Source organism: Humulus lupulus, chromosome 4, assembly GCF_963169125.1.
Source record: "Humulus lupulus chromosome 4, drHumLupu1.1, whole genome shotgun sequence".
Lineage (NCBI taxonomy): Eukaryota > Viridiplantae > Streptophyta > Magnoliopsida > Rosales > Cannabaceae > Humulus > Humulus lupulus.
Genome location: NC_084796.1, coordinates 176278234 through 176350322, shown reverse-complemented (window position 1 = coordinate 176350322; position 72089 = coordinate 176278234). Strand labels below are relative to the sequence as shown.

Sequence of the window (72089 nt, the reverse complement as noted above, 5' to 3'; positions counted from 1 at the left end):
GTTATTGAAATGATTTTGGGTTAGATTAGATGGGTTTTGGCTGCTGGAAACGGAGGATTTTCTGGGTTCGTGGGGCCAAGTCGTGACTTTGTTCTTGGTAAGTTACGACTCAGCCAGGGCAATGCACTAGGGGAGGCCTCTGCCTGGGGGACGCACCATGACTTGAGAGGCCAAGTTGCGGCCTGTGCCTCTGGACAGAGAGAAGATAGAGGCTGGTCAAGGGAGCACGTCGCGACCCATAGGGGGGCAAGTCGCGGCCCGCCTAGGCAGTTTTGCCTTAGGAGTTTGTTTTCAAAATAGAACTTTTCCTTAGGGCTCGGGATTGTTTCCACTACCCGGTTTGGTGGAACCCAAGGCCCCGGAGGCTAGGACTAGGTCTGAAAGCCTTTGATCACTCGATGTTAATAGAATCCTATTTTATGGTTGTGGCTTATGGTATCACTAAGGGCTCGGAACTGGGATCGTGCTCAAGGGTCATTCTCTTTTACGCTTACTTGGACCTATGGTAAGAAAACTGCACCCAGAACGTGTTGTGTGTGATTAGGGCATGCGGCCCCTTATGTGATTATGTTTGGTATTGTGGGTATGGTGATTCAATGGAATTGTATGATTAGCATGAATATGTGCTTAATTGTTGGGATGTGCCTATCCACATCTATTTTTCATAAGTAAAGTATGTAATCTTGGGTTAAGGCTTGACTTATAAGTCAAGGACGGCAATAGCGCGCTCTGCGCTGGTCGAGAGGCATTGGCCTAAACCTGCAACGTACTATTACGTTGATTGACTCTAAGGTCAAAGGTGAACCACCAGGTTTTCAATAGCTCTATGGCTAGTGGGACAGAGCTAAGGGCGAGGCCCCAGGTGACTCTATGGTCACGTAGCTAGGGCTTAAAAGCCAACTAAATAGGGCAACGGCCCCAGGTTGATCCAATGATCATGCGATTGAATTTATAAGATATTGGTTATGAGTGGATATTACTGATTTTATTGAATGGTTATTTTAAAGTTATATTCTCTATTGTTGCACGTTTAGTTTTCTTGCTGAGCCTCGGCTCACAGGTGCTTTATGGTGTAGGTAAGGGAAAGGGAAAGCTTGACCAACGATGAGTTGGAGAGCTTCGGTGGTGGCGTGTACATATGTGGTTGCTCGACCATCATGGCCGGGGTATCTCAGAGGAACTAGGGTTATAGCCTTATTTTTCCGCTTAGGCCGGCTAATGTAACTTTTGTTATGTATTTACCCTTTTAAACAGTTGTGTTGTAATATTTTGGGATCCCATGTTGTATAACACTTTTGAAATAAAAGTCAATGGTTCTTTGACCAAATTTTTTAATCCTAACCCTTGTCACTAACCTTAGTTACACGATTTAAGCCAAACGACCTGATTAGCAGGTCTGACACAATTTTAAGTACACAATGTGATGGTCCTGGATTAGGAGGGCGTTACAGAAAGTCTAGACATATTAGTCTAGGACATGAATATGTGAGACAATTGATTCAAGATGAAATTATATCAATCTCATCTGTTAAGACAAGTGATAGCCAGCAGATACAATTACAAAATGTCTTGTGAGAAGGTTAGTAAGTTCCACTTCAAAAGGGATGAGACTGAAACTCCTAGAAGAATAAATTGACCAATGATGGCAACCCAACTCCAAAGTTGTGAACAACAAGGGAAATAATTCAATGGGTAAGAACAATTCATTGATAAGTAAATGTTTTCAACACTAAAACTTTTGTAAGTTCCATTCGAGATGGGTAGTGTTGGTTGCTACCGAGTAAGTTTTAAGCCAAGGGCTTTTAATGAAATTTAGTTGAGTGCAACAATCATTTCTAAAGGTAGCAAAGATGTTGTAATAACTTCACTTATGTTAACTTAGAAGTTGTACAGCTTCTCATGGGAGTTGGAGTTTCTCCCCAAAAATTTAATGAAGGGATGAGCACATTACCATATAAGTGCTAAAGCAAGAAAATGGGAAAACAAAAGCTCTAGTGGAGGTGTGTGAGATATCATCGGGTTTATCATAAGGAATACTTTTTTCAAGCTCTTAAGCTACCAATGATTTTGATAAGACTTTGTGGTATTTTTATTAAGGTGAAGTTCAAACCGAAAGACACTTTACTTTATGCACAAAAACTTCTCGAGCTAGAGTTTGAGGCTTGTATTTAACCAAGTGCAGGACTGTTATGATTGGTTAAATGCGAATGATAAGTGTTAATATATAAGCTAGGTATAAAGACCTGGTGAATTTCACATAGTGTAGGTGTAAAATTTGAGTTTCATTTGTAGCAACTTTTAAAATGTGTTTTTGGGTCCAAATTGATACATTGAGGTATCTAAGGATCCCCAAAAAGTTTGGTAGTATTTGGAGAAATTTTAGGACCATTAGAAGGGTCAAAAGTCAAAGGGGGTGGCGATGTGTCACCTCCCAAGAGGTTTTGCATCGCCTCAATGAGAAAGGGCTCAAAAGCCCCAGCAGGCGATACATCCCCTACATGCATGCGACATATCGGCTGACATGCCCGTATGAACATGTAATTTAAGCACCAAATGACGAGTTATTTATCTCTAATCCTATTGGTTAGACTTACTGGCAGTGCCTACACTATAAAATGATCCTCATAGGGTTTTGAAAGACTTGATCACTCTCTCTAATCTCTCTCTATCCTTTCTCTCTAGCTTTCAAGAATCTCTAGTTTTCTCGAAGAAACTCATAAAGAAAGCGTTTGACTTTGTGAGTTTAAGGCTTGTTATATGCCAAGTTTAAGAAATGCAAGTTCTGGTTACCTCAAGTGTCATTTCTTGGCCATATTTTTAGTAAGGATGGGATTATGGTGGATCCGACAAAGATAGAGGTAGTGAGAGATTGGCGTTTTGTGGAAGGGTTCTCAAGGATTGCAACGCCATAGACTGTGTTGACATGCAAGAATATTAAGCTGGTTTGGTCTGACAGGTGTGAGAATAACTTCCACGAGTTAAAGCGACAGTTGATTACTACTCCAGTACTTAATCTTCCTTTAGATCAGGAGAAGTTTGTAGTTTATTGTGATGCTTCGAGATAGGGTTTAGGCTGCATTTCGATGCAAGCTGGTAAAGTGATTGCCTTTTCCTCAAGACAATTGAAGGAGTATGAACAATAGTACTCTACTCGTGATATAGAATTGGCGGCAGTGGTATCCGCACTAAAGGTGCGGCTGCATTATTTTTCTGAGGCAAAGTGGGAGATATACATTGATCACATGAGGTTGAAGTACTTTTTCACACAGAAGAACCTGAACATTAGACAAAGATGTTGGTTGGAGATGGTAAAGGACTATGACTGTAAGATTCTTTATCATCTAGGGAAGGCCAATGTGGTAGAAGATTTTTTGAGTAAGAGAGGTCTAGGACAATTATTTAGTTCAAAATAGATATCAAGATAGTTGGCAGATGATATGACCAGAATAGGAATAGAGTTGGTGGTGGGCTAGTTAGCCAACATTACTCTATAGTCTACACTCCTGAAGAGGATAAATGAGGGTCAGATGGGTGATTCCCAATTGATGAAGCATACACAGGACGTCCTAGCTGGAGTGGCTAAGGACTTTACAGTTTCTGAGATGGGTGTACTGAGGTACAAGGGTCGAATTTGTGTTATGACGGATGTTAGTATTAGGAGGAAGATTCTGGACGAGTGACATACTACTCCATACTCGCTGCATCCAGACACCAAAAAGATATATCAGGATCTAAAATCTTTGTATCGGTTGTTAGGAACGAAGAAAAATGTAGTTGAATATGTGGCTAAGAGCCTAACTTGTTAGCAGGTAAAGGGGGAACATCAGAGGCCAACGGGGTTACTACAACGTTTTAGTATTCCTGAATGGAAATGGGAAGACATCACCATGGATTTTGTATTTGGGTTGCCTAGGACAGTGGGTCAACATGATTCAATATAGTTTATCGTGGATTGATACACCAAGTCAGCCGACTTCTTACCAGTGACGACGAATTTCACTATGGATTTGTATGTTGAACTATATGTAAGGTAGATTCTACATCTCCATGGGGTAATGAAGTCTATAGTGTCAGATTGGGACCCTACATTTACTTCCAAGTTCTGGGGAGGCCAGCAGAAGGCCATGGGTACCCAGTTGAAGTTCAGCACCGCTTATCATCCTCAGAGAGACGGGCAATCGTAGAGGACGATTCAGGTATTAGAGGACATGCTTCGGGCATGTGCACTGGATTTCGAGGGGTCTTGGAGTTACTATCTCCTCTTGATTAAATTTTCATTCAACAACAATTAATAGTCAGCGATCGGAGTAGCTCCATACAAAATGTTGTATAGTTGGAAGTGTAGATCACCCATTCATTGGGACGAAATGGGTGAGAGAAAGTATCTGGGTCTTGAAGCGGTCCAGAGAACCAATGAGGCCATTGAGAAGATTAGAGCTTGAATGCTTGCTTCGAAGAGTAGATAGAATAATTACATTGATCCCAAGCATAGGAACATGGAGTTACAAGTCGAGGACTACGTTTTCTCTAAGTTTCACCATTGAAATGATTAAAATGGACTGGGAAGAAGGGAAAGTTGAGCCCTAGGTTTGTAGGACCTTTTGAGATCTTGAAGAGGGTCGGGCAGGTAGCTTATAGATTGGCTCTGTCCCCAACTTTGTCGGGAGTTAATGATGTGTTTCATGTGTCAATGCTTCGGAGGTACGAATCGGATGTGACACATGTACTGAGTTATGAGAACCTAGAATTACAAAAAGATTTATCTTATGAAGATAGACTAGTTCAAATTCTTGATACGAAGGACAAAGTCTTATAGAACAAGACTATTTCTTTGGTTAAAGTATTGTGGAGGAACAACACGGTAGAAGATGTGAATTAAGAACAATAGTCAATTATCCATGATTAGTATATCGAGTTATTCAGGCAAAATTTCGAGAACGAAATTTATATTAGGAGAGGATAGGTGTAACGTCCCAAAACTTCTAATAGAATTAAGTGCTTTGATTAGCATGTTGGGAGGGCACGTGTGGTAATTATGTGTGAATTGATTAATTTATGTGATTTATATGCTTATATGATTGAATATGCATGGTTATATGTATTAAATGTGTTTAAAGACCCACATTTGATTTTGTAATTTTGACCTGTTGATGGTATATTTGTAATTTTATGGGGTTTTTTGCAGTGAAAATGCCCAATGTTTTCACGATATTCCACTTTTACACCCAATCTTTATTTTTTACAGTGAATATACCCAAACCCACATAAACAGTGTCTCCGTCACTACTCAACCCTTAACAGTGTTAAATACGCTTACGTGGCCAATGCCTTGTTTAATTTGGATGATGTGTACAAACCCAGACATATAACACATCATTTTTAAAGTAAGTTTTTAAATATTAATTACAAAAAAAAAAAGCTTTAAATCCTTAAAAACCATATGCTTTCTTTATACCCACATTTCGTGTACAAAAACCAAACCTTTACTCAAATTTATTTTTAAACTCATTTCTTGAGACTCTATAGATTGCGACTAAGAAGATCACAGAGGACGACGAGTAGTAGTAGGTGGAGGAATTGGTAAAAATGCCTATGCTTCAGACTGAGGATAAAGAACCCCCTGAATATGGTAAGCAACGAACAAACTAAGCTAAGCTTAATGCCAATGTTTATCTAGGTTTATCTTGGTATTGCAAATAGGGCATTTTGTTTTGAGGAATGAAATGGTTCTGTCTGTATACAAGTTTAGGGGAGGGCTTTTATAGTTGCTAGGGAAAAAACACGTTCTCTTTATTATTTGTTTTTAGGCAGTTAGACATTTATGTCTACCTCAGAGAAATATTTACTTTGGAATCTTTTTTTTGAACCTGTATGCTGAGCAAGTGGGGTTCACTTGTCTGTTTGACTATGTTGTGCATGTACTTTGTGGGGGAATCTTTGTTTTGTTTGGGTAATGTTCTTTGTTATATATCATAGGAGTTTTTCCATTTCCCACTAACTTTCTTTGTATTTTTTATTATCTGATATGCTAGATATGTGTCCAGGCCATTTTATTGTGGCAATGCACCATGGAAGAAATTTCTTCACTTCATTTGGCAACAAAAGATATCACGGAGGCAAATTTTCTTTTTTTGACTAGAATCACACTGATTACTTCAGTAGATATGAGTTGGACTGGATGGTGCAATGCTTAGGGTATAAATTGCTTGTGGGTTTTTTGTGGAAGCCGAAGGAGAAGCTTTTGAATTTTGCTGAAATGGTAATTGGTGATAAATGGGTGATTTAAATGGCTGAAGACATGATGAGGAGAAAGTATAGACAGGTGGATATTTTTGTGGTCCAACCAAAAAGAAATTTGGAGTTACAATGGAGTAAGGAGAAAGATGCAATTCCTCATATCCCGAAACTTACAAAGGAGATGGTGTGCACTATAGAAGAACTGACTAATGATGCCACTATCCCAGCAGATGTAGTGGTCAACCCATTATCAAATGATGAATATCCTAGGTTTGATCACAATGAAATTAGATATTAGGATGGTCCTGAAGCTGTAGACATTGATTCTGTGAACTCTGAAGATGATGAAAATATAGATGATGAGGACCTTTTTTTTTTTTTTGTCAATATGTCAAAGGAATGGAAACAATCTAGTTGTGTCATTGAAGACTTGCCTGGTGATGCAGATATATTTTTCGATTTGGTTGTCAATCCAAAACCCAATTATGCTGAAGAAAAGACCCAAGTAGGAAAAGAGGTCGAATATGTGGGGCTGAATAAAGTGTCCCAAAATGTTGAGGAGGCCCAATTTAATGATGAAAATATTTTTGGTAAACATTTTAACCATGATTTTGGTGAGTATAATGATGTTGATGAGCATGCTCTAGACAGTCAGCATGATGAAACTGATGTTGGTGATAATATTCAAAGGGAAGGTGATGTTGGTGAAGGGGGTATAGATTGGGATTTTCATGTTGGTGAAGGGGATGGTGATTATGAGAATGGGAAAAACGAAGGTGAAGGTAATGAAGAGTCTGAATTTGTTATGGAGGAGGAGGAGTACATGCAGAATGAGGGTGAGACCCAAGAGATGTTTGGTAATGCTAATCCTGGAACATGGTGGCTGATTAGTGCTCAAAAATATCATTTCGTTAGTTTTAAAGTTTAAAATAAATTATGTTTTAATTAATATTTTCATGGATTTATTGTAATATATTTTATATTTGAAAATATTAATTTTAACTTAATTTATGTTCAAATTTTCAGGATATAAAATGTATTACAAAGAAAAAGAAAGAAGAAATAATAGAAACAAATGAAATTTTTAAAGACATTTGTTGAGCAACTTATGGCCAAAATCGAGCCCAAATTGCACAGGCCCAAGCCTTCAAAAAGTTACACATAGCATAAAGAATTATTCTCCAACAGTTGACACGCGTCTCATAGAGCGATCCAAGCCATGCGGCACGCCTGCATCTCCACCTGACGCCACAGTCCCACACGTCCCACCTCGCCTGCCACTCTGCCTGCCACCTGACGTCGTTGTCCCCCACTCTCCTGGCAACTCCCTTCCAAGTCCACTAGAATACGCCAATTGCCCCAACATGTCTCACTACAAGAAAAAATACTTTCAATAAGACTGAAAAAGTATTATCAAATATATACCATAACAATTTTTGATGTGTTAAAGAAAGCAGTGTTATAGTAGGTCGGAGCACTTTGCATAACACTTTTCCACAGTTATAGACATGTGTTATGGTATAGCCTACGATAACAATTTTTTTGTATTATTTTAATAGCTAGGTAAGTATTTCATTACGCTATTTATAAATAGATTATATAACACTTTTTTGTACTTATAAACTAGTGTTATGATACAATTATAATAACAAACTTTCTACATTATAGAAAATAGTTTGCATAACATAATTTTATGCTTATAAACCAGTGTTATTGTAACAGATACAATAACACATTTTTTGTATTATTTTAATATTTGGATAAGCTTGAATTATTATTATATAAACCTGTACATTATAATAATTTTTTATTTCTTTAATTTAAAACCCTCTTAATTTAATATACTTAAGACACCCTTAACATTGTACAAATATATTTTTGAGTACCAATTATATGATTCATAACACATATAACCAAATAATTGTGTCAAAATACATTCAAGATTATCTTAAAAACAATCCAAAAGTCTTAAGATATTCATCACTGCCTAATTAACATAAACAAAATATTCTCACAATAGTCAACAAAATAATCTTAAACAGTTCCATATTCAAAAGTAAAGGTAGGAATTCATGTTCTTCCAAATGTCAGCACACCAAAGCCTTCCAAATCAGATTTTCTTTTGCACTTCACTTGTTGAATTTGGTAAATAAAACATAAAAGGAAAACTAATGAGGTCATGAAATATCATATCATTCATCTAAAATAGTCAATAATATCATGACACATAACCAAATTTACAATAATTAAGTTTGAATAATAAACAAGTTATTATATTACACACATTACTACAACGATCTATACTCAAGCGACCTTAGAACTTTAATTAAATGGTGCATAATATAAATACCTCTTGGAATAATATTTTGAGAAGGCCATGCAACTATTGAACCAACAACTTTTCATATAGTAAGCATCGCATAGTTAGGATGAAATAAATAAGCAGCAGGCACAACAGCAACATAAACCCATACACGCATAAAACCTAGTCCAAGAAGAATTCCGTGCACCTCTAAGTCTAGATCACTAGAATCCCAACGGCCTTCAACAATAATTGCATCTGACCAATCGAACAAGTAGCAAGCATTCCTTGCTTCTGTAAAGTTATGGCCCTTTTTAACTCCAACACTCTACAATTTGAAGACAATATATTAATTTTTGTATTTGTTTCCTTAAAAAGAAAGAAAACAATTTGACTTAGGAGAAGGAATATTGTTGGATTGTGGAATATTTTGGGACTGCCCCTCACTTGTTGTTGCTTTACCGCCCTAAATATAAACAACAAGATAAGTTTCATTTCAAAAATACAAATTTTATAATTTTATTTGCTAACCTGTTAAGATGGATCCAAGTTTTATCCATTTGCATATGATAAACATAGATATAAAAAAGCTAATCACAACTCATATGTATAAAGTTTTATTATTCAAACCCTAAGGCTGGGAACGTGAAAACTACCCTTATTCACACCCCGGGCGAGATATCTATCAATATAATCAAACCAATTCAAGCAAACACAATTTATTTGTAAGAAGATAATACATAATTCTAGATAAAATCTGACATCATTTCCCATATAAAGGTTACCTAACCATCTATCAATACCAAGTAAAAAAATTCAAACAACACACAATAAGTTTTCTTCCTTATATCACCGCAACACACAAACAAATTTTCTAGAACCTACTTCTCTAAGACACACAAGTTTTCAACCTTCCGTTATCACCGCAACACATAATTTTAATCTCAGAACCTACTTCTCTACGAATGAATATTTAAGATACTCAAACTCCTCTAACATTTGTATGATATTAATATAAGAGTTAAGAGAACATATTTTCTTACCTCTTGCAATTAATAATCAAGTGAATTAACTTTGCAATGCTCCTTGCCAATTCGATTCACAACCTAAATAATATAATCAATACCTAAAAGATTAATACAATGAATGATGTGGCTAAGAAACACATATAAATTGAACCTTAAATATATATATATATAGTTATTTGTGGCTTCAATAATCTTGTGGTGGTTCTTTGGTTAAATGGAGGTTTGTTTGTTAGCTTCTCATTGGATTTGTTGTTCAATTCAGACTAAATTCAAAGTTATATTTCTTTATTTTTTTACAGGCCTTGGTTGTTCTTCTCTTGGGGTAGGAGCATTCTGTGAAAATGGACCTTTCAAACCAAATGGGAAAGTCTTGCTTAGAAATGAATATAGCTAGATAAAGGTTTTTCTTCTTATTATATAATATTATCTTATATGTAAATAAACAAGTCAAAGTATCTAATGCTTTTAACCCTACGATTATTTTGAAAAAAAGAAAAACTGTTTTATTTGTTACATGTTAAAATATTATCATTAGTGAATACATCTTGGATTTTGGGTCCAAACTCAATACCTAACTAAGGAGTTTCATAGATTTATTTATATGTAGATGTCTATAAGTTTTGGATTTTGTCCCCAGCATTGAAAGAGCTAATGTTCTTTCTTATCCTAGCAACTATCGAACCATGTTAGATAAAAAGAAGTTCTGCCATGACTTCATGTTGTGAAGACTAGAATAATTAATAATCATATATCAATTTAACTATTGATTTTACAGTTGTAAGAGTAAATAAAATGCATTTCTTATCAATATAAATATATATTGATAAGCTATAATCACTATAAAAGGTAGTGGTGGTTGGGGACTAATGGAATAAAAGAGTCAGAATTTAAAGAATTAGCCAGAAATGATATTTGAAGACAGATAAATCTAAATTATTATGTTAACGTAATATAATATAGTTGAACAAAAAAAAAAAACGAAAATTGCCTTCATTTAATGTATGTATGAAGTAAGAGAATATCTATCAAAAAATTTAAAAAATTATTAAGAGAAACTTCTATATATATATAGTAACGCATTAGTGTATATTTAAATATAATTAAATAGAAATGATCATCAAAATTATTTATTTGTGAAAACAAAATATAGGAGTGTAAGAGAGAGAGAGATGAGTTAATAAAAGTGGAAAACTACGACTAATTAACATATTAATTTGTTAATCATTAAGTATTTATTTCCATATGTTGAAGAAATTAATTAAATAACTAATTAAAAATCATTAATTAAATCTTTGATTTTACTTTTCTAAAATACTTTGTTCAAAGCTGCCAGCCACTTCAAGGTGTAACTATTCAAGACTTTCAACATGTCCCATTTGAATATAAAACAAAAAATAAAAAGTGAGTGTAGGAAATGAGAACAGCAGCACATGCATATATGTACGCTAAAGCAATTTGGATAGTTACTGCTTTTACCCATATAGTCATTACGAAAATTTATAGTCGTTCAAGACTTGAAGCCAAATCTATTTAAGGGACCATTACTATAGAGATAAACCTTCACAGCTCAAAAGGGGTGATTACAGAATTTTGAGATATGGCCAAACCCAAATGTATATGAATTACAGACACAATAATTTGAAATAATAAAAGTCAACAAGAAGTCTAATCTATCAGAGTAAATGACTAATGTAAACTCTAACTCTAGCCATATTTTACTTTTCTGTGCAGGAATCCCCATTGAGCAGACAACAGCCAGTACAAAATAGAAACATAAGTAAGATAGTTGAGAACCACATTTTACAGTTATATCATGTCTCATGTATTATTAACAGATACCTGAATAGAAGAGCCAATTATAATGATAGCTAAAGGTGTACTGTTGAGCTCCTTTTCCAACCATGTCCATTGTGAAGCCCCTAAGATAGTCCCATCGCTAGAAAGAGGGTCTCGGTGGTATCTAGTATCTAGAAGGATAACCTGATGATCCATTTTAGAGAATAAAAAGATGAGTAACATTTATGATTATATTATAAGAGTAATGAAATGTAAAGAAAAAAACATTTGGATCCCACAAATACCAAAACTAAACATGCATTCAAAAATAGTACATGCGTGGAAATGCGGAGAATGTTGGATAATAGAGTGCAGAAGTAATATTGCTCAGAGAAGTAAAGGAAATGCGGAGAATGTTGGATAATTTAGCCCAAACTGATGGAGGATATAGGAGATAAACTATAGAAGAGATTGAATTAGCCCAAACTTCATATTCATGCAATTTAAATCTTTAGTTTGTAAGCAAGTATAACAAACTAAAACACAACTCAATTTGTGAAATGCTTAAGAGAGAAGAGTAAACCAGCAAAGATAAATACATAAATAAATATCAAATCAATAATGATATCAAGAAATGGATAAATGACATCATAAAAAAACAAGTTTCAATAATCTTTAGTAGTCCGTCCATTTTATTTTTCATAATATCATTTCTTTCTCAACAAAAATAGAAACTCTTACTTAAGCATTTCGGTACTCACACATTAGTGTACTTACATTACATGTATATACACCAAAATTAAATTAAAGTCAAACATGGTAGTAGACAGTAGTAGCACACCGATATACCAAACAATAAAATACTTTTTTTGTGTTATGGTATACAGTAAAAGCAATTAATTAAGCAAGAACTAATTTTCTCAAGAGGGAACAAAAATAACAAAAGAGACCATATAAGATAGGCAACTTAATTTTTCTGATAATGGTGCTTAATAGGTCCCATGTATGCACTTTGTTAGCTCATGAAATTTATCTTTAATATGTACTGAAAGCTGTGTATGGGCACTATATGTGGTGCAAACAAGGTCAAAGATGTTTATATATATATAATCATAAACATATGGTTATGTGCATACAAATATTATAGCATAATGTAAGAAGCAATAAAGAGCACTACATATGCTTGTGTGCATATAAACATAGCTGGATGATGTAAGATATATATAAGATCCAATGGCCTAGAATCTAGATGACACTCATATTATATGTGTGCAAGGCAAACATATGATTGGGCTTACTAAAAAAGAAGCAATAAAGAGCATAAATGGTTGTGCCAATTCATTAGTCTGAAGTAGTTTGAGAGATTAAATAAAGAGCATGACCATGTATTTAGACTAAGTCCAACAAGCCATAAGAAACTCATAAAAGAGAAACACAAATAGAACACCACAATAAACTAAGCTACAAAAATCAGCAGTAGAGTGTGCTTTATGTTCGAAGCCACTGCCAAAAAAAAAAACAGAGAGAAAAAACACAACAGACTAAACTTGGAAGTTTGATTAACCAACAATTTTGGACCAAAATCATTGTCAGAGAAGGATCCCTTCTAGTTATGAATCAAAGACTATTTTGCAACATCAAGAGAGATATTGACAATCCCTTTAACATAATCCAAACCCAAACACAAATACAGATATTGACACCTAGAATAAACAACCAAACAAAAAGTTATTATGCAGGCACCACATTATTTCAAAAACATAAAGCATGCATAAAGTACAACATCCCTTTGAAACATGAACTGAACTAACACAAACCAATCTATGATCCTGACAGAAACAAAATCAGGAAAGCAGAGAAGTAAAAAACATACCAACAAAAAATTTCAAACGACCACTGGGGATAACAAGAATCACCATAGAAGCCAACATTACACTGCAAATGTTAGTCAAATAAATAGTATGGTCTGCTTGGAAAGATAGCAATCGAAAAATAAATGGGCATGATTCTCAGCAGAGTTACCACAAACAGGACAAAGAAGAGAGTCGAGAGCCAAACATAACCTGAGCAAATTATCACAGGTTAGCAGCTGAGAGTTTACAGTTTGCCAAAGCAGAAATCTATGCTTAGGTATAGACAACCGGCACCAAACAACTCTATGGTAGTCAACCTATTGTTGACAGAGAGAACTGTTATACAGTTTTGAAGGATGAAACTTTCCTGAAGTACCAGCAGCTTTCACCTCATCACAGCTTAAATGTCCCCTTAGAATACATAATTTCGTCCAATACCAGCTAGTATCAGGAGGAAGCCTATAAGACCAGAAATTCGAACCTTTCAAGTATATTGAATTGATCCACTTGACCCAAAGCACATCATGCTTCTCAGTAATAGCCCAGATGTACTTAGCTAAGATGGCTCGATTCCAAACTGAGCCATTTCTGAACCCAAGGCCACCATCAGCTTTCAACATACAGACCTTCGACCAAGAAGCCATATGTATCTTGCTCCTATTACCATTTACTCCCCAAAGAAAACAACGACACAACTTTTCAATCTCGTTAATAATACTTTGAGGAAGTATAAAAATACTTATCCAGTAGTTCTGCGGTCCAAATAGAATAGAATGAATGAGTTGGATTCTACCAGCAAAGGATAGGTGCCTACTAGCCCAAGTATGTAATCGCATTTTGAATTTTTGGATGATGATGTCACAATCTTCATGCTTCCATTTAGGTGGTCTCATAGGAACACCAAGATATTTAAGGGGAAAAGACCCTTCAGAAAGCTGTAACTCAGCAGCCAATATCTGTCTGTCAGCAACTGAAACTCCCCCAAAGTATACATGAGATTTAGTAGCACTAATTTGAAGCCCAGTAACATAACTGAATTCCTCTAGAGCACCCTTAAGCACTTGAACACCAGCCAGAGATCCTTTACAAAATAAAAGCAAATCATCTGCAAAACATAAGCTTAGCAGATTCAGACATTTACACATTGGGTGATACTTGAAAGTAGTATCTAGAGCTGCCAATTGAAGACTCCGAGTGAGATATTCCATGATTAGGACAAATAAAAGAGGCGACATAGGATCCCCTTGACGAAGCCCCTTCTCACCCTTAAATCTTCCTCCCTTATATTCATGAGCAAGAAATATGAAGTGTTTTTTAAGCAAGTCGTTATCCAGCTAATAAATCTCACGGGGAAACACAAGGCTTTTAAGAGATCCTCAATAAACCACCAATCGACTGTGTCATAAGCTTTACTAATGTCAATTTTAATAGCACACCTAGGCGAGATAGATGATCTCCCATAACTCTTGATAAGATCTTGGAAAATCAAGATGTTATGAGATATTGATCCCCCTTGAACAAAAGCTCCCTGATTTGATTGAACTAAGTAAGGAAGGACCTTAGCTAATCGAGAGCAAAGAAGCTTATAGATACATTTGTAAATGGTAGAACAACAAGCAATAGGCCTATAATCCACAGCCCGAGAAGAATTATCAATTTTGGGGACCGGAGACAATGTGGTATTAAGAAGCTCCTCAGGGATATTGCCTATTTCAAAAAATTGCCCTACAGCTCTACAAATTTCATTGCCTATATCCAGCCACAACACCTTGAAAAAACCAGAACCAAACACATCTGGACCCAGGGATTTGATTATAGGGATACTAAATAAGGCATCTCGAATTTCCCTATGAGAAAAAGGCTTCAACAGATGAAGCTGCTGGTCAACTGAGAGTTTGGAACCCATCTCTACACAATGGATATTTAACTTCTTAGTAACTGAACTAGGCTTGCCCATAATACTCCTGAAGTGGTTTAGAAAATGAGAGACCACTTCCGAAAAGTTATCCACCACCCTACCTTGATCAGTAACATAAGAGGCTATCATATTCTCTTCCTTGCGTTTCTTTAGACAAGCATGGAAATAAGCAGTGTTTGTATCTCCCTTCCCTAACCAATTAATCTTACTTCTTTGAGCCAAGAAGCGATGATACATTTGCTCCTGAATTATAAAATCATCTGCAACAACCTTGACATTAACTTGGAGAGTAAAATCACTAGGATGTTGCTAAGCATGGAAGAGGGCAGCCTGAGAATCTTCTTTAGCCTTCTGAAATTGTACTCCTATGTCTCCTATATGATCCCTATTAAATCTTTTCAGTTTGTGTTTTAGCCGCATTGTCTTTAGATAAATGGCCTTTTATCCAGTCCCCTGAATCGGCTTCCTCCATCTATCAAGTGCCACCTCTTTAAAGTCTTTATGATCTGCCCAGAAATTATAAAAACAAAATAACTTAACTCCCAAGTTCCCCATGGCCTGAACAGAAACTGTACAAGAGCAGTGATCAGAAACCGTTTCTCAGTTGAAAATTGTTGTTGTATTAGGAAACAAATCCAGCCAGTCCTCATTAGAAAACACATGATCTATCTTAGAGTATATGCAAGCACGCCCATCTTGGTTATTAGTCCAAGTAAAGAAAAAGCCAGTTTGTTTAAGCACATCCATTTGAGTCCTAGCAAGCCATTGAGAAGAATCTAATAATTCAACTTTAGACATAGGCTTCCCTCCATTCCTATCCTTGGCTGTAAATATTGCATTAAAATCTCCCAAAATTACCCAAGTAGCAGCTGAAAGTTTAGGTAATCTTTGCCATAAAATCTTCCTTTCCTCCATAGTATTACACCCATTAACAAATGTTGCACTAAATGGAAATGTTTGACCAGCCATTTTAACATTACAGTGAACATATTGACTTGTCTCCTCAAGAACTGTAACCTTGACAAAAATCCTCCTCCATATAATAAAAATTCTACCCTCAGTAATAGGACTAAAATAATAATCCCAGTTCAAAAATTTATTAACCATCATCTCCTTCACTTTATTCCCCCTCATTTTAGTTTCCAAGAGAGCACCAACTACCACTTTATTCTTACTACAAATATCCAACACTGCAGTCTGCTTTTTCGGACCATTTAACCCCCTTAAGTTCCAGCTCAAAATATTACAGTTATCCATGAGAAGAACTAGCTTCACCTAAACCTCCTTTCTCCCTCTCTATCTATTCTTGGAGAACCATAAAAGGGTTGGACTGATTCTGGCCTGACTCAATTGACACTTTATTAGCTCTCTTCTTGTTACTCTCTGTTGTCCCATGTTTATTCAGCATATTCAAGTTTCTGGTCAGAAAATGAAAGATTACCCATTTTGAATTGTTGCCTATGGGTTTGCACCGAAGTCTGAAAGTCTCCTGCCTCCACTATGTCCGCCCAACTTGACGGAATTTCCATTTTAGAAGTCGTGTGCTCATCTATCTGGGTTGTTTCACCATCCGTTAAACCCTTCGCTTTAACATTTTGGGGCAAACCTTGAGTCTGATCGTCACCGTCCATGAGCATCTCATCAGCAACAAAGCTTTCCTGAACATTCGCATCTTGGATTGAAGGCGAGCCTTGAGTAACCGAGCGAGTCACAGGCTTCCGAGCTGATTTCTTCTTCTTCGCCATGGAAGAGCGGGAAAACGAGTAATAATATGGTCATAGTTCAAAAGCTTGGCATCTATTACTCTCTAATCCAGTGAGTCAGAGAGACCTCTTCTATGCTCATATAAGTTGCATAATAATTACAAACTTTTCCACAAAATATGAGCAAAATGAGAGACGACTAAAAATCATTAAAAAGAAAACAGAGATAAACCATATACACATGTACATACATACATACAATGTGTAGTGACTGAAACATATTAGTATTATATTTAACTAAATATCAATCCTAATATGGCTGAAACATGAAGGTTGGAAACTCCCAAAAAAGAAAAATGTATGAATAAAAGAAGCTTTCACTATTGCACAAGAAACTGTTAGCATGTAGTCTTATTTAAAACAAAGAAAAAATATATGAATGAAAGTAAAAAAAAAAAGGATAGTCTTTCTACTATCACTCTATAAATAAGGCCATATGCAGAGTATAATAAGTTAATCAATTATTCATTAATATAACAACTTTTAAAAGTAACAAAAAAGATAGTCTTTCTACCATCACTCTATAAAACAGAGCATAATTTGATAGTAAGTTGATTGAAAAGAGCAATAGATATACAACAATTAAACCTGCCCATTTGAACCATATTACACATAACTAAGGATAAAACTTACCAAACTAGAGAAATCAAACTTAAATCCTTATTACACATAATTACATAATGGTAGAACTTAAGTTTATTGCAGTATTTCTTGATACTAGATATGATAATCAATTAGTGAACCTTAATCAGTAACATCAGCCAGAAAAATAGCTTAAGAAAAACTTGTTAAGTACAAAGAGATTCAGAATGTGGTTTTTCATTGTATCAAATAAGCAGCATTATCCCTTTCCACAAATATTCAAATAAGCAGCTATATTTTAGGCACAATTTTGGGACATTCATAAACAAAATGAATCAGATTGGCATGGAATACTTGAATGTTTAACCTGTCTTTATAAATTATAGTATACTTTATAATAATACTTTTTCGGTATTATATAAAGTACTTTACATAATACAATTTTATACTTATAAGTTAAAAGAAAAAAAATACAATACCACAAACACTAGTTGATAATTAATACCTTGGCCAAGCTTAAACTTGAAAGGAATCCTCTATAATGGCTGGAATTGAACTTAGTCCCATCAAGCAAAGTTTCAGTGTATTGAGGCACTACACAAGCAGAAACCTAACAAAATTTGAAATTACAAGCACACATAAACATGAACATATATATACAGTGAATGAAATTTCTTAGAGGTATTTTTTCTACAATCCCTGGATGAGAAATATTGGGGTTGAGAGACACAAGCAGCGTATTAGGAAATAGAGCCATAGAATGAGTAAGAATGGAAGTATAAATATTTGTTTTATGGTGGAAATGAGGTATTGATTGATAGTGAGACCTTTCAGCAAACAATATTTGATAAATAAAGATATAAAATACAAAGTAACATGAAGAATCATTATGGTAAAAAGAATAAAGTGAACAAGTGAAGTTCTTAAGGCAAGAAAAAAGGCTGTAAAATTTTTCTGCTATGAATCATCATTGTCACGTGTATTGTATTCCCTTCTCTATTGATGATCCTGAAAATGTTCAATTATTCGTGGATGTTGCACTGTTGCAAATAGGGGTGATCAAACTTGACAAATCTGTTCCAATATTTCTTGTACTTCCCAATTGCTATATCTTACCAAGGCTTCATAATTCCATTGTAATGTATCACTGCTGCTCTCTCAATGTCCCCACAAACCAATTCAGAGTCATAAACCAGTCCAGTGATATGCCATCTCCTATCTAAAGCCACCGTTTTCTTATAAAAGGTAACCCACCCTAGAGGCAAACTCAGGGGCAAACTCCCAGCCATCCACAAGGGTCGCTCAGAACCCTGCAACCAATCACCCAGAAAAAATAACCATCAGATTATATTACAATGATCGCTTATATCTAAAGTAATGTTTTATTTTTAATCAACTGAGGTAATAAAGTTTAAGGATCATGTGGAACTAAGTAGTTGTTGTGAAGAGATTTTGATGTACCATTTGTAAGTGTCTGTGGTAGACGACCGTCAGATTTTGTTTTCTCCACACCTGTAGATCAAATAGATTTAATCCAAATGCCCAAGTGCATGCATTGATATCAAAACTCTTCACTACAAAAGGGTCCGAAAAGTTGAGAAAGGTGTCCATCTGGCGATATGAAGATTTTCCTTTCTGACAAGTTTGTACTGCTCCAACTACTTTTCCCTTCATGTCAAGATGCCACAACCCAGTTAGGTCTCTTAGAACCACCACATCATGGTCAAAGAGTACTACCTTATTCAGTGCAGGGAAGATCTCGGGCAGATAGAAACGAAGGTGGTTAAGTTGAAAAGTAAATCTGGAATCACTGGACTCTTGCTTCAATATTGGATTATTATTCTTGGTGAACAACCACCCAAAACTATCTATGCTCTGGATTTGGATTGTGGCTTTTCCTGGAGGGTTCAATATGAACCACATTGAGATTGCAGGGAAATTGAGCGAATCAGTCACCACATGGAAAACAATTTTCTTTGGTTCCTACACAATTTTATGACAAGAAACAGCGATCAAGGTCTGATATATCTATTTCATACCAATAATATCATGGAATCTAGAGTCATTATTTACAAGTGTAGAATGAAATAAAAGCCAAGAAGTTGCCGCAACATTTTTTTACCATTGCTTAAAATTTGCATTATTGGGAAAGGAAACATAGAAGAATAGTAGAAATTCAAATTACTGCTGCTGCAGAAACAGTGGAGCTGACAACCACTGCACATGCCAGAATATTATAAGAGAAGACAACATAATGATGAAGGTTCTGATCATGCAAAAATTTTAGCTTCTGTTGCTTGGGAAGCTGCCTCTCTTCTGGCTCCAAAGAAAAGCATTCGTCAGGAAGGTGCATAGCAAGACAATGGAACCCTTTTGGGGTAGTTCGTGCAGCAATATGGACAAGATATGATGCTTGCTTCTTTTGCGACAAAACTTGCTCTTTGGTTGTGTGAGCTATAACACAGAGCTTAGCAGCCATGGCAGAGCAATCAGGGTACACCGCACTGGCTTTAGACAATGAAGTTTCCATGTGTCTCATTTTCTGCAAAGCACTGCAATATCACGGGTTTTAGATTGAAATGAATCTTTGGAACTCACTATGACAGAAAACAATTAAAAAATGAAACAAAATTATATACCTCCTAGACAACTCTGAATCCTTTGTACGCTCACCAAGTGCCCGTTCCACCTCTTTAATTTGTAGTCTCAACTCCTTTACTAAATGAGAATTACTACCTGGTGGTGCAAAATTTAAGTATGCTTTAGCTCTTATTAGTTGATCTTTCATCTCTCTTATATTCTCATCCGTAACTTTTGGTAACTGAGTGTGCATGTTGCGATCATGGTGAGCTTCCTTATTATGTAGCAAATCTCTCATCTTTTTCGTCCTTTCTTCAGTTATTTCACGCTACTGAGAGTTAAATTGCCCCTGCAGGCAATGTCATTTTATACTGATAAGCAATACTGTAACTAAGATGCTCAAATGGTGAAATGAATATATTTTTCTTCTCTGGAACCGACCAATGGAGGAGTGATAATCATGGAAAGAGATTGGCACAAAATTATGAGAAAACAAGAGAGATGAAGAGGATATAAGCCAGAAACATTACACGAAATGAAATTTTCAATCAAAAAAGAAAACGCAAGGGAGAGAGGGAGAGACCTGATTTTAGTGTGGTCGGACCTCAGAGCGATCTTTGAATCTAAATGCAGACAGTGAACAAATCGAACTCGTTCCTTCTGATTTCACGCAAGAGAGAGAGAGAGAGATACTTGATTTAGGGCACAATAACATCAATAAAAAATAAAAATGGACTTAGCGGGCTTTGGGGGGAAAAGTGGCACGCCTCAACACTTTTTTTTAGTACCGCCAAATTTTATGGGTTTAGTATAACACTTTTTTTAAAAAGTTATACTTAAATGTCGTGGAAAGGGTTATTTGGTGTAGTGTCTCCCACTTGTCCCATTTTCTATCAGATTTTTGAGCTATTTTCCCACTTCTTTTGTACACGATTTTGTCACATTTTGGGTCTTACTTTCACTATAAATTGAGACCCAAATTTAGTGAAAAAGACATCACATGGTGGAAATCAAAGTATAGAGTAGAGTTAGAGAGAAATACACTTATTTCCTATTTTTCTTTCATTTCTTTTATACGTTTTTAGTGAAAGCAATACTTATTTTAGGCTAAATTTTATTGTGGAAATTCTAGAGAGGAGTTCATGTTTTACATTATATTTTTAATATATTGATTCTCTTTGTTCTCCATTTACATATATTTGTTACAATTAAATTTCTTTTCTTCTAATTTCTATTCTAAGTTTATTGATGTCTTTAACATAAGTCTAGTCATGCTCTTATTATGTAATTTAGGCTATTGATTTAATTTAGGATATTTTTTATATTGTACGCTTTTAACTGCATTCTTCCATTTGTATTTTGTCGCTCTAAGGTATATAATATGATAGGTTTTTAAATTAGAAGTTAGTATAAATTTAATAAGGAACATATTTTAAGGTGAGCTTTATTATATATATATTTTCCAACTACAATTAATGGTGTAGAATTATAGTTGAGTAGAATGAATCAATTTTTTTAAAAATATATATGTTTGCATGAATGAAACTTGTGCCTTCCATATTCTCTTTCTCATTCTAATTCTTCTTAATTTAGTGTTTAGTTTTACAAAATCATTTTTTTTCTCAAAGTTACAATATTTTCAAGTTTCTTATTTTTAATTTACCAATCTTTCTTTTTACTTGTATTTTGCCTCTCTGTGGATACGACATAGCCCGTTTACTATTGCGACTGCAAGGTGAATTATTGGACGATATCAATTTTTAGAGCCGTTGCCGGGGAGGTAATTTTACAATTAAAGATTTGCATAGTTAATTAGTTTTTTTTATTTTAGAAGAAAAATGTATAATTTGTTAAAGTTCTCTTTTAATTTTTTTCTCTAAATTTTATTTTTAGTTTCTTTTTATTTATTCATTTTTGTTATTATTTTATTTAATTATTTTCTCTTACTTCTAGGTGTAGAATTTTATTTTCTAGATTTAGTTTTTTTCCGAAAAAAGCATAAAACGTTGAATCATAAAATTTTGAAGCATATTTTTTTTTAAAAAAAAAGTATTGAGAAAATTTGTGTAATTTTGGAAATTAGTAAAAACTAAACTTGTTCTGTCTTAGAAAAATTGGTTATTATATAAAGGTCTGTGTTAGCATTACCCTCCAACCTTTTCTAACAACTTTGGGGAGTTCTAAAAAAGCTATTGGGCCGCCTAAAATGGTACCTTTACACCATTCCCAATTGGCATGGGAATATTTTTCGTGTATACTTATTCCACTATTACACACTTGCGTTTGTAATGCTTACAAAAAAATATATAAAGAAAATGTTAATGTCAAGAAATATAGACGCACAAGGGAAATTCGTCGTCTTCATAAAACTCTCCTAACTCGTCGTCTTCTTCCATTTGTTCTCATTCACCCAATTCATCAAGACTTCCTTAACCACCCACCATGGCTCATCAAGATGAAGTCCAACCAAGAACACTACAAGATTATTTACATCCTACGCATATAGCCACACTTTCATGCATAATGTATCCCAACAATATGCCATATTTTGATTTCAAACCTGCATGATTCAACTCTTACCAACCTTCCATGGCTTGGAAAATGAGATTCTGTATGTGCACATTCAGGAATTCAAAGAGGTGGTGACTACATTCAAGAACCGAGCTGATGTCACTAACATTGTGAGATTAAAGTTCTTTCCCTTCTCTTTCAAAGACAAAGCTAAAGGCTGGTTCAATTCTTTAAGGCCTAGATCTATTGGAACTTGGGACAAAATAACATATGATTTCTTTTCTAAATACTTTCTGCACCATAAGACTAACAACCTTAAAAGAAAAATATATACCTTTACTAAAAAAGAACATGAAACTTTTTACCAATCATGGGAAAGGTTCAAAGATTTGCTCAGTCAATGTCCCCACCATGGATATGAAAGTTGGCACCTAGTTAGCTACTTTTATGAAGGCCTCACATATTAAGAGCGCAAATTCGTGGAGATGATGTGCAATGGATAGTTCATCCAAGAGCATCCTGAGGACGCTTTCGAGTATCTAAACACTATTGTTGATAAACCCCACACATGGACTGGACCAAGTGCTACTGAAAGCACAAGTAGATCTCGACAAGCAGGAGTCTACCAACTAAGGGAAGAAGATAGCCTTAAAGCCCAAATTAAGTCTCTAACAAGACAAGTTGAGGCTCTTACAACCAAAGAAGTTAGAGGAATCCACATGGTTTCCAAAGCTAAGTCACGAGAGCATTTTTTTGTTTGCAGTGGAATTGAACATCATGCACCAGATTGTCCTACCTTTGGCAAAATGAATGGTGTGTACGAGGAGCAATGTAATTATTTATACAATAAGGCATGCACTCTATACTCAAACTCTTACAATCCTGGTTGGCAAAACAACCAAAACTTCAACTAGAAAGACTCAACACAAGCATCCGGGAGCCAAAGGAGGCATGAGCAACAACAACCGTCGAAAGCGTACATTGCTCCTCAAAGTAACATGCAGTCAAGTAAATCTCTTGAATATACCTTGCAAATGCTTGTGGAAACACAAATAGCCTCAAGTCAAGAGCTAAAAACTTGCTTTACACAAATGGTGGAGGAAATGAAAGACATGAAAAGGCTATCGACAAAGTTAAACACTTCATTGGAAATTCAAGAGCATGGTAGGCTTCCTGCTCAACCTTTAGTCCATCAAAAATGGCAACAAATGGCACAAACCTCCACCTCTACAAATACAAATCTCAAAGAGGTTAATGCCATCACCACTCGAAGTGGTCAATGTACGGTATCACCATTATCTAAGACAATGAGTATGTCAATGCCTGTTCCTGATGTTGATGTGCCAATAAGCATTCCAGTAAAGGTACCTTTTCCTCAAGCTTTGAAATCCACTGGGAAGGTACTAGAAAATCATGGTGAAATCCTAGATCTTTTAACACAAATGAAGATCAACTTGCCATTATTGCATGTGATCAAACAAGTGTCGGTTTATGCCAAGGTTATCAAGGATTTGTGCACCGTCAAAAGAAAGCACCATGTCAAGAAAACTACATTGTTGACAGAAAAAGCTACTACATTAATTATTTGCAAGGAACCGCCTAAGTAAAAAAATCCTGGTTGTCCCACCATTTCTTGTCAAATTGGGGAGCATGAATTTGGCAAGGACTTTCTAGACTTATGAGCAAGTGTAAATCTCATGCCATATTTAATATACTTGCAATTAGGACTAGGAGAACTGAAGTCGACATCTATGGTCCTACAACTGGCCAATCGGAATAGTTGAAGACGTTCTGATTCAAATTGAAAAATTCTATTAGCCTGTTGATTTTCTCATCTTGGACACTAAATTTGAGTGAGTATAAAGTCAAAAATTCCCATCATTCTCGATAGATCTTTCCTCGCAACAACAAATGCACTCAATAACTGTAGGAATGGTCTCATAAAAATCTCTTTCGTGGAACATGACTTTAGAAGTGAATGTTTTCCATATTGGAAAACCACCACCTGATAACAATGAGTGTTTCCAATCATATCTGATCGATACACTTGTTGCGAAAGAGATCGAATCGAAATACTTCTAATCATTTTAATCACCTCTTTAAAATTTCTGAAAATTCTAAGCCCAATGAGTCTGAAACCAACCCTAAAATCATAAAACACTCGTAGGAAAAAAGAACCATGTTTTGGAATCCAATCTTTGAGGAATTCCCTCAAGATCGAGAAACACCAAAACCCTCCACTCAAAAATCTCGTCAACCAAAGTTGGCTCAACTTCCTGAGGGTTTAAAACATGTCTTCTTGGGAGTCGATAACACTTTTCCAGTCATAATATCCAACAAGATTAACGCAAAATAAGAGCAACAGTTAATCAATGTGTTTCAAGAATAAAGAGATCCATTGGGATGGACGGTAGCTGACATCAAAGGTATTAGTCCCTTGTTTTGCTCCCATCACATTCAATTGGAAGATGGGGCTATATCACGTCGTGACCCTCAAAGAAAATTAAACCCAACAATGAAGGAAGTGGTTAAGACTGAAGTCTTGAAACTTCTAGATTCTGGGATGATCTATCCTGTTGCTGACAGTAAGTGGGTTGCCCCAACTCATGTTGTTCCCAAGAAATCGGGAGTAATAGTGGTACAAAACGAAAGGGGGCACTTGTGCCTACAAAGGTCACTACTGGGTGGCACATGTGCATTGATTAAAGAAAATTAAATGCAGCCATTCGCGAAGACCATTTTCCACTTCTGTTCATCGATCAAATATTTGAACGTGTGGCAGGTCATCCTTTCTATAGCTTACTCGATTGTTATTTAGGGTATTACCAAATCGAGATTGCCTTAGAAGATCAAGATATGACCACATTCACTTGTCCTTTTGGTACTTATGCTTTCTAGCGTATGCCATTTGGCTTGTGCAATGCTCCAACCACTTTCCAGCGCTGCATGATGAGCATATTTAGTGATATGATCGAGAAATGCATGGAAGCTTTCATGGATGATTTGACAATCTTTGGAGATTCCTTCGAATCAAGCCTTCTCAATTTAGAATCTGTTCTTAAACGATGTAAAGAGAAAGTCTTAGTACTCAACTGGGAGAAATGTGATTTCGTGGTGCCATCTGGCATAATCTTGGGGCATGTTATGTCGGAATGAGGAATTGAAGTCGATCAATCAAAGATTAAACTCATATCAAAGCTGGCCACCCCCAAGATTATTAAAGACATTGGATCTTTCCTTGGGCATGTAAGATTCTACAGGAGGTTCATACAAAATTTCTCGACAATTGCTTGCCCATTGTCGAACCTCCTAGCAAAAGATATCATGTTCAACTGGACACCTAAGTGTGAATAATCTTTCTAAACAATCGTTGCAAAACTCACTTCTGCCCCTACCATTCGGTCATCAGATTGGAACTTACCCTTCAAAATCATGTGTGATGCTAGCAATTATGTTATAGGAGCCGTCCTAGGTCAAAGAAGGGAAGGGAAGCCCTTCATTATCTTATACGCAAGTAGAACTCTTAACAGTGCTCAGATGAACTATTCTACTACTGAAAAAGAGTTACTTGTTGTACTATTCACACTTGACAAGTTTCGTTCCTATCTGATTGGTTTCCCTTTCATAGTCCTCACTAACCATTCTTCCATTAAGTACCTCCTTTCCAAAAAGGATGCTAAGGGGCGTTTATTTAGGTGGATCCTTTTGTTACAGGATTTTGATCTGACCATAAAGAACAAGAAAGGAGTTGAGAACGTGGTAGCAGACCACTTATCTCGTCTTGAATTTTCTCATTTTGCTGATGGCCCAGCCATTTGAGATGACTTCCCTGATGAACATCTCTTCGCAGTCACTAAGTTTCCATGGTACGCTCACATTGTTAATTACTTAGTGACTGGCAAACTTCCTTCTACATGGAGTGCACAAGATAAACGTAAATTTTTGGCCGAGGTTCGTAACTTTTATTGGGATGATCCATATCATTTTAAGTATTGCCTTGAACAAATTATGAGACGTTGCATTCCAGTAGATGAAATTTTTAGTATTTAGAACTTTTTCCATAGTGAAGCATGTGGTGGTCATTTTTCTATGAAAAAGACTACTGCAAAAATCTTACAGTGTGGTCTTTATTGGCCCACTTTGTTCAAAGACACTATTAATTTCTGTCAGTTATGCGAATGGTGTCCGAAATTAGGTGCTCTATCTTGGTGACACATGATGCCACTAAACCCAATTCTTTTAATAGAAATATTTTATTGTTGGGGGATAGACTTTATGGTACCATTTCCACCTTCTTTTGGTTACCTTTACATTCTCCTCGCCATAGACTATGTCTTAAAATGGGTGGTTCGAAACAATGATAACACAACTATTTTGAATTTCTTAAAAGAAAATGTATTATCAAGGTTTGGCACACCACGAACTATCATAAGTGATCAAGGCACCCATTTTTGCAACCATTCTTTTGAAATCTTAATGCAAAAGTACGATGTACTTCATAAGGTTACATTGCCTTATCACCCATATACAAATGGCCAAGCTGAGTTAGCCAACCGCAAATTTAAGAAAATCTATGAAAAGACGGTTAACCCTAACTGCAAAGATTGGTCCTCATGACTTCTCTATGCTATTTGGGCATACCGCACTACTTACAAAACTCAACTTGGTATGTGTCCTTAAAGGCTAGTCTATGGTAATGAGTTTGAGCCAAACCACCGAGTGCATCTTTAAGAATCTCATCTACATCTCCACCCTAGAAAGCTGAGATCAAGGTGGACTGGCACATACATTGTGAAAACCGTCTTTCCCAATGGTGTTGTTGAGGTCGCATACCCAACCAATGGGAGAGGATTCAAAATAAATGGCCAGAGACTAAAACACTACATAGAGAGGGTGACCCAGCCTGAAGAAGTCACTTTTGTGGAACCGATTTACCAAGTATGAGTAGTGTTCCAATGCATTTGTACATAGGTTTATTTTCTTATTTCCCTTTTATCATTTTATTTCGCTATTTGTTATCGTTTTGTGTTTTTCAATTTTTCATGTTTAAGGAATCAATACACATCACTCAACTTGGACGCTATCCAGGTGTTCTCTTTCCCTGCTCTTAGACATTGAGGACACTGTCTAATTTTGGTTAGGGGTGGTAAGCATATTCATGATGATGAGCACATTCATGTGTGTTGATTTTGTTCATATTTATATTTTCATGGTCAATGTTTTTGAAAGTTACTTATTTATTCATGCAAAACGTTACTTTTGAGTCAATTTTTGTTATGTTTGTTACTATGAGTTTTTTTAGAGTTATAAAATGCACATGTCAAACATTGTTGTAAGATGGTTGTTAGCACGTATTTTCTTAGAAATTTAACATGTTTAAGTATTTCATTCTTTTCGGTGAGAGGTGAGACTTGAGAAAACAACTTTCAAATTTTCGTTGATTGATAGAAATTGTTATAAATATTTGCACAAGGTATTGTAGTATATGAAAGTTAATTAACTACTGCTACTCATTTACACATTTAATTTATAAAAAAAAAATTTGGTTAAAGTTTAAGTGCAAGAAAATAAAAAAAAAATAACACAATCATTTTTACATGGTTCGGCCATGATTTCTCACAACCTACTCCATGGGGCCTAGTCCAAAGGTGAAGCAAAACCACTAAAATAATTAGAGTTATTACAAGTATACAAAGTTGTAAAATAAATTAAAACTCCCTTCTAATATGCTTTACACACAAGAAATCAACTCCTTATTTTGTGAAAATCTTCAAGCAACCAGCCTCCCACTAGTTTTAAAATTCGTTGCACTCCCTCCGGCTACTGCTCAAGCTCTCCTTGAGACTTAGCTTGAACTCCCATCAAGCTTTGCACCAAAAATCGCAAGAAGAATGGTGAACAATCACCAAAATGCCATGGGCAATCAACAATGAAGCACTAAATGCTTTAAACCTTTTGTAGAGAATGTTTCTTGGAGAAGACACTTTTTACCTGGTCAAGAAGGTAAGGGAAACACAGAAAAAATGAATATATATGCTAGGGCACAAAATAGATAAGCTAGCTAAGCAAGTCATGTGCTGAAATAGAAATCATGTGCTACTGGGCTTTCAGTGTTATAACATGAAAACAATGTTTAAACATGAAAAAAAATGCATGACAAATAACACTTACAAACTCCCCCTTTGGCATGCATATGAACAGTGAACTTGATTTATAATTTTAGCACACAAAGCTGACAAAAATAGTAATAGAAAGATTTAATAATACCAGCTAACTATATTAGATAAAGTGCCATATCAGTGATACCAATAACAAATCCACCTGCTCAAAGTACAAATAGATATCAACAAAGAATATTCAAAAGCAGCAGGTAGTACGATTAGTTAAAATAGAACTAAAAAGAAGACAAACAAAGATAGATAAAAAAAAAAGGTGACCTAAAAAAACTCCCCCTCAATGTTCAGAGGCCATGCCAAAGCTGAACCAAAACAACTTGGAGGAAGAAGGCTGCTTCAAGGAGCCCGGAGGCATAACAAACTCCCCCTGAGAGGCAGCAACAGTAGGCACAGACTGGGGGTCAGCAGGCATCGAACCAGTGGCAGCAGCGCTAGGGACTTGCTCCCTTTGAGATGGTGGAGTGTCCTCAAATGAGTCATCAGCAGCGGAGGATGGAACAGAGAGAGGAGGCAGGCCAAGGTTGCTAAGAATGGCAGATTGAAAGGCTAGATTTTGAGCTTGAGCCAATCGAAACACAGATCAGAAGGACCGAAACTCAGTGCTGAGAGAATGAATCCATTCAAACAATCTATAATTGATTTGTCTTTTTTATTTATTTATTTATTTTTAAATATAAAGACACAGACGATAAATATAAAAAAAATTAAATATACATATATTTTTTGGGTTTTTTTAGATTGTTGAATAAAAGAGAACACACAGGATTAAGGAAATTTAGGTTAATACAAATATCATGAAACTAAACACAATACGGCAAAAGATGAACATCAAACCAAGAGACACAAAGCAAAATGAAAGACTTTCTTATCATAGTTGAAATAAATATATAGCATGTTGAAACATAGACATGACATATGAAAAATTGAGACCTAACAAGGCACAAGATAAAACTCAACATGGCAAAAGCAAAGAAAGTCAATATCCATTAGTGTGTGAAGTGTCCTCATGAGTTGCTTGCTATAGAAGTACCAGACAAACTCTCCCTAAAAAAATATTCTTTGTTTATTTGAATTTTTTTATTATTAATTAAAAAAAATAGAAATCCCCTCAGCCATTACCAATTAGAGAGCCAAGCACACAGGTAGCCCTCTCCACGGGTACACAGTCCTAAGTGAAGGAGCAAACTACACAAAGAAAAGTGACTCAATGGTAGCTTTCATAGTAAACCATAAGGCTTCTCTAATAGGGGAGACAAATCAATGCAATTACCAAGAATGAGAAATCAAGCATCATGTAATGCCCCGACTATTTCTAAGACCTCGGACCATTGAAAACTACTATGACATAGCTACTAATTTGAATACATATATAAGAAATAACATAACATTTTTTAAAACCCAAAATATTGTACCAAATACAAAATAAGGTAAAAATATAAAAAAATGTGATATGGGATCCCATTGTTATAAAATATAAAACATAAACTTTAATTGTTTAAATACTAAATACGGAAATATATCAAAACATAATTGAAAAGATTTTAAACGACGCCATCCTCGATCTTCACGCAGTCCATTCAACCAATTCATCCTCAACACACATGCCAAGCTGCCACAAATCATTCCTGCCTTCCATATTCATTTTCCTGCATCATTCTAAAAAGAAAGGAATGAGCCTAACGCCCAGCAAGGAAAATCTACTAACAACATATATCATAAATCATAAACATAATACTATATCATAAAGTACATACTTTAAAACATATGACTATAAAAACGTATATCATATAGGACTACAATATTAATGGCCATTAATTCATTAACATGGTATGTGATAAAACCATCTAGGTCCTCTGTCTACTAATCGAGATAGGATAGATCACAACTATAGTATATGATAACCCATCTAGGTCCTCTGTCTACTAATTGAGGTAGGGTAAATTGTACGCCCTAAATATCCACGGGATATTAGCGAGCTAGAAATGGGCATAATCCTATCAGCCACGTGGAAGCTCCTACCCGGAGCTGCTATTACAAATCTCTACCTCTTTAGCTCGAGGTAGCCAATGGTTTAGTAAGAATACTCAGGGATCGGGTCAGCAGCGTGGACACCACGAGCTGAGACTACATTAAGCTCAGGGTACGAGCTGGAGCTGACACGTCCGACCCTTTATAAAGTCAACCACGCAATGTAAACGTGCGCATATCTGAAATCACGTGTCTACTCCATTCTTGAAATCTTGGACACGCATCTTAAACGTACGTGTTCAGGCACCCCACGACTGGTTTGGGCCATGCGGCCCATTATCCCCCTTACCTATTGATTAGACCACACTTCATTGTCAAGTTTTAGAAATTATTCATGAATGTCACAGAAGTGACATGATGGGTAAGAAGGTCACGGGATGACCCCCTTTGCCAATACCCAGGTGTCCTCTCCCTATAAATATGGAGACCCTGGGTGTTGCAAAGGGTTGGCTTCTAATTTGTAAAGAAATACCCTGTAAGGAATATCAGAGATATATCAATAATATTGGCTGGTGGACTAGAAGGATTTTAACCTTTGAACCACCTAAAAAAGTATTCGAGTTATAATCTTCCTTTGAGATCGTTCATCTATTACGGTTCATCATTTAGCACTAATTCCTCTCCTTATTCATATAATTATCTATTGTCGAAGAATCGCGTCAACAGTTTGGTGCTTTCGTTGAGAGCTTTTCGATTGGTGCTATCGCAAAAACCCAACCATGGTAGTTACTCACTCAAGGCATGGTAACGAGGCGGATCAACGTGATTGGCAGGAGGCCCACCATGTCGCCATATCCGATGAGCAGAACCTTGAGGTTCAGCAGCGACCGGGCAAGCAGCCAATGGGCCAAGACGACACTGGAAGTTTGGCTCCCCGGCCGCCCAATCCGAACCCAGATTTCTACACGGTGGTAGAAATGGAAAATGCATAGTTGAGGAGTCAGCTGGCGAAAGCAAACCAGCAAATTCAAGAGGTTTTGGCCCGACTACCCCCTCTTACAACCGACGCAAACGTCAGAAAGAGGCATGGTGAGACTCATAAGTCCCGCCGGGGTAACTGGTCCAGGCCCAGTCGGTCAGTCAGACCCTCAACATCAAATTCTACTCCCATGTCGCATCACCAAGAAACCGCATTTGAGGAACTTCCTAGGGTCAATTAGCAATTCAGCCGATCGGTCCGGACCTCAACTCCTAGCTCACTTCCGCCCTCGAGTGCACCCAGGAGGGCTTGAGGAAGCTCACGAAGGAGATCCGGGGAGGGCTCGCGATGACAGCCCGCCCCGGCAAGCTGTCCTGCACCCCACTCAAACCGCCGAGCACAGGACGCGGAGGATGGTAGAGTGGAGCGGCCGCGACCTAGCTTAATCCGGCCTGACGGGACTAGGATCACGTCCCCAGTCAGGCATCCTCCTTCACCAATAAGATACCCATTTCCCCCCTGTCCAGTTCAAGACATTCCGGTTCATGGGAACAGCAGGAGAAATCCTCCTTCTGTCGGACCCTCCCATCATAGCCGGGCGCCCAGGGAAGTCCCAGATCCTTACCCGCAGCGGCGGGCTCTGATCTTTTCAAATGGAAGTTACTGGACTGGGAGTTGTCGAAGTGACATGTCCAGCGGAGACCTGCGCCATCGTTTGAGCTTGGCTCAAAGCCCTCGGCCCACCCTGAGGGGCGACCTCTGAGATCGTCTAAACTCTCAGAGAGGAGACCCAGTTGGGAATGGCAGTCGTGCTCGCCAAGGGGAAGGCCTATCTGAAGTACTTGACAGCGAGAATGTCCTACATAACCTATCTCAAGATAAGAGGGACTATAACCTGCCTAACACATAAAATGGAACTGGAGCTGTTGAACAGCCCCAGAATAACCAAGGAAGCAAGGATCAAACCCTGGAGCGACTGGCTCAGATGGAGGAACTGATGAGGAAGCTCTTGTCGGAAAAAGAAAAAGATGAGTATGACTCAGGGGACGAACTCGAGCTCTTCGCCCCCAGCATAGCAGCTATGGCATATCCACCTGGTTTCCGTATGCCTCACTTGTCCAAGTTCAATGGGGACGGGGACACGTCAAATCATCTGGGTATGTTCAACACCCTAATGATGGCCCACAACATCGGTCCCGAGCTGAGATGTTTAATATTTCCTTCAACCTTGACTGGGTCGGCCAGGCAATAGTTCAAGCAGAGTAAAAAGCAATCCATCAGCTCATGGAAAGCCTTTTCTGCCGACTTCAAGAGGGCATTACGAGCTTCTGAGGCTGCCCACGTCAAAGCCGACACCCTGGCGAACGTAAGACAACAGCCCGACGAACCTTTGAAAGCTTACCTGACCAGATTCGCAAACGTCATTGCTCAAACAAGAGACGCAGATGATAGGTCCAAGCTCATGGACTTGAGGACTGGGATCCTCGTCGGAGGCAGACTCTGAGAAGAGATACAGAGGAAAGGTGTCAGCACCGTGAACAAATTCCTAAATAGGGCCTAGGGATGGATAAACCTGGAGGAGATGCGAGCATCGGCCGCGGGAACCAGCCAAGCCCGTGAATAGCCCGTTGGAGTGGGAACAGATGTCGTGACAGCGACACAAACCGTTACACAGAATAACTAGTTTGGTGGAGGCAAGAGAAAAGGGAGCAACGGGGGCGGCCAGCACTGCCCAAAGAAGAACAAGTCCGTGGAAAAGTTTAAGCCAGTCTACGTGACTTATACCAAGCTCACACACACTAGGGAGAACATTTTCCTAACAAACTCTGCTCGCCTCCCCTGGAAGAAGCCAGAACAGTTGAAGCACCAGAAGGGTAAGCGAGACCCCTCCAAGTTTTGTCGGTTCCACAATGACATTGGCCACAACACTGATGATTGTAGGCACCTGAAGGATGAGATCGAGACTCTCATCAGAGCCGAACAATTGGCTCAGTATGCGCGGAATAGGGTTCCCGTCGGCCAACCCGCTCCGAAAGTTCCGATAAGTTAGCCTGGGTCTCGGATAGATCAGGACATCCCTCCTCTTGTGATAGGAGGAGAGATCTCCACGATCTTAGGAGGCCCCCATCTGGCTGGCACGAGCATAGGTGCCCAGAAGAGATATATCAACGAACTTAAGGCTCATAATGGAGTGGAGTTCGTCCCTGAGCAGCATCTACCCAAGAAGCAATGATTGGAGAGGCAACCAATCATATTCACCGAGGAAGATGCCAGTCACGTCCAGTTCTCTCATAATGACCCTCTGGTCGTAGCCGCTCAGCTCGCGAACTAGAGAGTTAGGAGAATACTGGTCGATAATGGGAGCTTGGTGAACCTGCTGTTCTGATCTATGCTGGAAAAGATGGGTTTATCTGTCACCGAGTTGAAAGCCACCTCCATGATGCTATGCGGATTCTCTGGAGAAGGGTCGGCAGCAATAGGAACAATTGAGCTGGTGATCACATTGGGAGAGGGACCTCGGACAGTCCCAAAACTCCTCGAGTTTGTGATCATCGATTGTCCCGCCGCGTACAATGCTATTTTGGGTCGACCTACTTTGATAGCGTTCAAAGCAATAACCTCCATCCACCACCTCGCGCTAAAATTCCCCTCTTCCTTGGGGATATGCACAGTTCGAGGTGATCAGCTCGCTGCCATGGAATGCTATAGCATTTCTATGAAGGGAAAATCAAAACCCGGGCAGCTGACAATGACAATCCATGGCGGGAATGAGGAATCTCAGGAACTTGTGCCTAGTTCTGAGATTGAAAAACCTCAGAGTGCCAAAGGGGAGTATATCATCTTAAATAATGATATTGACCCTAGAGTAGGCAAAGATAGATCTGAGCTCCAGGCCATCGAAGACCTCGAGAAGGTAAACATCGACCCATAAGACCCCTCGAAGGTGGTAAAGCTCGGGAAAAATCTATGTAGCGAAAGGAAGGTGGAGCTGATTAAGTTTCTGTAGGAGAATCTAGATGTGTTCGCCTGGTCTCATGGAGACATGGTAGGGATCAGTCCGAGCATCATCATGCACACCCTCCACTTGGATAAAAGTGTGCCTGCAAAATTCCAGAAACAAAGGCACCTAGGAACGACCCGAGTTGAGGCCCTAGAAGAGGAATTAGCCTGACTCTTAAAGTGCGGCTTTATCCGCGAAGCAAAGTTCCTGGTCTGGGTCGCCAATCTTGTGTTGGTCCCGAAGCCCAATGAAAAATGGCGGACCTGCATCGACTTCTCTGATCTGAACAAAGCCTGCCCCAAAGATTGCTTCCCCTTGCCAAGGATCGACTAATTGGTAGATGTCACGGCGGGGCACGAACTCATGTCTTTTATGGATGCATACTCGGGCTATAATCAGATCTCCATGAATCCAACAGACTAAGAACACACTAGCTTCATGACCCCAACTAACGTTTATTGTTACAAGGTCATGCCCTTCGGGCTGAAGAACGCCGGAGCTACATATTAGAGGTTGGTAAATAGGATGTTTACCAACCAGATCGGGAAGAACATGGAAGTGTAGGTTGAAGACATGCTTGTCAAGTCGAAAACTGCCGATAACCATGTCTCCGATCTGGAGGAATGCTTTAAGATATTGAGAGAATACGACATGAGGCTAAACCCCCAAAAATGTACTTTCGGGGTAGCATCAGGAAAATTCCTGGGTTTCATTGTCAATACCAGGGGAATAGAAGCAAACCCCGATAAGATCAGGTCGCTACTCGAGATGACCTCACCCCGGTAATGAAAGGACGTTCAAAGTCGGACAAGAAGGGTGGTGGCCCTTAATTGGTTTATTTCTAAATCTATCGACAAGTGTCTGCCATTCTACAACCTACTCCGGGGAAATAAAAAATTCGAGTGGACCGAGGAATGCGAACGTGCCTTCCTCGACCTGAAAACACATTTAGCCGAGCCGCCCGTATTATCCAAACCGACGGCAGGAGAGCCTCAATTCCTTTACCTAGCTTTCACAGAAGATGCAGCTAGCGCTGTATTAGTCCAAGAAGTAGACCAATCTCAAAAGTCAGTCTATTACATCAGCAAGAGGCTTCTCGGAGTTGAATCCCGGTATCCGTTAATGGAAAAAATGGCTTTCTACCTCATTACGGCCTCCCAAAAGCTCAGGACATATTTCCAATTCCACTCCATACACGTTATAACTGATCCGCCTTTAAGGCAGGTTTTACAGAAACCTGAAGCATTGGGACGTCTGTTGAAGTGGGCTATCGAACTCAGCCAATTTGAGATATTGTACATACTGCGAACTGCAATAAAAAGCCAGGCCCTGGCTGATTTTGTGGTAGAGTGCACAGGATTCCGAGAAGATCCTGTAGAAGAGTCAGCCCAGGCCTCCTTAGCCCAGGCCTCATGGACGGTCTTCGTAGATGGCTCTTCTAACGAGAACGGCTCCGGGGCTGGAATCATATTGATATCCCTGGAAGGACATCGATTCCACTTGGTGTTATGATTCGGATTCAAAGCGTCCAACAACGAGGTTGAATATGAAGTTTTACTGGCTGGGCTAAGGGTGGCCCAGGAGCTGAAGGCCAGCTCCATCTAGTGTTACAGCGATTCCTAGCTCGTGGTATACCAAGTGTTAGGGGAATACCAAGCACGAGGAACCAAGATGGCTGCTTACCTGGCCAGGGTAGAGAAAGAACTATCCGCATTTGAGCGCGGCTTAATTGAACAGATACCTCGGGAGCAAAATGCCAACGCGGACGCTCTGGCAAAGCTCGCTACCTCTGGGGAGACAGAGACTTTGGGGCTGGTGCCGGTAGAGTACTTGGAAAGACCGAGCATAGAGGAAGTCGGGGCGGGGTTTGAGATGATCGACGCCAGACCGACCTGGGTGACCCCCATCCTCGAGTATCTCACAGCAGGGAAGTTACCCGAGGAGCGAAATGACGCAAGGCAGGTACTTTACTAGGCTCCAAGGTATACAGTGATAGATGAGATATTATATCGGCGTGGACACTCCTTACCTCTCCTGCGGTGTGTTCTGCCAAGCGAGGCAAAGACCATTTTGCAGGAGGTGCACGAGGGTTTCTGCGGAGATCACACTGGGGGGCAAAGCCTGGCCCTGAAGATAGTAAAGCAAGGGTATTATTGGCCCACTTTGTCAAAGGACTCGATCTCCTATGTCAAGAAGTGTGACAAGTGCAAGCGATTCGCCACAATTTCCTAGGCTCCCCCGGTTGAGCTGAAGATGATCACATCCCCATGGCCATTCGCGGTCTGGCGTATTGACCTGGTTAGTGCCCTCCCTAATGGAAAGGGAAAAGTTTGCTACGCGGTGGTGGCTATCGACTACTTCACCAAGTGGACAGAAGCAGAGCCCCTGGTGACGATCACTTCAAAGAGAGTCCTCGACTTCATGGTCAAGAGTATTATCTGCCGATTCGGGCAGCCAAAGAAGATCATGTCGGATAATGGAACGCAGTTCGATAGTGACATCTTCACCAAATTCTGCGAGAAGCACGAAATTGTTAAAAGCTTCTCCTCCGTGGCCTATCCCCAGGCCAATGGGCAGGTCGAGGCTGTCAATAAGATGCTAAAGGAAAGCCTTAAGAAAAGACTAGATGAAGCCAAGGGAGTCTGGCCCGAACAGCTCCCCCAGGTATTGTGGGCATATCGGACCTCACATCGAACTTCGACGGGTCATACTCCTTTCTCCCTAGCTTTCGGAAGTGAGGCAGTCCTTCCTGTCGAAGTAAAGGTAGCCTCACATAGAGTCCAGGCATTTGACCAAGACAGGAATGACGAATTGCTCTGCGCGTCCCTTGACCTAATTGACAAAAAATGAGAGGATTCACAGCTGTAGCTCGTGCATTATCAATCAAAGGTCACTCGTTATTTCAACTCAAATGTCAAGAAATGCATCTTTAGCATTGGCGACCTGGTGCTCAGGAGAGTCTTCCTAGCCAGTAAGGATCCCAAGGACGGAGTGTTGGGACCCAATTGGGAAGGGCCCTATCAAATAACCGAGGTCGTGAAAGGAGGAACCTACAAGCTAGCTCAGCTTAATGGAGAAGCGGTCCCACGGACTTGGAACGCTATACACTTGAAGAAATATTATCAATAATATCTTTGTAAGGCTTAATTGGAAAAGCCATCTTTTGTTTATTAAGTAATAACAGTTATCTTTTACATTATTGTATATGTTTGTGGGTGTAAACTCAGGTAACCATGAAAGACCCTTTCCTAATTACTTGGGGGGCATATATCCTCGATATAACCAGGTCCTAAAACTTAAAAGCTAGTTCAAATTGATTGATCGATGTTTTTCTTAAAAAGCACGAGATATCGATAAAGAATTGACGCAAACTCTGTTTTCAAATTAATATCCTGGATATAACCAAGTCCTAAAAGTTAGAAGTTAGTTCAAATTGATTGATCGATGTTTTTCTTAAAAAGCACGATATATCGATAAAGAATTGACGTGAACTAAGTTTTCAAATTAATATACTGGATATAACCAGGTCCTAAAACTTAGAAGTTAGTTCAAATTGATTGATCGATGTTTTTCTTAAAAAGCACGAGATATCGATAAAGAATTGACGCAACCTAAGTTTTCAAATTAATATCCTGGAGATAACCAGGTCCTAAAACTTAGAAGTTAGTTCAAATTGATTGATCGATGTTTTTCTTAAAAAGCACGAGATATCGATAAAGGATTGACGCGAACTAAGTTTTCAAGTTAATATCCTGGATACAACCAGGTCCTAAGTCTTAGAAGTTGGTTCAAATTGATTAACAGATGTTTTTTCCTACAAAGCATAGGATGTCAGTCACAACACCAACAAAAACTAAGTTCTCACCAAATGCATTGAAGAGGAGTAACAGTAAGGTCGAGACAAAAATATGTAAATAGATTGAAATAAATCTGGAGACACCAATAATTTCGAGGATAAAAACCTCCTAATGAAAAATTACAAAAAAGAAAAAGTAAATAAAAGGAAAGGAGAAAAATCCTAAGCCACGCCAGGCCGCTCTCATGAAGTCACCCCCTCGCCATCCTTCTCGATGGCAGTGGAGGTCTCCCCGGTCTCGAAAGGCGCCTCTTGTTGAAGGCGAGCTTTAAACTTCTCCAAGAAGGACTCCCACACATCCGGCCCCAGGTAGGAAAAGTCACCATCCTGGTTAAAGGCCCAGCAATGGTACAGAATGGCCTCCATGGAGGAGCTGGAAGCTGCCCTCTCCACTACAAGGGCAGCCTTGGCCTCCTCGAGTTCGACCTTCGTGGGGTCCTGGGTGACCTTGGCAGCCTCAGCCTCTAGGAACTTGGCCCGAGATGCCTCCAGCTCGGCCTGCGCAGCAACCAAGGTGGTCTGCGTAACCCTCTCGCTCTCCCGGGCAGTCGCCAGGGCAGCCTTGGCATCCTGCTCCTATTGTTGAGCGGAAGCGAGGGCGGCCTAGGCAGCCTGGTGCTCACCCCGGATCTCATCAATCCTGGTCCTGGACCGAGATATGCTCCGGTGAAGAGCCAAAGCCGCCTGCAAGACAAAACGATAATAAGGCAAGTGCCTTAGAAAAAAAAACAACATAAAGAACCAGTGGTAAAGCAAGGTTACCATGAGGGTCATCCCCAGTGAAGACTCCATCACATGCTTGGGGCTCTTAGTCTCGATCTCCCGCAAGTCCCTTGAGGTGGCGTTGTAGCAGTGGTCCAACCATCCCCCGAAAGACCTCGGGGACTTTCTCCAAGGCCTGAGGATTGACCAGGACGCGCACGTCGGGAGTCGGGGCTGACAAGGTCCCGGTTGGTACCTCCTGTTTTCGATTAGGGACAGGAGGTCGCGAGGGAGGTGGAGCCATCTTCTCCACTGCAGGAGGGGGTGGAGGCACCCTCCCTATGGCAGCAGGACCCTGGTTTTTCCCCTTGGCAGGAGACTTGGAGCTAGTCCCGGGGGGAGGAGTTTTCTTGGTCATCCGGAGCCTCTTCACTAGGGGTCCAGACGACCCGGAGGAGGGATTTCCCCCCTGGAACATAGACCGCAGAAACGTGTCCCTGGGTTGCGACATCTCCTCGTCTGAAACAAAGAGAGAATCATTAGTATGCATGTAAAAATACTTTGATAAAAAAAAAATGCAAAAGTATGTATTGAAAAAGGTCCTACCCTCTGAGCTAGAGGAGGAATCTATTGTCAAGACCTCTAGCCCCGGAGCGTCTACGGGGGAGTCTAAGATAATGACTTCACAAGTGAGAGGAGGCTCTGGGTCCGGATCCGCCTCAAGACTGGACTCCTCTACATACTGCCTAAGACCCGGAGCTACTACACTCTCCAGAAGGGAGGGCCACGACCTAAGATTGGTCCCGTACTCCTGAAAAAAGGCCGACCTAAGGGCCAGGGTATTATCTACTACTACAGTACCCCTAGGGCAGCCCATGTCATAACACAACACAAGCTGGTCAACACACTGGAGTAGAGTGATGTTGCGATCTGGGTCGTTTTGGTGGCGGTGAACGAGTTGGCTGGGGTTATACCTAGCAAGTTGTAGGTTTGCGGCGGCCCTGTCTAAGTCCCTAAATAAGTAAGGGTTACCTTGGCCGGAGGGGTCGGCTGCTGCCCCAAACTGGGTCCGCTCCGCGTTGACCTCCTGGGCAACCTCAAGAGACCGCTTCTGGCGCACGAGGGGGACCTCATCCTCCTCGTCCTCGTCCTCATCCGCGGCCTTCTTCTCGGGGATGGGCGCCATCTCGCGAGCAGTGGGGATGGTCCGCGGCCTCCTCAAAGCTAGAGTCTAGCCTGGGGAATTAACTTACACGCCAGCATCGTCTCATCAGACACGAGCTGGCAGTAATCTTTTTCACTTGGGGGGAGCCCCGCCAAGGTTTCATACTGACCCCCATGGGTCACCGAATTTGCCGTCCTCGCGAAAATAGCTGCACGATAGTTTTCAATTCAGCAATGAATTGAAAGAGACTAATCAGCAACAAGCTAGCGAGCGAAAGTTAAAAGGAACTTACGAGGACGGTTGAAGTAATGATATTCGCAGTTGCAAAACCCCGTTGACATGAAGAATTGATCCTTGAAGTCATTGGGGTGGCTGGGCAGCTCGATGACCGCGGCTGAATTGGGAAAATGGGTCAAGTACTAGAACTCATCACCTCTCCCCCGTTGGTCCAGGCTAGCTTTGAGGTAGAAGAAGTAGAGGATGTTCGCCGGCGTGGGGACCTCCCATTCCTGCTTCAGGAACAAGTACTTCAACCCCGCTAACAGACGGTAGGAGTTAGGGGGGAGCTGAAAGGGGGCCAACTTCACGAAATTTAAGAAGTCCGCGAAGTACTGGTCCAAGGGGAGAAAGGCCCCAGCCTTGAGGTGTTCGTCGCTCCAGGTCACGAACTCCTCATCGAGCGGTGCACAGCTCCGCTCACCCTCCAGGGGAGGACGAGTGACCAGGGCGCCCTTCCCTATCTTGATGTTGTGGGAGAGCATGATTTTATTGACTTTCCCCTACATTGTGACCTTCGAGGCAATCCTCTCAACCTCAAAGAAGGCATCAGGTCCCACCTCGACCTCCTTCTCCACGGTGGGACCAAAGTGGGGAATTGGGGATTCTGTTGCCACCTCTTTCCCTTTATTGGGGTGCTGGGAGGATGAGCTGCCAACACTCTTCTTGGATGCGCTCTTCTTGGGTTCCATCTGGTCGCCTAACGAACAAAGAAGAAAGTTTAGAAAAGGCGACTTAAGCATAAGAAAGAATCCAGTACGAAGAATGGTTTCCTTTATACGGGCTGAGGTAATCTCAGCCCGTGGCGAGTGAGACCACGCGATTTTATGAACGCGCGCCTATGCTCCCAACGGGTCCCTGATTGCTCGGGATCCGGGTGTCAGGAGGGTCAGGATAAAGTTTGCCTTGGAAGGAAAGTTTCGAAAGGCAAAACTACTTGTGAAGCGTGTCTCCTAAGCAACCCGGTTTTTGTACCCTAGAAACTTGTTGTTCCAAACAGGCATAAAAAATTTTACCCAGAAAATCATCCCAGAATTTTGTTCTATGAGTCATGTTCCTAAGCATTCTCTGTCCAACGGTCAATACCCCTAGGATAAAAACCTATGCACAAAAAACCAGCAAAGAAAAACAACCTACTGCATGTGGCTAAGAAGAAAGTTCACCTAAGCAGAGAAAAATCGAAACATTTAAAGCATACAACAAACAGAGGACGTACAGAAGTTTTTTGCTGCATAAAGACTGAAAAAAGCGTCAGGGTTGGGATCCTAGTGGAATCCTTGGAACTGGAGTCACGAAAAAACCCTCATGTCTGAAACTCAGGAACGTCTGGAACAACGATCGGAAGAAAGAAAGGGTTTTGAGACTGAGAAGAGAGAAGAAAGAAGATGAGAAAAAAGTTCAAATAAAAAGCTGCCTCATGCGAAAGGTGGCCAACCTTATATATACATAAAAGGCAAAACAATGAGGGCCGTTCGATTGTCTTGATGTGGGATACGAGGATCACAACTCGAATGACGAAACAACGGCCGAAGATAGGCTAGGCCATTTAATGCGGTTCTCGGAAGACGGATCGTCACTAACCACGATGCTCCACGTATTCGACACTAGCGTAATGGGCGGGATATGAAGAGTCGACAAGGAAACCTAAAAGTCCCCACTGTGGCCACAGATGACGTCATATGCCACAAGCAAGGGCTTGGGGGGCAAATGTACGCCCTAAATATCCATGGGTTATTAGAGAGCTGGAAATGGGCATAATCCTATCAGCCACGTGGAAGCTCCTACCCGGAGCTACTGTTTCAAATCTCTACCTCTTTAGCTCGAGGTAGCGTGGACACCACGAGCTGATACTACATCAAGCTCGGGGTACGAGCTGGAGCTGACACGTCCGACCCTTTATAAAGTCAACCACGCAAAGTAAACATGTGCATATCAGACATCACGTGTCTACTCCATTCCTGAAATCTTGGACACACAGCTTAAACGTGCGTGTTTAGGCACCCCGCGACTGGTTTGGGCCATGCGGCCCATTATCCCCCTTACCTATTGATTAGGCCACACTTCATTGTCAGGTTTTAGGAATTAATCATGAATGTCACAGAAGTGACATGATGGGTAAGAAGTTCACGGGATGACCCCCTTTGCCAACACCCATGTGTCCTCTCCCTATAAATATGGAGACCCTGGGTGTTGCAAAGGGTTGGCTTCTAATTTGTAAAGAAATACCCTGTAAGGAATATCAGAGATATATCAATAATATTGGTTGGTGGACTAGAAGGATTTTAACCTTTGAACCACCTAGAAAAGTATTCGAGTTATAATCTTCCTTTGAGATTGTTCATCTATTACGGTTCATCATTTAGCACTAATCCCTCTCCTTATTCATAAAATTATCTATTGCCGAAGAACCGCGTCAACATAAATCATAACTCTAAACCATGAAAATGATAAAAATTCTTAGGGCTTGCTATCTAAGCAAGTCATATGCCCAAGGACTACAACATATTTACACATATACATATCATAGCATAAAACATATCGTAACATATAAACACATATAATCTAACCTATTTTCTTTATCGAAATTCGGGATATGGAGACAGGAACGGGATTTTGGAACACTCCTAAAACCAACAACAAGAATCATGAGTTTCTAAAGAAAAGGAATGTAAAAGACAACTAAACCATCAAAGAAGAAACTTACCGGAAAGAACCTTAAGTTTCAAGAAACTTAAACACCTAACCAAAATTATAAATTAACCCCAAAATAGCATACCCAAATTATAAGAAAGCCTATCGAGGCTACAATTGCGGAATTTACACTTTCAAAATTTTTATTTGTTCTAGTATGTAAATAAATGGCAAATATGGTCCAAGTAATAAATGCCCAAGTCTCCTTTGGATCCCAATTCCAATAGGATCCCCATGCTTCATTAGCCCAATCATAAACAAGAGTTAGGATCTAAAAGAAAATAAAAGAAACTAAAGAACTATGAAAAACTGAACTTAAGGATAAGAATACCTTGAAGGATCTTATGACTTGATCTATACCTCGATACCGAAATAACACTATATCTTACTTCCCAAGTGTTTAGAAAAGCTTAGATTGGAAAAGCTTTTTAACCAAAAACCCAAGTGTTTCTCTCTATAGTAACCTTAGCAGCTTGGAGGCTCTGAACAATGCTTGAATGATTAGTGAAATGGCTGAGTACTATAGAGTTCAAGGAGTGAAACTAACCCCTTTTCATTTGAATAAATAAATGAATATAAAATGAAAAATATTTGAATTTTTGTTCAACAGATGTCCACAACTCAGTCAAAATCGTTCAAAGGCAAGTCCAAGTGGTTAAGACTGTTTTTAAATTTAAAATCCTCAAGATTCAAAAATTAACCCCCAAGGGCGATATATCGCCTACCCTAGGTGATATACCGCCCAGACCTATTTCCCGAGCCTCGTTCATTCGTTCGTTCGAAGTCGACGTGTTTTCCGTATCTCCCATAGGTGATATATTGGCCCCTATAGCTGCGATATATCGGGATACGTTAATATATCAAACACGTATTTACACTTTTTCAGCATATTTTGAATTGATTAAACAGCTTTGACTGAGTCCAAATGTGGACCTAACAGCTGCTGGAAGGTTCTGGAACTTCTAGATCTTTCTTTTAATTAATCTATTCATCAATAATACTTAAATCCTTAATAAACATGATTATGACAAGTGTCACATTCTTAATAATCCTATCTAAACCTTATGTTATAATAAATAATATTTCTAGGACCAGCAATATTAATCAATAATTGTTGCTATGAGTGGACAACTAAGTCCCGGCTTGAACCAAAATCCACGGAAACTAACATACTACCAACTACTACTACTGCTGCTGCTACTCCTGCTCCTGCTGCTGTTACTACTGCTACTGCTGCTACTACTACTTCTACTACTGCTACTACTACTACTGCTGCTACTGCTCTTACTGCTCCTACTACTGCTACTACTGCTACTACTGCTCCTACTGCTCCTACTACTACTCCTACTACTGCTACTACTGTTACTACTGCTGCTACTGCTGCTACTGCTGCTACTGCTGCTACAACTGCTACTGCTACTGCTACTGCTACTGCTACTGCTACTGCTACTGCTACTGCTGCTACTACTGCACCTACTACTACTGCTACTACTGCTACTGCTGCTACTGCTGCTACTGCTCCTATGCTACTGCTGCTACTACTGCACCTACTACTACTGCTACAGCTGCTACTGCTGCTACTGCTGCTACTGCTCCTACTGCTCCTACTGCTACTACTGCTACTACTGCTACTGCTACTGCTACTACTGCTGCTACTGCTCCTACTGCTCCTACTGCTCCTACTGCTCCTACTGCTCCTACTGCTACTACTGCTACTACTGCTACTACTACTACTACTACTACTACTACCACTACCACTACCACTACCACTACCACTACCACTACCAATACCACTACCACTACCACCACTACTACTACCACTACTACTACCACTACTACTACCACTACTACCACTACTACTACCACCACTACTACCACTACTACTACCACTACTACTACCACTACTACTACCACTACTACTACCACTACTACTACTGCTGCTACTACTGCTGCTACCACTACTGCTACCACTACTACTGCTGCTGCTACTGCTGCTACTGCTCCTACTGCTCCTACTGCTCCTACTGCTACTACTGCTACTACTGCTACTACTGCTCCTACTGCTCCTACTGCTCCTACTGCTACTACTGCTACTACTGCTACTACTCCAACTACTACCACTACCACTACCACTACCACTACCACTACCACTACCACTACCACTACCACTACCACTACCACCACCCACTACCACTACTACCACCACCACTACCACCACCACCACCACCACCACCACCACCACCACCACCACCACCACTACTACTACTACTAGTAGTTGCCTTTCTTCCCAAACCGCTTCTCACATTTCATCGGAGATATCTTTAAGAAGACTTGATCTCCAACTTTGAATTCCACATCACGCTACTTGGCATCCGCATAAATTTTCTGTCGGCATTGAGTAGCGAGCATACGCTTTTTAATCAACGCTACTGCATCACGAGCCTCTCTAACATCTTTGGGTCCAAGAAATTGTCTTTCTCCTACCTCGTCCCAATGTAACGGCGATCGACACCTCCTTCCATAAAGTAACTCATAGGGTGCCATCCCGATCGTTGACTGGTAGCTATTGTTGTAGGAGAACTCTATCAATGGGAAATACTTACTCCATGATCCTTCGAAATCTAGTACACAAGCGTGTAACATATCTTCTAAAATATGTATGGTACGCTCGGACTGACCATCGGTTTAAGGATGAAATGTCGTACTAAGATTTAACTTGGTACCCATGGCTTGCTGCAAGCTTCTCCAAAATCTCGATGTAAACAGCGATCCTCTATCGGATACTATGGTCTTAGGGATTCCATGCAGTCGCACTATTTCTTGAACATAGATGTCTGCGTACTGGTCGACAGTGTACGTACACTACAAGAAAAAAGCTTTTAATAACACCAAAAATGTGTTATCAAAACATACCATAACACTTTTTGATGTGTTAAGACCGACTATGTTATCGTAGGTCAGGGTACTTTACATAACACTTTATCATTATTATACAGATGTGTTATTATACTGTCAACGATAACACAATTTATGTGTTATTTTAACAAATAGATAAGTGTTTAATTATGTTATTTATAGTCGATTATATAACACATTTCAATACTTATAAATTTGTGTTATGCTACACTTTAGTATAACACATTTTTTGTGTTATACTATACTTTAGTATAACATATTTTTTGTGTTATACTACACTTTATTATAACGCATTTTTTGTGTTATACTACACTTTATTATAACACATTATTATTGTTATACTACACTTTAGTATAACACATGTGTTGTATTAGCTTAGAGAAACATAATCCTTTTTTACTTACACAAAACTAGGAAAACAAATATGAAAGTTGAAGCCAAATAAAGTAACATAAATAGATTTTTATTAATTACTCAAAATGTAATTACAATATTTAGTCTACTAGTCTAGGCTTAAGAAATCATATTACAACATAATTTATGCCCAATTCAGATTCCTTTATCACTAAATACAAAACAAGAAATGTATACAAAAATTAGTGAAATACATTCTTCCATTCTAAAGGCCTCAACTACAAATGTTGTCAAGAATTGCTCCGAAGAAATCATCTCAATATACTGCACATTGTAAAAAAAAAGTCCTTTTATTATTAAGAACATAAGACTTAAGCTAGTTTCCACCTGTAAGCATATAAAGTTTAAATTAAATTTGTATTAACTCCAAAACTTGACGAAACAGCAGGGTATAGCAAGATGTACTACCATGCAAAACAATGACTGAAGCAACAAAACATATTGCTTCTTCCCTCTAAAATTAAACAAGAAATACAGAGAAAAACTCAGAACCTGCATGTATTAATTTAAAGAGCATTAATTTAAAGATCCAATCCTAGGAAGCCACAAATAGAGAAAAACTCAGATGCTGCATGCATAGGAAGATCATGAAATTTCTAGGAAGTACGAAGCATAAATGTAGAAAGACAGCTCTGACGTACTGACCTGTTCAAAAAATAAAAGTGTTACTCAATTATCAACACATAAAAAGCATAGAACAACAAGATTCAATTGCTACTGCAAAAGCAGAAAACATAGAAACAAATGACCAAGGGATGATCAGAAAGTCGTTCTCTTCAACACCCAAAGCTAGTTTCTTATTGTTACTAAACTCACTCCCATAAAGAAATAATATAAATCAAGAAAAACAAAAAGAACAAAGAACATAGAGAGAAACTAATTTCAGAGGAAAAATAAAACAAATAAGGTCATTAAATACAAGAATTGAAACTTATCACATTTGAGAGTAAAGGAAACCAGGAAACCAGACCTATGCAACTCAGGAGAAAAATAAAGGGAAAGGACAATTCATACTAACTAATTTATCACCCTATATTCCATAAGAAGAACCAATATGAAGAAACAATTCATACAGTTTGTACTAACTTCTATCCCCATTTATTTCTTCTCTAAAGACCTAGCAAGGTTAATTCCTTTCTGTAAAGTTCAATACAAACATAGCATTCATGTGTAAATAGCTTTGGCAAAATTCTCTTTGTGATAGGTAACCAACAGGGCATCAAGTATGGCATCCAAATTAACAAGTAGAATGTGAATATGGCTGTTAGAGGTCCTTTATGAAGCCCATGCTATTCCTCTTATTCTCCCAAAGATTCTCTTTCTTTCTAAGTTGGAAGTGGGAAATGTGTTTAGAGTTAGGTTATGGGGAACAAGACAAACAAAAACTGGGAAAAAAAAAAGTGGAAACAAATAAATTACCCTATTTCTTTAAATGAATACTCTTTCACTCTCTTAGATAATTCAACTTCAGTAGCAGCTGCACCAGGAACCATTCGGCTATCCCTGCACATAGCCTAACAGGAAAAGTACCCGGTAAGAATGGTTAGTGGGGTAGATAAGTTTCCAATTCATAAGTCTGATGCAACAAGTACTGTCAAAAAACCTACTCTGTATGGATCATACGGTCATACCATCCTAAGAAGATTGTAATAGACAATTAAAGATACCTAATGTTGCTTCTAAATAAAGATCGATACACAAAGAAAAACTAGTCCAAATTACCTTGTAAGTATTTACTTCATCATCAACTGCTCTTTCAATGTCATCTAAAATGCTATATGTGGTTCCTCGCAATAAAACAGTGGTTACGGAGTTCCCACCTTCTTCATTCTTCACAACAGTGACCTATATTTACGTTATGGAAATTGTTAATGAGATTAAAAGGAAAAATAAATAATAAAAACAACAGGAACAAAATACCCAAGGGTGGTAGCTCAAACAATTAGCCTTTGGTTTGCTCACACAAAGTCTGAAGTTTGAGTCACACCCGGATACTTATATTGCAATTGCTATCGTTTCCTGATCCACAAAATATTTATGTACCCTAGCACCACCAATTTCTTCTACTGAAACTGAATCAGCATGTCCCAAGTCATCTGGGTTTGGCTTGCTAAGCTTTAACTGTAACACAAATAAGAATATTGTTAGAGAATTTTGGAAAAAATTCAAAAAATTTGAGTACTATTAAATGATAGCTGACTTACCATAGCAACAGCACCAGTAGTACGGCAAATTAGTAAGTTAATTAATAAAAAAACACAATAGAAGGTGATATACTTGTAGCGCTCACAGAAATGAAGTGTCGTCTCCCCAACTGCTGCTCCACTAACAATTACTTTGGCAGTGGAATCAGCAACTGCCTTTATAAGCTCCTCAACTTTAGCTTCTTCAGTTTTCGCATAATTTTCTAGCTACAAGATATTAAAAAAGCTATGAGAACTACTTAAAGGCACATAATACATAAAAATGTCAAGGATAACATAACAAGCCAAGATATTAAGAAGTAATTTTATATCAACTGGAGCAAGAACAGAGAAGAATAGTATTCTCACGATGGTGTCATTTGGCATCCCTGAGTCAGGAATACCCACCAATATCATGGGAAAGAATAGAATTGCAAGCCCAAAACTGTCCAGCAAGAAAAGCTTTTCTTTTTATAATTCATCATTCATTAAGGAGAAAATATGAACTAAACAACCAAAAGAACCCAGAAAAATGGATGCCACTAAACATTAATATGAGATGAAGGAAAATTTTGCACAATACATTAGTTACGTGGAGGATCAAAATTAGCCACAACAACAAAGGCATTGACAGACAGGCAACTGCAAGTGCATGCAAATAAAAAGCAAAAAATAAAGAAAATAACTACTAAGTATATTGGCTACCTCGTGAATAAGCAAGCCAGAATAAGAAGAGAAACGTTCATATAACAGCAAGCAAAAAATATCCATTTCATAATTTTACCTGGTTAGCACTATGAATTAGAACTGTTCCTTTTGTCTCAGTTGCAGAGGTATCCACACCACCAACAAATAATCTAAGAAGACCAGCTGATACAACAATAGACCTGTGTGTATGGATGCATTTGCAGAAGAGATGTATTATACTCGTATCAATAACCAATTAAAGAAAGAACATTAACATAACATATTGCCCAATATAATATTAGAAAAGGCGTAGTACCTCACAGTTAAAAATACACAGTACATTCCTCCAAACTCTTGACCAGAAATGTTTCTTCTGCAAATTTCCAAAGCAAAAGACATCATAAATTAAGATTCTTTGCTTGCCAATATATTATCACATAAATCACAAACTAATAGGCTAACTTTGCTTACTCATACACCATAACAGGAATCAAATCACGACCAGATCTTGCTACAATAGGATCAAAACACTCCTGTGCATTACAAATCAGAAAATTAGATGCTATTTGTGAGAGCCTATGGAAATTACAGAAACTCATGACACATACAACATATTTTTCTCCCCAAAAATTAATCTCCACTGTCTAAATGGGTAATGTCGTAAATATGTAAAAAGGATAAGTTAAACAAAAAAAATACACATCTAATCAACACTTAAATTGATAACTCCAACAAACATTCAGGAAAAAAAAGAAGAAGAATGCAGAAATTGCTGCTAAATTCAATTAAAAAACAATATCTTATTTTTTAATAAACTATTTTCAATCAATATATGTATATATTTAAATATATATGTGTGTGTGTAAGCTTGAAATATAATTATATGTGTGGTGGAGAGCTCTCAAGAGCCATCCACCATAAAGATAACATGAACTGAATTCTTAAATGTTGTTAAAAAATTGAACTATTGAAGAACCCACTGTGTCACATGAAATATAAATCAGTTTCACAGTCATTAGGAGAAAAGTATCCAGTCAATTTCACATAAAAGCTTGTGATCATTTTAATTCAAAAAAGTAAAAGATATTTATATATAATCATAAAGATATGATTGTGTTCATATAAATATAAATATAATAACATGAGGTAAAAAGCATTAAGAGGACTACATATGCTTACATGGATTAAAATAGCTTAGAATCTAAATATGACTGCAAACCAAACCTAAAGGATGTGATAATGTATACTAAAAAGGAAACAATAAATAAGATATTAAATGGTTGTGCCAATTGATCATTAGTCCGAAGTAATTTGAGGGAGTAAATAAAGAGCATGACTATGTATTTAGACTAATCCTATTCTCTTGGAAATTTAAATAAAGTTAAGCAAAATGTTTACTGTAATATCACGTACTATATATAAATACTCTTCTATTAACTATAAATACATATTTCTATGTCAATAATATAATAACAATATTACCAAGAATTTAATCAATTAATTTTTATGAAAGGAGTGCTCACTTATGCTTTATGCTAATGGGTGCACATAAACAATAAGCTCTGAAAGACTAAGACTATTGAAGAAAAAAATAATATGTTAGTTACACTAATCCAAGTGGAAAAACTATATACGAGATAGGTAATGCTTATGCTATACATATTTATATATATATATATATATGTGTGTGGCTTTTAAATGATGACAAAAGCACTACACATATGAACTAGAATAAAACTCAAATAGATAAATAGTAATATGAAAAACAAATAAAATTATCGATAACTACTGTATGACTATGACACATTTATACAAAATATTAGATAAATTACATAGAGGATCTTAAGTCACAAGTTCCTAATATAACTACAAGTTAATTAAGAAATAAGTTTCTGATTCATTCTTTGTACATATATCGAAAGATATAAAACAAGGAAAACAAATTAAAACTATAAATTTAAAGATAAACAAAAATTGTAAAAATATTCAATAAAAAGTTGTCAATCCATAAGAGAATAACACATCATACCAATACAAGTAGTTGTCTAGCAACACTTACATCAAATGTGACATTACTGCAAAACTGACATATTGTGCTCTGTTTCTTCAAACAGAGAAAATGGTTATAATTTGCAATCATTTATAATAGAATGAGAATACCCAATAATTTTCAATGGATGCTTACTGAGAATTCAAGTGAGAGTAGGCCTCACCTAATTCTTACAATGTAAACGCATAAAAATGGAGAACATTAGTACAAGTAACCAAAATTATATGTACTTTTATATTCACCATATCATTATGTTTCATGAACCTATAGTAAACACAAAAACATCCCAGAGAAGAAAATAAAAACCAAGACCCAAACCAACACTAAACTATTATCCCTTTTTTTCCTCAAGAAATGTGAGCTAAAACCCTAAATAAAACATACCCATAAAAATAGAAGCAAAAATAACTATAAACATTAAGTGCTAGAATAAAAAAAATGGGATGAAAATTTGATGTATAAGAAACATATACGACTGATAGAAATTTGTGATTGTGAAACTAAAGACAATGGTCCCATATTCAAGAAATAAAAGACCAACATAAAAAAGATAAATAGAAAGATATAGGGATAGAGATTTAGGGAGAAATAGACATTAATCATGTATGAGAAAGAAAATAGAATTGCAATCCTAAATGGGAAACATCTTCACTTTATCTCCATGTTTGATTATTTGATGAATATCTTTATTTGGATTATTTTTATACATTTCAAAATAAGGGAAATAGTACACATAGGAGAATACAAACCTATACTCAGTTGTCATGTAAGACTCAAAAACTACTTCAAATGTTAATAACAAGATAAACAGAGAGAAAGCCTTACTTCCATTTTGACCAGTGATAATATTTACCCAATCACCAAGCTTGATCGCAAAATTTCTATGGTACATATTAACGTTCCAATCAATTCCTTATTAGCTTTGGAATGCTAACTAGAAAGGGTTCTGGGGTCCTCCATGACTCAAGTATGCTTACTCTAAAGTTTTATCCGTTGGAGAATAAGTGAAAAGAAAACCCTAATAAGAAGATGAGAAGAAAAAGAAGAAGAGAGAAGCGAGAGGGTAAAGGAAAACAAGTCCCAGTTATGAATTGTTTTCTTAAGCCTATCACCTGAAAGAGAAAACAAAAGTTAAAAACAATGGCACTTAAAATTTTGGTGACCCGCCCATACTTTATTTTTTATATTTTTAGGGGCCTGCTCATTCTACATAGTATAATACTTTTTTAATTGTCTCAAATTTTAGTGTTGTAGTCGGCCTTTTTTGTTGTACATCAAATTTATACTCCAACCAAATCAAAGGAGCCTTATAAAATCTTTTAATTAAAAGTTAAAAAATTGAAAGAATAAAAGATGAGAAAAGAGAAAATAACATATTTCAGAACTCCACTGCCATGCCACCAAGCTTCCTCTCTATAACATCTTTCTAATTGTCCACTACAGAGTATTTTGACAGTTAAAATAGTGGATCACGTACATAGAAATCCCTCTAGAGCATACTTCTCTAAAGGTCTAAAATTAAATTATAACTAGACAGACCACACAAAATGAAGAAATGCTAGTTGATAAACAGAAAACATATCCTTTACTATCAAGACACAAACCTCTATCAAAATAGCCAGGTCAATCACCAAGCTTGTGACATATCCCAAGACAAGGTCAATGACACCTCTTGCAAATGATGAAGATCCAATGCCTACATCAATCTGAAAAATAGACAGTTAAGCTGTCATTTTCTACAATTTAGTATCCCATAGAGAAAAAAAAAGAGGTTTGCTAGGGCAAACTGGTGAGACATTAATCCCATAGTAAAGAGGAATCATTATCATATTACTTCAGTAGCCAAAGGGCAAAAGTAAATTTTCTGTAAACCTGAAAGCTGCAGTAGTGGCTTAGATAGAAACAAATTCAATCATCAAGTAACAAATATATACATGACAACACAATTTCCCAACATTTTCTACCTGATTAACTGTAGAATAAGCAGAGAGAAAGTCTAGATACCGTTTGCCTTCAGGATCCCATATACATGATCCCTTTGCCTGAGAGAACACAACTAGTATTGGGTGAAAACTGCATTTTAACAGCTAAAAACTCTTAGACAAGTACTGTATTAGCATTTAGAAACAGCTTCTCATTAGGTTGTTCTAGCAGAAGAAATTCAATACAAGGAAAACTATACACAAGATAATGTAAGTGCAAACTTCAGAACATCTAAATGACACAAGTTGAAGAACATCAAAAGTGCTTACATTCCTACCCAGTTCGTCCAAAATAGGGTAAGCTTCTCTCTCAAGGTCCGCCACACTGGAATCCAATTTTCCTTCTGAGAGCTCCATACTGAAACAAAACAAAACAAGACAAACCAACTTTGTCAAGAAAAAAAATGTCAAAAGGACCAAACATAGAATCAAAGAAAGTTGGAAACTAAAACCATATATGATGATATCAATATGTGTGTTATACCTTTTCTCTGTTCATCTTTTCAACTGACTTGGTAGCTTGTCTAGCATCTTCTAGAAGCGCAACATCCTGTTCTGACCTAACTTGAGAAAAATCAAGTGTCTCACGCAGGGAAGGAGAAGGCTTGGCCGCACACAGGGAAGAGGAGAAGAAGAGTTGGCCTCCGGTGTTGTCGTTCCCCTCTGGTGTCGTGTGAGGGCTTGGGCCTGCGTGGTCAAAGCTTCGACGGCCTCTGAAGATCTCTAGCCAGCGCGTGTAGGGGAACGTAGCGGTCGGTCTCCACAAAGACAAAGGTGAGAGAGAAAGAGTGAAGGAGAGAGGTCTGGTGGGAGAAAGAAATTCGAGAGAGAGGAGATAGAATGATAAGGAAAAAGGAGAAGGAAATGAATTGTCCCCAAATGAAATGAAAAAAAATGAAAAAAAAAAGTTAAGTGGTGGGATGGTTTTATTATTACCGCCCTTTTTTCATAAAGTGGCCCCAATATAAGCACTCAAGCATAATACTTTTTTATTAGTATTATATTCATGTGTTATGGAAATGGGTATTTGGTGTAGTGGTAGTCTTGACATGCAGGAAGTGAGCTGACTTGGTTAGTCTATCTACTACTACCCAAGCCGAGTCGTGCTGCTTATTTGTTCGTGGTAGTCTTGTCACGAAGTCCATGGCTATATCTTCCCACTTCCATTATGGAATACTAAGCGGTTGCAATAAGCCTGCAGGTCGCTGATGTTCTGCTTTCATTTGCTGGTATACTAAGCATTTAGACACATATTCTGCTACGTCTTCCTTCATTCCTGGCCACCAATACAATGCCTTAAGGTCGTGAGTCATTTTGGTCGACCCTGGGTGAACTGAGTATGGAGTATTGTGTGCCTCTTCTAAAATCGTCATCTTAATTCCATAGTCATTCGGCACACATACCCGACCTTTATATTTCAAGAACCCTTGTCCTGATAAAGAGAAATATGTGGCCTTGCCTTCTTTGACTGCAGCTATGTGAGATACTAACGTGTCATCATGTCCTTGCCCGATCCGTATATCTTATAACAGACTTGACTGGATGGACAAGTTAGCCAGTTTACCAATGACTACTTATATTCCAGCATTGATCAGCTCTTGCTGAAGTGACTTTTCTATTCCGGATATTGCTACTAGTTTTCCGTAACTCTTTCTGCTTAGCGCATCAGCAACTACGTTTGCTCTTCCCGAGTGGTATAGTATTTCACATTCATAATCCTTTACTGGTTCTAACCACTTGCGCTGCCTCATGTTGAGATCCTTTTGCGTGAAGAAATACTTAAGCTTTTGTGGTCCGTAAAAATCACACACTGTTCTCCATGAAGAAAGTGGTGCCAGATTATCAATGCGAAGACCACCACTGCCAACTCCGTATTGTGCGTTGGATAGCATTGCTTGTATTCCTTCATCTGCCTTGAGGCGTAGGCTATCACTTGGTCATTCTGGATCATCACACAACCCAAACCTTGCTTCGACGCGTCATAGTATACTACAAACTTGTCATTAGGTGTCGATACACAAAGTACTGGTGCTGAGCATAGCTTATCCTTGAGCAACTAGAAGCTTTCTTCACATCTATCAGTCTAGTTGAACTTTTGCTGTTTCAGGGTCAGGTTGGTAAGTGGAGTGGCTATCTTAGAAAAACCTTCTATAAATCTCTGATAATAGCTTGCTAGCGCGAGAAAACTTCTAACCTCTGACGCATTCTTAGGTCTTGGCCAATCCTTCACAGCCTCTACCTTAACTAGCTCTACTACAACTCTGTCCTTGGATACTATGTGGTTGAGGAACGCTACTTGCGATAGCCAAAATTTGCACTTCTTTAACTTGGCGTAAAGTTGATACTCCTTCAGTCGCAACATGGTCATTCTTAAATGTTCTTCGTGCTTGACTTCGTCCTTAGAGTACACCAAAATATCGTCGATAAACACTTCGACGAATTTGTCGAAGTAATCCTTGAAGACTCGATTCAATAAATCCATAAATGCACCCGGAGCGTTGGTAAGGCCAAAAGATAATTAAAAACTCGTAATGTCCACATCGAGTTCTAAAGGCTGTCGTAGGAATATCCTCTTCCCGTACCTTGAGTTCTAAAGTACTTTGAAAACATGGTCACTCCTCGAAGTTGATCAAACAAGTCATCGATTTGAGGTTGTGGGTACTTATTCTTAACTGTCATCTTATTCAGCTCGCGACAATCTATACACATTTGCATGCTTCTGTCCTTTTTCTTCACAAATAGAACTGGGGCTCCCCATGGCGAATGGCTTGGTCTAAGGAAACCCAAGTCTAGGAGTTCTTGTAGCTGTAGCTTCAACTCCTTGAGTTCGGTAGATGCCATTCGGTATGGTACCTTTGAGATAGGCTCGGTTACCGGTACTAGTTTGATTGTGAAGTCAATTTCCCGAGTCGGCGGAAACCCTAGTAAGTCGTCAGGAAATACTTCTGGGAATTCTTTTATGATGCGGACGTCTCCAAACTTTAGTGATGTTTCCTTTCACATCCGTGATGCTTGCTAAGAATGCGCGACTTCCTTTCTTTATCATCCTTTGAGCTTTGAGAGATGAAATAAGCGGTGTTCGTAGTCCTGAAACCTTTCCCATAAAACATAGTTTCTAATCGTTAGGAGTTTCGAACATCACTTGCTTATGTCTACAGTCGATGGTTGCGCCATGCCTTGCTTGCCAATTCATGCCCAGTATCACATCAAAGTCTTTAATCTTTAGCTCTATCAGGTCTCCTTCTAGTTCTACCTCCTCAATTTTAATCTGCATGCCTCGTACTATCCGTGATGACAAGACTACTTCGCTCGAAGGAAATTCTATCAGAAACCTAGTTCTTAATCTTTCACAAGGTTGTCTAATTTCTCCATTATTCCTATCAAGATATACGAGTGTGTTGCTCCTGAATCAAATAATACTGAACATATATTATCGAGGATAGGAATCTGACTTGTGACAACTTTGTTACTAGCTTCAGCTTCTTCCTGGGTCAAGGGAAAGACTTTGGCTGGAACCATCTTATTGGCCCTCTCCTCTTCTTTCTTGAGCTATGGACATTCCCTCTTCTGATGACCTTCCTGGACACAATTGTATCCCTTGGTGTTTGTACGACACTCCCCAGGATGTTTCTTTTGGCATTTGGAGCACTACGGGTATTTTACATAACTTGGCCTATTGCTTCCATTGCTAGTTCGTGCTCTTTTGTCACCATCCGCTTGCTTATTGTAATGGATGCCTTCTCTTTTGACCATTATTGTTGCTATATTGATGGTTGTTGTTGTGGTTGTGACCATTCTGAGGTTAATTCTGCTGTTTAGGTTCAAGCTTACTGGCCTCCTCCTTACTAACTATCGCCTGAAGCCTTTCCACTTCTATAGTCGTTTCTAGAGCATCAGCGTAAGAAGTAGTTCCAAGATTTTCTAGTTTGACTCCTAGGTCAATCTTTGGTCTAAGTCCTCTAACGAACTTGGTGACCCTCAAAAATTTGGTTGGGACCAACTCTGGCGCAAACTTGGCTAGTCGGTCGAACTGTCGAGCATACTCTGCTACCGTTAAGTTGCCCTACTTCAGACTAGTGAACTCTTCTACCCTTGTATCGATGACTGCTGAGTTGTAGTACTTCTTGTGAAAGAGCTCCACAAATCTAGTCTATGTCATTGTGGTGACGTCGTGAGTCTGCTACACTTAATCCCACTAGATTCTAGCATTCTTCTTTAGAAGAGATGAAACACAGGATATGTGGTCTGTGTTGCCGAGGTTCATGTCCACTAGGATCGGCTCTACATTCCGGAGCCATTCTTCCACCTCGAAGGGGTCAGTTGTCCTTTCAAAGTATAGAGCGTATTACTTACGAAACCGCTCATAGATTGGTTCTATGTACTGAGCTGGGTAAGGCGCATAGTTCGCCATTGGCCATCCCCCATAAGGACCTACTGGTTGGGGTGCTTGAGCCATTTGTTGAGGATGCGGTTACGGCTGAGGCTAAGGCTAAGGCTGAGTCTATTTTCGTTGTTGCTGCAGCAATTCTTCCACTTGTTGCCGTAGTCGAACAATTTCAACGGTGTTGTCAACCGGAGGCGGCGGTGCACTTCTCTTAGCAGCAACATTGGTAGCATGCGTTCCCCTTCTTCGGATTGGAGTGGCTTTGTTAGTCTCATTGGCGGCACTGGAGGCATTGCTGGCTGTGCGTGCAGACCTTCTGAGCGACATCTTCAACAAAGTTCTAACAGTTGAGAAAAACATGTTAGAACTTACCCTAATAGGTTCTAAGGAAAAACTTAGTCTAAGCAAACATAACTCGGACCTATTAGTTTTGATTTCTTATGAAAAAAATATGTAAGCCTTCTTTATAATTAGGGTGTGTTTCTATACTTAGAAAATCAACCATCTTTATTATTTTCTAAGTCTGTTTCTAATCATTCTATATGACTTAATTCTTAGGCTCGAAACTTGTCGTTGTTCCAAAGTTAACCATATTGAGGGAGCGCTGGGATCAGTAAAATCGTTCCCACTACTATGGCCCCCTAAACTCTCAATATATAACCCGGTCCATTGATTTGTATCCACCCTCACCGAACTTGGTCATTATTTATTAAATTTATTAATTATTATAATTGTAAACAAAAAAAATCAAACTCAAACATGTCATCCAAAAGTAACAATAATATTCATTTGGAAAAATATTTTCACTAAGTACAATCATATATGCAAAAATAATAAATAAATAATTTAAACAAACATAACTAGGGTAAATCTAAAAATTAGGATCTTCTGCGTCTGAACCTTCATCTAACATGTCATCATCTATTTCTTCATAATAATCATTATCTTGAGTCTCAAAATTACCTTGGGGAAGATTCATAAAGATTCTATGCTTTTTTTCATTAGTGAATTGAAATTCCAACTTAGAGGTGAACCTAAGTATGAGAAAATAATATCTCATGGCTACTGGTAACTCATCATCATCATGTATAATCTCCCATATTTCTTTTAATGTTGAAATTACAGAAGGAAAATCTTTAAAAAGCCTAATTACTAGGACATATTGCTCTGTAGCTCTCATAATAATTTGCGTAGTAGTCTGAATGTGAATTATCTCCTTGTCGAATAAGATTAATCTCTGAGTGATTCTTTCTAACACTCCTACTGTATTCCTTGGCTCTCTAATCCTTTTTTATGCCTTAATGGCTCAGATATTGTGATAGGTCAAGGGTCCATCCATTATAACTGAAAACATAATGGATAAAACGTTAGCTAATAATATAAACATAAACACTTACATTGGCAGTAAGAATCGGAGCTTGTGCGTGTGTATTAAGGAGAACGTCATGCATATGAACTGTTTCTCTGATACCAACTGTAATGCCCCGACTATTTCTAAGACCTCGGACCATTAAAAACTACTATGACATAGCTACTAATTTGAATACTTACATAAGAAATAACATAACTTTATTTACAACCCAAAATATTGTACCAAATACAAAATAAGGTAAATATATATAATAAAAAAAGTGATATGGGATCCCATTGTTATAAAATATAAAACATAAACTTTAATTGTTTAAATACAAAATGCGAAAATACATCAAAACATAATTTAAAAGATTTTAAACAACGTCTTCCTCGATCTTCATGCAATCCATTCGATCCATTCATCCTCAACACACATACCAAGCTGCCACAAATCCTTCCCGCCTTCCATATTCATTTTCCTGCATCATTCTAAAAAGAAAGGAATGAGCCTAATGCCCAGCAAGGAAAATCTACTAACAACATATATCATAAATCATAAACATAAGACTATATCATAAAGTACATACTATAGAACATATTACTATAAAAATGTATATCATATAGGATTACAATATTAATGGCCATTAACTCATTATGGTATGTGATAAAACCATCTAGGTCCTCTGTCTACTAATCAAGGTAGGTTTGATCATAACTATAGTATATGATAACCCATCTAGGTCCTCTGTCTACTAATCGAGGTAGGGTAAATCATAACTCTAAACCATGAAAATGATAAAAATTCTTGGGGCTTGCTATCTAAGCAAGTCATATGCCCAAGTGACTACAACATAAATTCTTGGGGCCTGCTATCTAAGCAAGTCATATGCCCAAGGACTACAACATATTTATACATATACATATCATAGCATAAAACATATCATAACATATAATCTAACCAATTTTCCTTACCAAAAACTGGGATATGGAGACAAGAACAGGATATTGGAACACTCCTAAAACCAACAGTAAGAATCATGAGTTTCTAAAGAAAAGGAATGAAAAAGACAACTAAACCATCAAAGAAGAAACTTACCGAAAAGAACCTTAAGTTTCAAGAAACTTAAACCTAACCGAGAATCTTAAACAAGAGTTAGGATTTGAAAGAAAATGAAAGAAAACTAAAGAACTATGAAAAATTGAACTTAAGGATAAAAATACCATGAATGATCTTATGGCTTGATCTATACCTCGATACCGAAATAACACTATATCTTACTTCTGAAGTGTTTAGAAAAGCTTAGATTGGAAAAGATTTTTAACCCAAAACCCAAGTGTTTCTCTATATAGTAACCTTAGCAGCTTGGAGGCTCTAAACAATGCTTGAATGATGAGTGAAATGGCCGAGTACTAGGTCCTATTTATAGAGTTCAAGGAGTGAAACTAACCCCTTTTAATTTGAATAAATAAATGAATATAAAATGAAAAGATTTGAATTTTTGTTCAACAGATGCCCAAAACTCAGTCAAAATCGTTCAAAGGCAGGTCCAAGTGGTTAAGACTGTTTTTTAATTTAAAATCCTTAAGATTCAAAAATTAACTCCCAGGGGCGATATATTGCCTACCCTGGGCTATATATCGCCTAGACCTATTTCCCGTCTCCCGTTCATTCGTTCGTGCGAAGTCGACGTGTTTTTCGTAGGTGATATATCGGCCTCTATAGATGCGATATATCGGCATACGTTGATATATCGAACATGTATTTGCACTTTTTCAGCATATTTTGAATTGATTAAACAGCTTTGACTGAGTCAAAAATGTAATCCTAACAGTTGTTGGAAGGTTCTAGAGCTTCTAGATATTTCTTTTATTTAATCTATTCATCAATAACACTTAAATCCTTAATAAACATGACTATGACAAGTGTCACATTCTTAATAATCCTATCTAAACCTTAGGTTACAATAAATAATATTTCTAGGACCAGCAATATTAATCAAACCTTATGTTATAATTAATATTTCTAAACTATAGGTTAAACTTATAAAATCCATAACTGTTGCTATGAGTTTCCAACTAATTCCCGGCTTGAACCAAAATCCACAGAAACTAACATACTACAAACTACTACTAACTACTACTACTACTACTACTACTACTACTACTACTACTACTACTACTACTACTATCTAACTAAGTAAAATTCTAGGACACTACACATCAAGTAAGAAGACAAGAAAACATAAGCAAGCCTACATCACTTCAAGACATATGACTATGAAAAGCAAGTTGAAGAAAGACTCACATATGCAAATATTCAAATTAGAAGAAGAAATCTCAAACTATATTGCTTATTTTCGAGTGCCACATGTTATAACTCAAACATACAAACTCCTATTGTCTTTCTGAAGTGAACAAATGTTTATGAACTCAAATCTTTAGTAAACAAATCAGCTAGTTGACTTTCAGATGCAGCATGAGATAATACAATTACTTTAGACTCAACTAACTCACGAAGGAAGTGGTGGCGGATGTCGATGTGTTTGGTGCAAGAATTTTGGGCAGGGTTTTTGGAGAGATTGATGTCACTGGTATTGTCACAATAGATGGTTAGAATGTCAAGACAAAAGCAATAATTACGCAACATTTTTTTCATCCAAAGAAGTTGAGTGCAACAACTTCTTGCAGCAATGTACTCCGCTTCAACAATGGAAAGCGAGATGGATTTTTGCTTTTTACTGTGCCAAGAAACCAAGTTGTTCCCCACATAAAAACTTCCACCTTGAGTGTTTTTTCTGTCATCAAGATTGCTTTCCCAATCAGAGTCACTAAAATTAACCAAGGAAAGATTAACATCACAAGAGTACCAAAGACCAAAGTCAGTGGTACCGGCAAGGTATTTTAGAATTCTTTTCACAACAGTAAGATGGAATTAAGTGGGGGAAGATTGATATCTAGCACAAACCCTAACACTGAAGCAAATATCATGATGACTTGGAGTAATGGATAGTAAACTTCCTATCATAGTTCGATACAGTGTTGCATCGACCTTTTTACCTATCTCGTCACTGATCAGTTTAGCAGTGGTGCCCATTGATGTGCGTGCATGTTTTGCATTTTCTAAACCAAACTTTTTGAGCATGTTTTCGGCATATTATGATTGAGACAAGAAAATACCATTGTCGAATTGTTTAATTTTCAAACCAAGAAAGTTACTTAGTTCACCAACCATGCTTAATTCAAATTCATTACTCATTAGTTTTTACAAAGGAGTGAGTGTGTGCATCACAAGTGGATCAAAATACTATGTCATCTACATAGATTTGGGCACAAAAAATACTAGGATTCAAAGATTTAATAAACAAAGTTTGATCAACATTACCTCTAGTATACACATTTTCAAGGAAGTAGGTGGTGAGACGATCATACCATGCTCGAAGAGCTTGCATAAGCCCATACAATGCCTTGTTTAGTTTGTGGACATGGTTTGCATGATGAGAGTCCTCAAATCCAGGAGGTTGACACACATAAGCCTCTTCCACAAGGATGCCATTTAAGAAAGCACTCTTGACATCCATTTGGTACAACTTGAATTTCATGTAACACGCCACAACAAAAAAAAGTCTTATAGATTCCAATCTAGCCACCAGAGCAAACATTTCCTCAAAGTCCACTCCCTCAATCTGAATATACCCTTGATCAATTAATCTTGCCTTGTTGCGCACCAAATTTACCACTTCATCACTCTTATTTCTGAATATCCACTTAGTACCAATGATGTTGGCACTCAAAGGATAAGGAACAAGAGTCCAATCTTCATTTCTCGCAAATTGTTGAAGCTTATCTTACATGACAGATATCCAATGCTCATCTTTAAGGGCATCCTTGACTGATTTAGGCTTTATTGAAAAAAGAAAACAAGCATTAGCGATTTCATTTGCTAGTTTCTTCCTAGTTACCATCACCTCATTTGGATTACCAACAATGGAGGACAGAGGATAAACTTTGGGTATCGATGTGGGGGGTCCCTTTTTCTGATGAATTCCTAAGTCAGAGGAGACAACATTTTTTTGGAATGGAAAACACATCGAAAGCCTCAGAGGTTTCAATGGTAGCATCAATTTCCTCAATTTAAATCAACTTCGTCCATTTGCAGTTTGTGATGGCACAGGCAGAATGGATGTGTCAACAAGAGTGTGGATTTCTTCTTCTTATGAGTACCTAGCAAAGTTTTCTAAGTCACTAAATGCAACATTGATGGATTCCATAATGGCTTGGGTTCTCATGTTGTATATTCTATAGGCATGGCTGTTGGTAGAGCACCCCAAGAACACTCCTTCAACACTCTTGGCGTCAAACTTTCCAAGCTTTTCTCTATCATTAAGAATGTAGCACTTAAAACCTAACACGTGAAGATAAGACAAATTTGGCGTTCTTTCTTTCCATAGCATATAATGTGACGACCCACTTTTTCAAGACTCGATAATGCGGAAATATAAATGTTTTCATTTAACAAAATGTCTCAAAAAAACCGTATAAAAAAAACTTTTTAAAAAGTCGTATGGCCATACTTAACATTTAGTTAAAAACATATTTTATAAAGAGTAGAGTGAGCCTAGTTTAGGAAAATTACACAACATTTCCAAAAATAAGACAACTTCCCAAAAGGTCGGTCCAAATGTACATTTGCAAGGTAGAATCCAGTGCTCACTGCTCTGCCTTGCCCTTGCTCTTAACTACAACATGAAGCAACTAGGTAAGCGAAAACACTTAGTAAGTTCAACCTTCAAACAAAAGCATGAAGAGGATTAGGGTTCCAGATCCATCTGGACCCTACACAATCAATTTCAAGAATGCAAAGCGTCCTGGCAAACTTATGGTCATGCCTGATAACCAATGATAAATTATTTCCTATAAACAAATAAAACCCTGCACTCAGAAAATCCCAAAATAATCAGATATATTATATCGCAACTAATTATTATCAACAAATATATTCCTGCACTCAGAAAATCCCAGAGCAAGCAGATATATCATATCACAATATAATTCGAGACCAACACTCAACAAATTCCAACAATTCAGGCGTAACGCGCCCTCCAACATAATTGTTAAGCTGTAAGAGAGAGCCGACTCTCAACACTAAGATCTAGCTAATAAATATCTCCATCAAGGGTAACTATCGCATTACCTAGGGCATCACTACTTATCCAAGAGTGAAATCGAATTTACACGGTTTTACAAAGACTTCTATGCTAATCAGTGATGCTGGTGAGCAGTTGGCCCTAGGGTGTTCAGCCTCACTCAATCTGGCAACCCTTAGTATGTCTAGGCACTCTCACTGAATGGCCAATATTCACGACTGCTATCCGGCAATAACTTATCGGAGAACTTGCTCAGGTTCTAACCGTTCACTGATTAAGTAAGCATGAGGGCCCCTAGGTCCCATTTGTTTTGGTGCCCCTAGGTTTAACCAGCTAATCCTCACCTCTTGGCCACTCGTCACGGTAATGAGCAGGACATAATAAAATCAAGCAGTGTGACGGGGATCAACCGTTTAGGATATGAAGGATATCTACCGTTCATATTTTCTAAATCAGCACTCACTAGACTAACGTCTCTAAGCAACTTTCTACGACAATCTATATATGTGCATGTATCCGTATACTAACATACAAGACTATAATTGTTTCATGTTGAAGACATACAATATAAGTTGACTTACTTGGAGTCCTTAGTGCTCAGTAGGTTTTCACCCTCCAAGGTTCAGTCCAGTTACGCTTAGCCAATACTGTAGTTATCCATACAGTATACTCGGATTAATTATGGCACATAATTCATTATTATTATTTTGGGCAGTTTGGTCATTTCCAAAATCATTTGTAAGGATTTATATGATCCTTATTTGGTTTAAAACCCATTAAGGAAATTCATACAAAAATATTTGAGACTACACTCTAAGTCTCGGGGAGACATATCCTAAGGTCTCGACACCTAGGCTCGGGTATCACAATAGTATTTTCCCACAATCCGCTAAAAATCTTATTCTTTCAAGGTGTCGCTATTAACTCGCACTTTCAACAAGTCGGTTAAAATATGTAAGATTTTAGCCGGTATCATATCTAGAAAATACTAATAAATTCCCTAATTATTTTTAAAGAAAATAAACTCTTACTTTCACTTTTATTTTTCTTAAGGTTTTAATCTTTAAAAACTGTTTTAAGAAATTTGCCTAATTTGACTTAATTAAGAAAACCGTTTAAAAATTTCCCTTCTTGACTAGTTAATTTTTCCAAAATCAATTATTCAATTTTACTTACTAGTAAAATAATTCACTTAATTATTTTATCAAAATATAGGGTTTTAAACCCTCTTTTAATTTATTAACTATTAATAAATTAAATCTCTTATTTTTAAAAAGAATACAAATTCTTTAATAAAAATAATTCACACTAAAATCAAACTGGTAATTTTAGTGAAAATATGTTTTCAAGACTTACCAAGTTTATGTCTTGAAATAAGCAAAATTTTACTTTTTACCTTATGTTCCAAAATCTCATTTTTACACAGTGTGGAAAACCTATTTTTCACATTTTTAACTACATACTTCGTTAGTTCATAACTTGAAATTTACTTACCCAATTGTTACAAAATTTCCCAATGCTATTTTTGGTATTCCATTTAGTTCTTTGTAAAATCTTAGGTCAAAATGAGCATTTTTGATTGGTGAAATCATTTTCAAAAAATGAAGTAAAAATGACCTTATTTTTTCCAAATTTTGACAGTTAATAACATTCAAACCGTTCAATATTTTCATAGAAAATTTTACAGTGGAGTACTAGGTTATGCCAACAATATGTCCACAAAAGTTTAGAAAAAACTGGGTTCATTTTCCCTATACAGTGGCTGTCCAAACTTTGTTTTGAAAATAAGAATACGAAAAAACAGTTTTTTACCTAAACTTTGAAATAGCATAACTTACTCATTTCTAAACATTTTTTAGTGTTTCTAAAGCTCAGATTTATGTACTCAATCTCAACAACATCACATTAATTTTACAAAATCAATATATAGTGGCTGCTTGACCCCTTGGAAGTCACAGCTCAAAACATGTTTTGTTTTAGGGTTTCCTACAAAACCCTTGGGGGTTTTGGTCCCTATTTTCAAAAATCAATACACAAGCTTCATAAAAATTATAAAACAACTACCATAACCTTATTACATCACCAATAATAAACTTTAAGCATTAAATATACAAAATAATGCTTAAAACTAAAAACCCTACAACAAAAATCATCAAAAGTAAACTTTTTACCTCTTGTTGTTCTTGCTTAAGGTTTGGACCTTCCTATTAGCTTTGGCTCCTTCAAAACCTTTCAAAAACCCTAATCAACTTCCCCCAACAACATAGTTAATTATCTATTTGAAACTATATGATTAAAACTTTACAAAAGTCTAGATTAATGAAACTTTACATTAGGGAAAACCCTTCCTTGACCAAGAGTTAGCTTTCAAGTTTCCTTGGTGTTCTTGGGGTTGAAAATGGAAAGAACACTTGAGAGAGTCTTTAAAAATCAGATGAGAGTAAATGGGAGAGAGGTGTGGTCGGATTTGGGGGGTTAGAATGGCTCACACAACTCTTCAAAATATCCCAAAACCACTTGAGTGTTTAACTGCCCACTTGACATTATCCTTAATTCTTAATTAAATGTGATTTAAACTTAAATAATTTTTTTTGGTTAATACCCTTTTTAACACCCCACATGGCTATTCACCTATCCTAAAATACCCATTTATAATATATATTTTTTAACGGTGAAAAAATTAATTCATGAGAAGAAAAATCCAAATTGACTTTTGATAGCTTTTTCACTCGTATTAAGTTTTAAATCACAAAACTTAACATTAAATAATTAAATTTTTCGAGATTTTTACCCGATCAGGGTTTTTGTGTCGGTCCAGGACCGAAAGTCTTATCTTGACTTTTAAATCACAAAATTCATAATTTGGCTAGCAATAACTCATGGAATAATTCAAAACAAAATATAATATTATTTAAAATAATATTCTTAACTCGGGGATATAATCCCGACCCGAGTTGTTTAAAGGTACCCGAAAACACAGGACGTTACACATAAGAGGTTTGTTTAGTGTCAGGACAAAGATGCACCCTATTGCAAATGTAGCAAGCTGTATTCACCGCTTCATCCCAAAGTCTCTTTGATAGTTTCATTGCATTCAACATAACAAAAGCCATCTCTTGAAGAGTTCGATTTTTTCTTTCCACAACTCCAATTTGCTGAGGTGTTTTGGGTGCTGAGAACTCATGCGATATCCCTTCTTGAATGCAAAAATCAGCGAAGATGTTGTTCTCAAATTCCTTGCCATGGTCACTTCGAAGATGAATCACTTTCTTGACCTTTTCAACCTTTTCAGCTTGCAAAGAAAGACACAATCCCTTGAAATTCTCAAAAGAGTTAGATTTTTCACTAAGAAATATAACCCAAGAGAAATAATCATCCACGCACACCATAATATATCTTTTTCAATTAAGACTTTCTGTTTGCATTGGACCCATCAAATCAACATGAAGTAGTTCCCGATACCTAATTAATCACCAATTATATTCCTCATTATCAAAATTAACCTCAATATATTCTCTAAATTCCCATTTGTACCCCCAGGATCGCCCCGAGCCGGGTATAAATCCCCGCCGTGACTTTTTCGCTAATCTGCTCACTAGGATCGTCTCGAATCACAGATCACAGATATATCCACATAATAATGTGGTCTCAACAATTGTCACACACATATATATACAGTTATGCCTGCAACGAGCCAAAATTACGATTACGCCCTTCTAACCTAATTAGGTCCTACATGCATACTAATATACATAGTCATGCATCTCAAATATTCAAATAGTCATATAACATGGTTTAAATCATTAAATCACATATATTCCAATTATGCCCTCCCGGCACACTAATCTAGGCCCTTAAGCCTCATTAGTAAATTTGGGTCGTTACAAATGCCATTTTTATAGACATGTGTTGAGCAACTTAGGCCCAAAATCGAGCCCAAATAGCTCAGCCCCAAGCCTTCAGGAAGTGACACCTGGCATAAAGACTTCTTCTCCAGTAGATGCCACGCGTCCCATCGAGTGACCTAAGCTGAGCCACAGACCTGCAACTCCACTTGACGCGTGCCTGGAGCTCCACCTGACGCCACGGTCCCATGCGTCCCACCTCGCCTGCCACTCTGCTTGCCACCTGATGCTGCTGTCCCCCACTCGCCTGACAACTCCCTTCCAAGTCCACCAGAATACGCTAATTGTCCCAACTTGTCCCATTTTCCATCATATTTTTAAGCCATTTTCCCACTTCTTTTGTACACGATTTTGCCACACTTTGGGTCTTGTTTTCACTATATATTGAGACCCAAATGTAGTGAAAAAGACATCAGATGGTGGAAGTCAAAGTATAAAGTAGAGTTAGAGAGAAATACACTTATTTCCTATTTTTCTTTCATTTCTTTTATACTTTTTGAGTGAAAACGATGCTTATTTTAGGCTAAATTTTCTCGTGGAAAGGCTAGAGTGGAGTTCATGTTTGACATTATATTTTTAATATATTGATTCTCTTTGTTCTTCATTTACATATATTTATTACAGATACATTTATTTTCTTCTAATTTCTGTTCTAAGTTTATTGGTGTCTATTCTAAGTCTAGTCATGCTCTTCTTATGTAATTTCATATATTGATTAAATTTAGGATATTTTTTATATTATATGCTTTTTACTGCATTCTACCATTAGGTATTTTTTCGCACTAAGGTATATAATATGATAGGTTTTTAAATTAGAAGTTAGTATAAATTTAATAAAGAAAATAGTATAAGGTTAGCTTTGTTATATATATTTTCCAACTATAATTAATGGTGTAGAATTATAGTTGAGTAGAATGAATAAATTTTATTAAAATATATATGATTGCATGAATGAAACTTGTGCCTTCCATATTCTCTTTCTGATTCTAATTCTTCTTGATTTAGTGTTTAATTTTACAAAATCATTTTTTTCTCAAAGTTACAATATTTTCAAGTTTCATACTATTAATTTACTTATATTTTGCCTCTCTGTGGATACAACATAGTCCATTTACTACTTCGATCGCTAGGTGAATTATTGGGTGATATCAGTGGCATTCAGTTACATAAGGTTGTAGCCAAGCTAATCCAAATGATGATCAAAATTCTTATGTCAGTGATGTAGACCTGAAAAGTTTGTCCAGTTCAGATGAGGATGGTAATTCCAGGAGGAGAAGAAGTTCCAATAACAAATTAAATCATGCAACAAACATGGATAACTTTAAATTTAAATTAGGCATGTTTTGGACCAATTTAGGACTGCATTGAGGGAGCTTTTTATTAAGATTAACAAGGAGTACGTTTAGCTGGCCAATGACCAAACGAGGGTAAGGGAAAAATGCAAGACTGTAGGCTGCAATTGGGTCATTTATGCACGTGTCCAACTGTCAGTCAAGCGCTCTTTTAGGGTAAATACATTGGTGGATAAGCACACGTGTGGATTTGTTTTCAACAAAAAACATGCAACCTCCACTTGGCTTGCAAAGTATTATCTTGAATAGTTCAAAATAAACTGAAACTTAACTTACACATGTTTCACGCAACTAACAACATGTACTCATTTTTTAATAACAACAAGGTCAACTTTCTACAGAGCAAAGAATTGTGCAAAAGTGATGTTAGAGGGGACTGTAAGGAAATCATATGCCATACTCAAAGATTATTACAAGCAACTATTAGAGACAAACCCTGGGACCACAACAATATTGAAAACCAATATGCAGGATGGTAAGAGGTTGTTTGAAAGGGTGTATATATGTCATAAAGCTTGTAAAGATGGATTCCTCATTGGTTGTAGGCCCCTTATCTTCTTGGATGGTTGTCTTTTAAAAGGATATTGCAAAGGAATGTTATAAGCTATAATTTGCGTTGATGCAGCAAATGCCATGTTTCTAATGGCCTATGCTGTAGTGGAGAAGGAGTACACATGCAGCTGGACATGGTTCTTAAAGTTATTGAAGGAGGATTTGAAGATTGATGAACCAGAGAGAATAACAATGCTTTCAGATAGGCAGAAAGGCTTAGAAAAGGCATTAAGTACTTAATTTTAAGGATCAAAAGTGAGATTCTATGTGAGACATATGCATGCCAATTTCAAGAAGCAATTCCCTGGACTCTTACTTAAGCAAATGTTGTGGGCCCCTGCAGGGGCAAAAACTAAAGTGGAATGGAAAATAGGATGAATGAAATTAAGCAGGAGAATGTCAAGGCATATGAATGGTTAATGAAAAAAAACCCAGAAGAATGGACCAAGTCTCATTTCAGGGAGCATGTGAAATTGTTATTAATAACCTCTGTGAAAGTTTTAGAAATGTCATTCTTGATGCCAGAGACAAATCTATTATCACTCTGCTAGAAAATATTAGGTATTGGATGACAAGTATGTTTTGCAACAGAAGATTGGGTGTCTCTAAGTGGGTGCATCCTGTTGCCAAAAGAATTATGGACATCAGTGATAAAAACAAGAATGTTGCTAAGCATTGTTTCCCTATGCTTGCTGGAGGTGGTATGTTCCAGGTAAATTTCGTGCAAAGCATCAATGCTCAATAATTTTTGGAGAACTTGGAAACGAAAACATGTACATGTAGGCTATTCCAATTGTTTGGCATACCATGCAGGTATGCTTTAGCTGCTACATGGTTTTCAAACCTAGATCAGTGGGATTCATAGATGAATGCTACAAGAGGCAAGCATATCAAGCAACTTATGCAACAAAAAAAGAACCAATGCCAAGCCCAAACAAGTGGCTAGACACTGGTCTGAATCTGATACACCCTCCAACAGAGAAAATTTTACCTAGATGTCCTAAAAAGTCTAGAAACAAAGAGGCAGATGAACCACCACCTGCTACTACAACAAAGGCTAGGAGAGTTTGCCAAGTTAATCACTGCAGCAATTGCAAGTAGACAGACCATTCACAAGTAAAATGCAAGAATGCAACTGTGGAGGTAAACTTGGTATTGAATTTGTATTCATTTGCAATTAAAATGAGTATGATTTGCTTAAGTATGATGAGTTATTATTTTGGTTTAATTACAACCTGCAAAGCCAAAAAAGAGAGGAAGACCACCAACAAAGAATCCTACTACTCAAACTATTAAAAGAAAGGAGCGAGCTAAGAGACAAAAGCAAACGAGTAGTGGTTCCACATCTCAGACCAACCAAGAAGTTACTCTTTAATCTTAAACCCTTTTGATGTAGAAAACTTGTTTTCTTTTTGGTGTAATATCCATACAATATAGGCATTAGGCATACTTTTTACATGTAGATATTGGGTCTGACATTATCAATATTTTGGGACATCTTGGCCATTAGGAATACCTTTGACATGTAGATATTATGCTACTTAACAATATGCCATACTTTTGCTCTATAAAGTTGAAAATATTAACCAATGACAAAATTCCATGGTTTGATGCATCATTCTATTATTCTTGAAAGCAACACTAAATAAACATATTAGTCTCTTACACTATTTAATTCAAGCTAGGATCATTACAAGTAGAATAAACAAGGAATGGTCGATCATTACATCATTTATTTTTCAGCCAATACACAATTACAAATAAAATAAAACAAAACAACATCCTCTTCCTCACATTTCCCTT

General features: G+C 37.8%; 1 long non-coding RNA gene, 1 other non-coding gene and 1 pseudogene across 2 annotated transcripts; all 3 read right to left on the bottom strand.

The window, feature by feature from the left end:
- Positions 1 to 18422: 18422 nt before the first annotated feature.
- Positions 18423 to 20382, bottom strand: LOC133829291 (probable galacturonosyltransferase 6; annotated as a pseudogene).
- Positions 20383 to 22861: 2479 nt separating this feature from the next.
- On the bottom strand, positions 22862 to 22968 carry LOC133833536 (small nucleolar RNA R71). Its single transcript, XR_009892912.1, has one exon. It is a non-coding gene; the product is annotated as a small nucleolar RNA R71 (small nucleolar RNA).
- Positions 22969 to 47897: 24929 nt separating this feature from the next.
- On the bottom strand, positions 47898 to 48961 carry LOC133829290 (uncharacterized). The gene is made up of 3 exons (XR_009891664.1): positions 48738 to 48961; positions 48417 to 48539; positions 47898 to 48208 (listed from the first exon to the last, which is right to left on the bottom strand). It is a non-coding gene; the product is annotated as an uncharacterized LOC133829290 (long non-coding RNA).
- Between the last annotated feature and the right edge of the window lie 23128 nt (positions 48962 to 72089).